Source organism: Chenopodium album, chromosome 5, assembly GCF_948465745.1.
Source record: "Chenopodium album chromosome 5, dcCheAlbu1.1, whole genome shotgun sequence".
Classification (NCBI taxonomy): Eukaryota; Viridiplantae; Streptophyta; class Magnoliopsida; order Caryophyllales; family Amaranthaceae; genus Chenopodium; species Chenopodium album.
In genome coordinates, this window is record NC_137838.1 from 17,856,451 (window position 1) to 17,928,539 (window position 72,089).

The following is a 72,089-nucleotide window of genomic DNA, read 5'->3' on the forward strand; positions in this document are numbered from 1 at the left end:
ATAATAATTGCAAGATCCTAGGCATGATACTAACAAGATTAATAACAAATCTTAGCATGTCACTAAGCAATAAAAGTCAAATCTTTAACCCTAACATGATACTAACAATCATAAATATTAGGAAGAACATAAAAGGCATCGTACTAATCATATTTAATATTAAAATCACCCTAGACATGATACTAGGAATATCATAATAACAATATAAACATGATTTCTACATCATAACATCAATTAAAACCATTAAAGTACTTACTTTGATGCCTCGTACCTCTTTCTAATAACAAAATACACACGTTAGTAACTTCAAGAAAAATAATAATCAAACAATTAAATAAAATAATTGAAAGAGAGATTTGGGACCAAACCCTCAGAAATTAAACCTTTCACGTCTAGGGCGAAGGCAACTTCGAATATGGCTAGGTGTGTCTAGATCTTGTGAATGCGGAATTTTGTATGTAAAAAGCAAGGTTTTGAAAAGAGATAAAGAGAGAGATGGATGGTGAATGATTAAAGAGAATGAGAGAATTAATGATTGCGAATGAAAACTGATTGTAGGTGATTATAATTGAAAACTGGTTGTTGATGAATGAAAACGGAGTTTTTAATACGTTATTTATAGAGAAAATCAGCCAAAAAGATAAAATTAACAAAACAGAGCATTGGCGCACCTAAAACAGAGCTGGCGCCAACGCTAGCTAATTGGCGCCAGGCGCCAACACTAGCGCCAGGCGCCAACACTAGCGCCAGGCGCCAACACTAGCGCCAGGCGCCAACACTAGCGCCAGGCGCCAATGCCAGCGCTAGGCGCCAATGCCTGGCGCCAGGCGCTAGTCCTATTTTTGACGCGTTTTCGAAAATCAGATAAATTTTGCCGTACAGGAGGATAAAATCGTATCTTTTCCTAAAAAATGTTCTTTGATTTTAATTAAAACTCTGAAAAGTCAAGAAAAGTCAATTTATCAATGCTAATTGAATTAGGAATGAAAAGAACCTTCTAGAAGAATCGAGTAGACTAAAACCATTCCTAATTGCATTAGAAATGATAAATCATATTAGGCCCTCCCCTAGATCATTGGGCCGCATATAAGGCTCAAACCGGGCCCAGTTTAGTAAATTAGCCATAACTTCCTCAATATTCATCGGAATTGGGCTTATAATATATCGTCGGAAAGCTCTTGTCAAGCCCCATCCAACTACACTACTATTGGACCCATATCATGGACCAACCAAATTGGATTGGCTGTTTTCTTAAAATAAGTTTTCAAAAACAGAGAGAAGAGAAAAATAATTAAAACTATCCGCTACACTAGACTTTTCACACTTTCGCTTCATTCGATTATGATTCGACGTAAAAGGTACTCATCACTGGGTTTGGTTTTGGGGAGACACAAATGGGTGTCTACAATTAGCATCCCTAACAGTGAGAGAAAATCAATTTGTTTCAGGTAACCTTTTTTATCTGTAAAAAGTATGGTTCTTGTGTCAATTTAATTGGGGGAATTTGTGTGGTAAATTAATTAGGGATTTGAAGGCAATTAAATTGATTAATGTAGGTTACTAGGTTATCTAGTAGTATTTAATTGAGGTTTTTGTAAAATTGTGTGGTTGATTTTGAAATAATTTTGCTGAAATTGTAGTTACAAATTGTAGGGAATGTTAGGGTTGATTGGAACATGTTTTCAGCTTGTGTTGTTTATTTGTTTTTGGAATTATTGTGGCAGAATTGGAGGAGAATAAGGTGATTCTCAGATTTGAAAATTTGAGTGTTGTTGTTGACATTGAATATGAGATTAGTAAAAGTAACTTGCAAGATACAGCAATAGCATTTGAAGGTCAACTTCGTGATATGGATGATACAGTAGAGGGACCAATTGACCTACTGTAATCCATATTCCAGTACATTTATTAAGGTATGTTTAGGACCTTAGAGGATGATGGTGATGTGTTCAAGATGATTAGGAGGTTACCTAATCAGGACACATACAACATACATGTTAGGAGCACAAATGACCCTGGTTTCTTAGCTGACTATATCATTGAGTACAGGATAAAACAAAATGGGACTTGGCTACCCCCTGGTTATCCTCATTTTGGTGGCCAACCACCACAGTGAATAGGCGTGCTTGAGTAAGATGTGTATAATTTGTGGTTTGATGGATGTTGTTGCATAAACTAACATCTTTTATGGTAATTGCAGGTTAGAAGATATCTTGGAATAACTCTTCTCCCACAAATAAGAAGAAATGCAATTGTGGATTGCCTTTTGCAAAGTTAACATCTTGGACTAGGGAGAACCCTGGGTGGAAATTCATGGCTTGCAAATTCTATGACCCTAACACTGAAACTAAGGGGTGCAAGTGTTTTGAATAGGTTAACACTGAAGATGGAACTGATTAGAATGTGATCAATCAACTTTTGCTTGACAATAATTTGATGAAAGCTAAAGTGAACTCTCTGAAAAGGGATGTTGAAGACTTAACTTGGCAAAGAAGGTGTCTGCTGAATGAGGTGGACAGTTTGAAAGTAAAATGCAAGGCTCTTAGTGGGGGTAGGAAGATGATGATCACCAACTCTGCCAATTTGGACAATAAGCTCCTGGTTTATTTTGCTGTTTTGTAATCTGTCCTGTTGGTTCTTCTAGGTTTTGTTGTAATGAATATAATGTAATAAGTGGGAGGGGGTGTTACGTCTTGGATATTGTACTCTTTCTTGATGAATGAAAAAAGTCAACTTGTTGCAACATAATTTGTGTACTGTTTTTGTTGTCTAAAGTTGTGATTGAGTAGGGTGCTTTAAAAAGCTTGAAGTTGAGTGAGTTAAGGAGCACTCTAAAAGCAGCATCAGCAACATATTAAAACTTAACTTAGACAAACACAACAACAACAACAACATGATCAAATTAGGCATAAGAACACAAGCTTACTTAAAAGTGCACTAATTAACTGTTATTGTCAAATTGACATGCATGGGACATCAAAAATATTTGTTCACTTTGACAGCTCAAAATACAAGCAATCTAGATCGAAATATAGGTTCACCAACACTGTTAAGTTGCTCAAAAATATTAACGACCACATCATATGTTCAGTAAGACTAAAATAATTCAGCTAATCCCTAAGTCTAATAGGCTTCAACTTGGATCTTGTTTCTCTGGTAGAGGTAGAAGGCACTGCTGTAGTTGAAGCTTTGGTCTGCTGTTGAGACTGAGTCTGAGTGTTGTGCTGACTTCGACTCTAACTCTGTTGTTGACTCTGACCCTGCAACTGAGTCTGGGTCTGTTGCTGACTGTGTTGCTGTTGACTCTACTGCTGTTGTTCTCTCCTCAGCTCCTCTTGGGGAAACCTCTTATTGGCAATGTTGTAAGGTCCTGCTGTTCCACCCCATACAACACTTTGTAAAACAAAATTAAGACTCAATAGGGTGCTAAGTAATAACACATAAGAAATGACTAAGATCATTTTGCATTTTTACCTTTTTCAATGCCCTTCTTTTTTCTTCCTTTGTTCATTCACCCAGTCTGTGTTCAAAGGTGGCCTTCCACCTTCTTTCTTAGGGGAAGAAACAACTACTAGTGTGACAGATGACTTTTTACAAGTCTTAGCAAAGTGCCCTAATTACTTGCAGTTCTTGCAAGTGCTCCTCCTTTTCACACTCTACTGCTCCTGATTCTGGTTCTGGTTTGGCACTTCTCCCTTCTCTAACTTCTTCTTCTTAGACTTAGGTCTCCCTACTTGTAATTTTATGGTTGGTGGTAGTGGTTTCCTCAGCTTCACTTTGTCCCAGTAGTGTGGACCAGACAGTGCTGCAACTTCATACCTATATGCCAACATGTATGTAGACACAAGGTAGGCACTGTCCACATAGTCTTCAGGGTCTGCCCTTTTGTCCATTATTCATTTGTCCATTATTCATGCATATGCATGTACACAAGGGATACCAGTGAGTTCCCGATGGTAGCAGCTGCATGTATGGTTACTCAGGTCAACTGTTACTAGGTCTAAGTTAAGCTCAACCTCATAACTATCACCCCTAGACAATTGTACAATGTAGTACTTTGCAGCTGATTCAATTCTTTGGAATGTCTTCTTCACATATGGAGTCACCTTTCCTTCCATTCTCTGAAAGCTTTCCCACTTATTAAGATTTCTTTTCATCAAATACCTCCTAAGCCACTCCATCTGAGTCAAGATTGGTTTATCCCTAGCTTCATTAATAACAACAATAAAAGTCTCATAAATGTTGTTGAGAAAAATGTTTGACTTAGGGAAAGAACTGAAAGAATGCCTAGACCAGTGTTTAGGTGGGATATCAACAAGATAATCATAAGCTTCCTCTGACAAGAACTTTATTGACTTCATTGCTACTTCAAAGTCAAACTACATAAGTTTTATTTGACAAACACACAAAAAGAGGCAGATCAGAACAATGACATGCAGAAAACATAAGAGTGGCATATCTTAACAACTTAATATTCCACTTGAAAACATGAAAAAGAACAAAGAAATAGAAAACAAGGGATACTAGTGTTGTTGCCCTTGCTGCTGACCAGAACAACTCCTTGAATGTAGCTCCACTAAATTGCAACTTGAAGTTTGCCCATATATGTCTGACACAATACCTAGTGTCTACATATGGCACAACTTGTTGCAAAGCTTCTAGCAGCCCCTGTTCAGATACCAAACATAGTCAATCAACTAAAGCACAATTTGAAATAAGTTGTTCAAAGTAGATGACACAAGAGTGTAAATGGTTACCTTTTGCCTATCTGACATAAAGGTATACCCCAATCCTGATTGATTTTCATCTTTAAGGGATTTCATGAAACTTTCAAGGAACCAAACCCAAGTCTCTATGCTCTCTATTTCAGCTGTGGCCCATGCAATAGGGTAGATGTTGTTGTTGTCATCCTTACCAACTGCAACTAATATCTGAACAGGGTATGGACCTTTCAGGTGACATCCATCAACCCTTATGAGTGGTCTACAACCTGAAAGAAATCCTTTTGCTGCTGGTGTAAGGCATATGAACATTCTCAAGAATAATGGGGGCTCAAGCCTATCAATTCCATAAACTACAACATTGCATTCAGTGCCTAGGTTGTATTTCATCAAAGCCTTCCCATAGTCCCACACTCTTGCATATTGCTCTGCTGCAGATCCATATACCATAAGCTTAGCCCTTTCTCTTGCCATCCAAGCTTTACTGTATGTAATTTCAATACCAAGATCACCTAAAACCCTCCTTCTAAAGCTTTTTAGTTTCCACCCTGGGTCACTCCTCCAGTCTTCAGTATACTTGTCAGCTAAAAATTCAACTGTGAGGTTTAGGTTGCTTTTGGCCCTTAAAAAGTTGTGCTTCAAATTCAGACCCTTGATCTGCCAAAAATCTTAATTCACAAACCTCCTCGCAACCACCCTAAACTTACATCTCCTCCCCCCAACACAAGTGCACTTAGGAAGCCTACACTTTTTAGAATCTCATTTGCACTGGCACCTTCTTCTACACTACACTGTTAATTTGATGTTGTCATTGTGCAAATACCAGAAATCATACCTATTTTCAATGGCATGAACCCTTATAACTTTCCTGAACACCTTATTGTTGAGGAACTTCTGTCCTTTCACCAACTCAATGGGTTTTTTGAAGTCTGTTGAGACATGAAACCATGGGTAATTGTCTGTCTCGTCATCAGAACCTCTAGGGCTTTACAACTCCTCATAATCAGATGTGAACTCTCTTTGTAGAGTTACTTCCTTGGTCAGCAGCTCACTCTCAAACATACACTGTTGCTCATGTTCACTCTCCTCCTGCACACCCTTTAAACTTGCATTCACTTCATCAAGTATGTTCTTAACATATGTATCAGCATCCTCATATTCCCCCTCCTCTTCCCCTGCTTCCCATTCTATGTCAGTTTTACTGAAGTCAGAACTGGAGGAACCAGATCCAAGTTCTGATTCCAACTCATCCTCAGTCCTTGACTTTTTCTTCCTTTTCCCTTTTGCTTTCCCTTCAACCTAGTACTCCTAGATGTACCTTCCTCTTCACCTTGATTTTTCTTCCCTTTCACACTGTCTGAGAATAGTTTCTTTGTTGTGGTCCTCTTAGTGTGCTCTACAACCCTATCACCCCCTTTTTTGTTGTTTTATGTCTCACCAGTGTCTTTAGTTGGCAAGTGCTGCTTTAACCTAGGGCTTCTTCTCAAATCAGTGGCTTAACACCTTTAACTTGACTGTTTTGGTTGGGCTGAACAGTTATGGATTCAATTCTAGTACAATAAACAACAACAAAGTTATCCTTAGTCTTTGTCTCTAATAAGCCTTTGACATCACCATCATTCAAAATTTTCTTTTTGCCACTTGTCCAACTTTTTCCCTTTATCTTATACCATAAGTTCCACAAGCTTGGCACATGCAAATCAAACTTCAAAAAACCCCAAATGCAAGATTCCCTAAGCAAGTTGACAGACATCTCACTCACTTTGCACTTGTACCTCCAATAATCCCACGCACCCTCATAACCACACAAAGTTCCCCCCTTTATTTTCCTATTCACAAACACACCTCCTAATCTAACCTTAACATCTACAATTTCATCATCATCATCATCAGCAACAATTTGTCCATTTAATAAAGTAATATTCAATCACCAAAACAGCACTAAAGCCTAGAGAATAAACAATTTCCACATAGTAGCATTAAACAAATCAACCAAACGACTATGTCCTACCAGATCCGTAAATAAACAATACAACAAACCAACAATAATTAAAGAATAATTGCCCTCAATTAAACAATTCAATCAACTAAACAAAGAACCCTAATTTTCAATATAATTGCAGTTATACCATCAACAACCAACAACTAGCAAAATTAAACACAAGGAACAAAATTGCTTACCTCTTTCGACCCCATTGCAGTAAACTATTGATTTTTGTCTGACCTAAGCAGCTGGTCCCCAACAAATAGCCCCAAGATGGTGACTTTTCTTCAGTGTAGTACAACCAACTAACCTCGAATAAATGCTTTCCAGAACAATTAGGGTTTTAAAATTAGGAAAATTGGGTAAATAATGTGATGAGGTGTTGAGAATTATGAAGAAAAGGGGAATTTGCAGAGAATTAAAGGAGACAATGAATGAAGAATGGAGTTGGTTGAGAAAATTGAATGAGAAAGAGAAAGAGGTCGAGGAAAAAAAAATGAGGGAAGTAACTACTGTGGGGCCCACGTGACTAAATTCCACCAAAATTTCAAATTGGGTGGTGATCTGAGTATTTAATTAAATTATTGGGTGGTAATTTAAAATTAAAAAATATTCGGGTGGTTAGATAGAAATTAGGTATATTTTTTGGTGGTAATTTAAATTTTTTTCTAATAATAATAATAATAATAATAATAATAATAATAATAATAAAAGAGAAGAGAAGAGAAGAGAAGAGAAGAAGAGGTAGAAAACCAAGGAAGAGAAGAATAAGAGGTAGCGGCAAGGGGGCAACAGTCGTCCGAAATGCAGGTGGTTGTTGGTGGGCGGCGGTGGTGGCTGGCGTCGACGACTGGCCAAAGGAGGTGGCATCTGGCGGTTAAGGTGGTGTTTGGTGGTGGTGGCCATGCAAAATCGTGAGGAAGATGGGAGAATTAGAGAGAATTTAGAGAGTTTTGGTGTGAATAATGTTTAGCTATGATTCAAGGGGTATTTATAGGCTAGCTTATTCAAGAATTATGGTAGGAAAATGTAGGAAGAATTATGTTGAATTGGTTTAAGGAATTACTTGGAGAAGAGAGCTAAAGAATTAAGAAAAGTTTAATATAATGGTGACTAAGGAATAATTAATTTATGGAAAGAATGTTGTCATGAAATATAATATGGCAATTGACTTTGCTTGGAGAATAATCAAGAATGATTTAAGGTAAGGATGTAAGATGATCAAATATTTAGGCGATGGAAAATAAGAATTAAGGAAAATAATAGAATTATGGAAGAAATCTAAGGTGGCCGAAAATTTGAGCTTAGGTAAGTTTAAATTTTCGGACCTATTGTCTAGATATAAGGAAGTTATTTTGCTAGATTTTAAGGATTAAAAATGATTGTGCATATAATATATATTGTATAAAATAATTAGTTAAGAAAATACCAATTATTCACTAAATAAATGAACTAATTAAGAAAATCAGATTTTCCACACTAGGAAAATCCGAAATCCATAGGTAATCAATTAGGAATTTTTGGACTATATATATAATACCTCTGATTTTATTTAGTGGCAACTTTGGAATATTTTATATGTCTTAAATAATACCCCTAAGTCGCAACTAAAAAAAAAAATCGGAGAAGTATATTTATTTCAAATATTATTTTGGCTCCAAAATTCAAATGGTAACACTACAAAAAAAATAAGAATAGACAACACTTAAGATTGCAACACTTACAGAAATGTTACTCTTAATAATCTAATGCAACAATATTTATTTGTTACCTTGAACTAAAGTAACAGAAAAAAAAGTGTTGCTCTAGACTATATAGGCAACAGTCGCTTAAAGTATTACCTTTTTCTTGTCTAATACAACACATATAATAATTGTTGCATGAAAAGATAACAATAACAAAACTATTGTTTGAAAATGTAACAATAATATCTATGTTGCCATCTATGGCTACATTTATATTAAAAAGACAAATATATATATATATATATATATATATATATATATATATATATATATATATATATATATATATATATATATATATATATATATATGGGAAATTCTACATGGTGGCCTCTAGGTTTTTATTTTTCTGCGTGGAAGACACACTTTTTTCCAACTCTCTCAAGTGACACTATGGTTTTGCAAAATTATGTATAGTGTCCTATTTTTTAGTTTATGGCTAACTTTTATAATTAAAATGGTTAACCTTAGGTTTTTTGGTTTAAAAATTAATTAAATTATATTTTAAAATAATAAAATTTAAAAAAGAAGAATTTAAAAAAAAAAAAAAAAAACCCCAAACCCACGACCACCCTCCCACCACCACGTCCACCATCCACAACCCCAACCCCCATACACCACCGGCGCCCAGAATCCCTTTTTACCGCGCCGGCGGCCCCGTCCCCCATCTCCACTGGCGCCCAGACTCCCCCTCCCCCAGCGCGGCGTCCCCTACCCCTCCTTACCCCACGAATCAGACCACCAACCCCTTTCCATCCCCCATGAAAACCCAGAAAAACCATCCCTCCACCCTCGAAACTCCTTCTCCGTCTCAATCCCGGTGCCCTTACCCTTCTTCCTCCCAATTCCGACCCCCCTTACCTTCAACTACTCCGTTTCTTAGGATCTGGGTTGGTGGTGGTTTAGTGGAAACACAAGAGGGGGTTGGGGGTGATTTAGTTGCGACGGAAGGAGGTTGGGGTAGGAACGGCAACTGACGCTGCGCGGCTGATGGTGGCAGTGGGGCGGTGGCTAGGGCTGGTGGTGGGGAGGGTGGTCGTAGGTTGGGGGCTGTGATTTTTTTTATTTTTTAAATTTTTTTTATTTATTTTTTTTGAAGAATTTGTTTTTTTTTTTAAAAAAAAAAAAATAATTGTGGTTAACCAAAAAAATCAAAAGGTTAGCCATAAAACCCAAAAAAAGGCACTATACATAATTTTGCAAAACCATAGTGTCACTTGAGAGAGTTGGAAAAAAGTGCGTCTTCCACGTAGAAAAATAAAAACTTGGAGGCCACCATGTAGAAAAGAGAGTTGGTGGGGACCTCACCTTCTGACTTTGAGGTCACAAGTTCGAGCCCTACCAACTACTAAATGCTTGGGAGTGACAACATTTAGAAACATTTTTTAATTATCTCCTTAGATGGCAACATTTTTCATTTGTTGTCTTTGTAAAAGTGTTGCCTTATGTATCATTTTACCTTGGCTTTCAAAATTGTTGCCTTTGAATAAAAATATGTTGCCTTATGAATAGACAACGGGGGCATAAATTACGTCTCATATGTGTTGCCTTAGCTACAAGGCAACATTTTTTTTATATTAGGCAATGGTTTTGCACTGTTACCTTTGCTTTATTTTGTTGTAGTGTAAAATAAATTACTAAAATACCCTTTTTAGAAAATAATAATTAATTAATTAATTAATTTAAAAATACGTTTTAAAAATACGGGGTATTACACTATGAGTAGTATATTAAACTCTTTTAAAGCAATAATGACTTCATATGAGGTATTACAATATATATAAAACATAACATAGTAATGTTAGGTTTTATTTGATTCCTTTCAATTAGTTTTTATTGATAATCAATTGTTATATATTTTTTATACTAATAACATTTAAAGATACTTATAGTGAAAGTAATGTATCCGCAATCATACATAGTCAATGTGGGAAGATCATTAGTATAATATCAAACATAACCTACGTACATTAGGGATATAACATCAAATTAAACCATAAGAACATTGCATGATGTTGATACTAAAATTGTAACCAAGATTGGGTTTCAAAAAAAAATTGTAACCAAGATTGAACATGCCTTGGAAGACATTTTCTTAGCTTGTAAAACACCACAAAATCAATAAAATTATTACAACAATATTTTACATAAGAGTAACCATAGTTTATGTCTTTTTAGAAATATAATGTTTAGGTTACATTTAAACACATAAAAAAAAACACTCTTCTTTTTCCAAAACATACAATTAATAGTTATTGTATTTTGAGCATAAATTCGAGCCATAGCTTTATTACACATACTATACAAATAATTTTATGGCAATTGACTTTGTTACTAGATACTCTCTTCATTTCACAATAATCGCAATACTTTAATTGGCACACATGTCTATCCTATCTACAATTTACAGTTAGGGGCCGTTTGGTTGGGGGTATTCAGACCCCGATTCCCTTTGTTGTTGTTTGTTAAGCACTTTCTTTCATTCCCTTTACCCCCTTCATTCCCCCAAATCTCTCTAACTCCATTCCTCACCCCCTAGGTATTTCCATTCCATTCCCTACCCACCTTCACACCACCACATCACCACCTTCACACCTACCAACACCACCGGAAACCAGCCCACCTTACCACCGCCGACACTACTCCGACCACCGCCCCCCTCCCCCGACCACCGCTGCCCCTCCCCCGACCCTCGCCGCCCTCCCCTACCCCGCAAAATATCCCACAGCCCCCGCAAAACCCCTCCCTATCCCCGTAAAACCTCCGCCCAACCCTCCCACCACCATCGCCGACCCTTCCCCGAGCCTCGCCGCCTGTCCCCTTCCCCGCAAAAGCATTCCTCCGCCACTTCCTAAACCCCTCGTCGATCTAGGGTTTTTTCGATTAGGGTTTTTTCGGGGCCGTGGAAGGTTTTGCGAGGGGCGGGGATGGCCGGAGAAGGGAGGCGAAGGGTGAGGGAGGTGCGGCGACTGTTTGGTGGTGGTTTGGTGGTGGGAACATTAGAGAATGAATGTTACTGGTGGTTGTGTGGTGGTGGGATAGGTGGGTCTCATTCCCTTTGTTTTTAAAACAAACAACACCCCAAATTTTAGGTATTTTCATTCCATTCCTTCTCTTTCCCTTTGTTCATTCCATTCCAATTATCTTGTGCGAACCAAACGACCCCTTAATATTACCAGTGCCGTCGCGGGCATTTTTATGGCCCGGAGCCAAAACTAAATAGGGCCCCCCTAAGGCCTAAACAACGAAGTCGTATTATATAAAAAATACATCGATGAATTATTTTGTGAATTTTATAATAAAACTTTTACCAAAATTACTTACAAATACATGATAGTCATCTGAGATTGGGTTAACTGGCCCTTTTTGCTCAATTTTTTTTTAAATGCTTTTTACAATTCGACTCATCTTTACTCTTATGCTACATAATGTTTTTTAAAAAAAATTATATACGTTCACCGAAGAATTTTAAGGGACATAGTTATAAACATTGGGAGGTGAGTAAAGGAAAGAAAATAAGGTGAGACTATGAGAGGACTATTTTATTTATTAAAAAAAAAAAAAAATATGTGGGACCCCACTAAGTGGAACCTTAAGCGATCGCTCAATGTGCTCATACTATGAGCTGACACTGAATAAGTGAATATTACTAATAAAAAATAATTTACATGAAAATATATGTTTTTTTTATATGTTGATAAAAATAAAGTCATAATAAGCATATAAATAATGCAAAACTCATATTAAAATGGTACAATTATTACAAAATAGAGGAAATATTGAACTTAGGAAATGGGGGGTTTTCACAAATAAACCATATGACTTGAACATTGATCCTCATAAGAGTCACAACCTTTAATACAAAGCATTATACTCCGTATTCATTATGGCTCAAAAAAGAGAAAAAAGAGTATTAATATTCATTAGGTCCTTTTGATCATTATGATTTAGGCCCACATCGCAATTTCTCAAAAAAATCGATCAACTAAAAGAATGCCTCGATCAAAAGAACAACTTTAGTAGGAGATTAATTTACTAAAATGACTACATGTTTTTTATACCACTTATCACCCTCAAAACGTTTAGACATGATCCATTAAGCAATCAACTATCAACCAATAAACATAAGATTTTTTCCATACTTTATGATCACTCAAACAAATGTTATCCTTTTTCTATTATGAGTTATTTATTTATTACCCTTACTTGGATCTTTCTTTTAAATATATCTTAAGTTAAGCACTTAAGGAGTTACGGGTGATTAAAGAAATAGTTAAAAAGTACTCGGTAGGAATTTAACACTTGATAAAATTACAAGGTCAACTTTTTCAATACTTTAAACATTTAATCATGTAAAGAAACACATATATCATGAAGATAGTGTAGTGCACACAGGTGCATGGTGCACTTGAAAAGAATATTAAGCATATTTTAAAGAATATGGGAAAAAATAAGAACATAATAGTGTTTGAAAAGGAACATGCTACTAGTGTTTGAAAAAAAACATACTTGTTTTGACAAATAAATATGTTTGTGGTTGACAAAAAACATACCTATATATGTTTGATAATATGTTCTTCTATACTTATCTTTAACATATACTACTTCTATAATTGTGCTATTGCTAATTTTTAATAGTGTTTAATAGTATAGTGTACGTAGTATGTTGATTCAATACTTTTATAGTATAATATTATTTAGTGTGTAACATTAAAACATAATCGACTATTTGTCTAGATGGTTAAACGATAATATTTGTTTAAAGAGGTCAAGGGTTCAAACCTTCTCATCCATACAAATTAAATTTATAATCCATACATGGCGCACTAAGAATATTAGATCCTAATGTGACTCTATTATATATATATATATATATATATATATATATATATATATATATATATATATATATATATATATATATATATATATATATATATATATATATATATATATATATATATATATATATATATATATATATATATATATATATATATATATATATATATATATATATATATATATATATATATATATATATATATTAGATTGAAGTTAACCCTAACATTAATAATCATTATTTTGAACTTACATTTTATTGGAAAATTCACTTTCATACTTCCTCTGTTTCTTTTTAATTGCTACACTTTCCTATTTTGAAAATTATTAATTACTTGCCACAATTTTTATTTTTGACATTTCTTAAGGCCTGTTCACATTTACTTAATTTCAGTTCAGTTCAGTTCAGTTCAGCTTCAATCAATTCAGTTCAGTTCAGTTCATTTCAGCTCTTAATTTCTCTCTCTCATAAAATATTCATTTCAGCTCAATTCAGTTCAGTTCAGCTCTAATTAGTTCAGTTCAGCTCCAATCAGTTCAGTTCAGTTCAGTTAAGTTCAGTTCAGTTCAGTTCAGTTAAGTTCAGCTCAGTTTAGTAACGCTTTGTTTGGATAGCAAAGAAGGAAGGAAAAGAAGGGGAGGGAAAATGGAGGAAGGGAAGGGAAAAGAAAGGGAGGGGGAGGTGAGCTCCATTTTCACTCCAAATCTCTCCAATTTTGGAGAGATTATGGTTATTATAGAGAAAGGGAAAATGGATCCCTCCCTCTCCTTCCCCTTCCTTCCCCCAATCTTTTACCCAAACAAGAGATTTTGTCCCCCTCCATTTCTCTTCTCTTCTTTTCCTTCCATTTCTTCCTATCCAAACAAAGTGTAAATGTGAACAAGCCCTTAATCTTTATCTTTCTCCTTCCCACATGGATCTCTCTTGTTTTATTCTCTATCTCTCTCCTTTTCAAAAATTGTCTAGGAGACCGGAAAATAAAAGTGTTGAAACTAAAAAATGGAGGAAGTTTTAGACCTCAAAACTAAGGTTAGATAATTAGCAGAATTAATGTGAACTAAACACATCATTAGTAGCAGGTTTTAAATATTTACTTTGTATTACTTGGTATGTGATAGGGTAATATGGAGTAATTGGTGATTTTACAAGTTGAGTACAGTTGATTATCTTGGTCAGGCTTGCTTGGCTAAATTAAATTAGCCTTTATTTGCTCGCGATGCGTGCGTGAACATCTCTATCAAAATTGATATCAAAAATATAATTTTATTATATTAGGTAATTGTTGTTTTGTAAATGAAAATTTTGATTAATTATGATGGGATTTTATGGATTGATTGGTTTTCAAATGAACTAATTGTGGGTTTGATAAAATTATGAGGATTAATTAAGGATTAAATTAATTGATTGAATCAATTAAAGGCATATTTGATTGATGATTAATGGATGAATGATTAAAAATTTAAATGATTTTTTAGCCTCCTTTAGTATAAGCCAATAGAGGTATTAAAGTTTTTTTTTTTTTTTTTTTTTTTTTTTGGGGGGGGGGACACCATAGCGTCCTCCTTGGCTTATATAATAGAGATAATGATTTTTTTTTTTTCATTCCAATTTTTGGGCTTGGATCGTTTTTGGGCCTTTTTGGCAAGAATTTTAATCGATCACATTAGGTACTAGACGGTATTTATATTTCAACCTTAGATTCTGAAGATCATTCGGTACAGTTAGCCTAAATTGAGCGGATACGAGAAGAATTGTATTATTTTGGGGCTGAAGAACCTTCAAAATAAATTAAGTACATTTTTAGGAATGTCATATTCATTATACTAAACTATGTATAAATTTATTACCATTACCATTATTTTATGCTTATCAAAGTGCGTGTGTGTCGATCATAAGAGCTTTTGATGTATAAATAAATATTGTTTCTTTTAAGTATGCAAGATCATCTTCGGCATAAGCTAAGGAAAGACTATCTATTGCTTTCTCCATGTTATTCAGTTATTTCTTGTTTTATCTTTACCAATTTGGATGTTTAAAGATAGATGGTAAAATCATGCAATTGTATATGACATCAGCTTCATGAGCTACATTGACGCAAATAGTTATATATTGTCTTAATTGGTTTCCTAAGCTTCTACTAGAGATTCGGTAGGCTTTTCTAGTGGCTAGCTGTTTCCTCATTTTACTGGCAAACTAGTACAAGTAAGATGCTGATCCTTAGCATTACATAGGCAACTTCTTCGTTCATTCTTGTACTAATATTCAGACTTATAAACTGGATATATTTTTTTGTTGCATTGTTACAGTATCAGTCAGTCACTCTTATATAAAATACTCTAGTGTTTAAGAGTATGTAGTGACATGATTTCATCACAAGGGTAGTCACGTAATTATGATGAGTTGTGACAATTTTATTTATCTTTAGTGTATTCAGAGTCACAAAAGTTATTGATCTATGTATGTATAATATTTGATTCGTGGTCTTTAATATTGAGTATAATGTACTTTGTTCTTCACAAGACTATTGTTAGCTAAAGGAGAATGCTACTAATCTAATGAGTCGAGTATTTAACCTAATAGGGATAAAGAATTAAAGGGTGATGCTATATTCAGAGAAAATTTAAGACAAAACACACATTGAACAATATTATTATTAATGCTCAGTTATTCTCATTGGTTCTATTCTTTACTGTTATATATCTCTTGTACAATATGAGTAATTATTTAGTGGTTGGATTAACAATTTATTGAATCTTGCTAATGAGTCCCCTGGACGAGTTAGGAACTATCTAAAATATATCCTAAAATGATATAAATTTGGAAATACATATCAAAATCACATGTTGGTCGGTTTAATTAATGTTATTTCAATTTAATAACTCTACTTTTAGTCGCTCATCTTATCTAACGCCTTCGGAGCGCTCGTACGCTTTTGCCTAATTTATTTTCCAAATTATATTTTTACATCCACAACGAGCGCCCCGGGGCGTTAAATGGTATTACGTTAGGAATGCATGACACAATTACACGTCGTTCGGTGTAGTTAATGTTAATTTTACTCTAATATTTCCACTTTCATTCTCTTACCTAACGCCCCGGGGGCGCTCACTGGCTTTTGCCTTTGAAATTAACCTTTTTTTTTTCCATAAGATTGCACAAGTATTAGTTTTTTACTTGGGATCTAAAAAACCACAAGTCACCAGGAATCTAACACCAAAATTTAGAGCAAGTTATATGTAAATTACAAAGCACATATATGTCATTATACCATATGGTAATTATCAGTCCTTAATTAATTGAACAAACCCCTAAATTTCAGTCTTACTTAGTTGAACATGCCCCTATTTCTCCGACAAACTATGTTCTAATTATATACTGAGACAGCTTATTAATCTCTCTACGTGTAATGAAAAGCGCAATCCAATTAATTAACACATTGATGTTAGATCAAATAACACAATTAAGATAACATTATGATGTAAATCAGTAAATAGAATCCATTAATTTTACCCACGTATCACTTGAATTTCCCACTAGATCGCAAAGTATTTTTTTATATGCATGTAATAATTGCCACTCAAATTAATACTCCGTATAAAATTGAATTCAATAAGGGTGTTAAATTTTTATAAGAGTTTCATGGGTTATTATTAGAATAAGAGTTTTTTTATTTTTATTTTATTTTTATTTTTTTATTTTTTATTTTTTATTAGACTAATGTTCAATTCAATAAAGAAAATAATTATTTATTTCTAGATTGTTTAGATCAGATCGATCAGATAGATTGTTTTATTTACTTAAGTTTTTATCTTTAATTCCATGGTTTAAATAATTACAAAAAATTTCATCTTTTAATGATACACATTAATACGAATCTAATAACACCCCCATTTTTTTTTTTGAAGGAAATTATAACAACCCCATTTGATGATGTACTTTATCTAAAAATTTACTAGATTTTTGTACAAATAAGGTCAAATACTCAAATCTAGTCTAATTTGAAAAATTACAACATATAATGAATTTATTTTGGTTTATAGAATTAGTTGAGAATACATACATACATACATACATACATACATACATACATACATATATATATATATATATATATATATATATATATATATAAATATATATATATATATATATATATATATATATATATATATATATATATATATATATATATATATATATATATATATATATATATATATTGTGTGGAATGAACTTATTTTTAATGATTACAACTGATTTTTACTTTATTTCAATAACTATATATCTATATACTAAAAGACAAATCAACAAAAACATGTGTATAAATGTAATTAATGTTTTTTTTCTTCTAAAAACACGTATATATCAATATACTAATGCTAAGAAAAGTAATGATATGGAAAAAATAAACATCACTTACACTAATCTACCGTGTAATAAATTCCTAAATTTTTAACGCTATTTTATAAATCATATATATTTAATGGTTACATGCATATATATAGCATTACCCTTAATTTGTTAAAGTACAATGCAACATTCTTTAATCTATCATGTTTTGTGTTCTTCCCATTTGCTTAAGCCTTGTGTTAATTTAATAGGTACTAATGTTGAATATATTGCATAACTAGGTTAGATTCCGTGCCATACACGGTAATTTTTATTATTTATCATTAATTTAACACTACATATAATTACAAAAATTTATATTTTGCAAAAATTAGATGAAAATTTGGTAATAAAAAAATGAAGAAAACAAAGAAAATTATATCATATTAAAGAAAACAAAGAGAGTATTAAAGTTAAAAAAAAATAAAAAATAAAAACAGAGGGAGTATTACATGCACAACTAATAGAAAATTGGATTACATCACAAAGTTAACAATAGGAAAATATTATTGCATTGAATTAAATTATAAATAAAATATTTTTGTTCAATATATATAAATGGAATATACTTACCAAATAAGAAGGAAAAATATTATTGTTATATAGTAATATGTATTCTCTAAGAAAATTTGGCACAAAAAAAAAAAAAAAATCTTTTGGAGGAAATTTTTTTTAACCAGGAGATGGCACGTATTTTTTTTTTTTTTTGGTTTTGCCTTTAGTGTATATAAATAAAGAGAAATAAATAAATAAATAAATAAATAGATTATAGTGAAAGCAAAAATTGGCAAGTCAAAATCACAATTGAAGTAACACTTGTTTAATCAGCAAAATAATAATGCTAATATTATGTATCTTTCTTTTAACAAGATACTATACTTAAGCTTGCATCATAATTCATAAGTCATAACAAAAGGTAATAATTTTTTCTTAAAAAATTAACTTAACCGAATTTTGTTTTTTACAAAAATATTTTTATGTAAAGTGGAAATTGTATGGAGTATATTATTTAAACTATAATTAAGGAAATTATAACGAGTAAAATATTACATGAAAAAAAAAATTGTATCATTAAAATAAATTAACTTATTTATTGCCTAAAATGTTATAATTATATTTATAGATATCTTTTTTTTTTTTTTTTTAAAAAAAATCTAAGGACACACCAGGAGATGACATGTGTCATTGCTGGTGTGTCTTTTAGTATATAAGGTTATTGATTGATCGATGATTATTGTTGAATGATGTATGGTAATTGTTAGTTATAATGATCATAATGTACAGTTTCTTATAACTATATGACAAAGTATTTTTTAAAAAATTTATTTTGACATATATAGTGTTAAAGAGAGAGAGAGAGAGAGAGAGAGAGTAGTAAACCTAATATTTTACAATATTTTATACATTTAAAGTTGTTAATAGAAATAATATATTTTAATTATTGTATTATAAAAGATGTATCATCAACCCTCAAAACATAAATATATGTATTAAAAATAATGCCATATATATAGAAGAAATTTTTAATAAAAATAATAACCTTGTTTATTTAAAAATAATTTTAATATATACCTAGCAAGCACAAGTGATATTTGTATTATATTTAAATATATATAAAAAGTTTTGTGTAGATAGGTAGAATGAATACGAAGTAAATTTTCTAGACCAAAAATCTCTTATAACTTATAAAAACATGATTACAAAATTAAAATTTAACACTCACTACGTTTATAAAATCTATTTGTCATTGATCATTGAAATTTTGGCTATAAATTTCATTTTGTACTCTAAATATTTCGATGTCATTTTAGGGTTAAATGATTAGTTGATTTAGTCTACTTAACCTAGTATGTGTAGTCAAGTCTGAAGAATTTTAAAAAAAATTCTAAAACTCCAAAGTTGAAGATTTAAGTCAATTTATTTATATTCATCTCAAATCTCAATCAAAGGCTAGGGTGGAGTATCCTTTGTTCATGCGTACTAAATGCCAGAGAGGCCAAGCAACAAGAATATTTCTTTTTCTTGTTTTTTAAATTAGAAAATTCGGCTTGTTTATAGGAATTTATATACAAGTAATTTAACTTAGAGAGATCAAAATTGCATGAAAAGATTTACAAGTATTTGTTATTACTAGTTTACTACATCGATCTCAAAATTTATTCATTCTTTAGACTTTTTGTTACTTTTAATACATTTATTAAAAGGCTATATAGATTATTTGAAATACTATGCATATATTTTCAACATACGAGACCATTAGCCTCTTACGAGTATAATTTTAACAAATTCGGTGATAGAAGGTGGAGCAACTATCTTGGAAAAGGTAGGCAAACAATTTTGTAATCAAAGATAATATTTGGAACATAATGAAAAATTTTATGCCACTTTTTTTTAATTAAATTATAACATACGAAGTAAATCATACAAGTATATATGTAGGGGTACAAAGCTGCAACTCCAGACTTAAATTCATTGTCCAGAAACACATGAGGACTGCAGTAGTGCAATAACAAAGAGGGTATGAAGTATGTGGGGACTATGAAAATTAAATTATGTTGTGCTATCTTTTAAGATAAAATAAAATAAAATAAAATAGAACTAATCAATTAAATAAAAAATAAATTAAGCAAAAATAAATAAAATTTAATGAGGTAAAATAAATGTATCCTATCAATTATGGATGAACAATCTGACATAGCCCACAAGGAGGATTTCATTTCATTCACTCGTTTTGGAAGGGGTAGTGTTGTAGTGGAATGCTACTTTATTCATTTCCACACCCAAAAATTATAATTTGTTGAGTTGCATCACTATATGTAATAAGTTCATTTAGTGAAATCATTACTTCCACTTATAATACTTACATGCTTTAGACTAATAACCTTATGTGATAAACATGCATGTTATGTACAACAAGTATATGTTATCCTTATATAATGGTTGTTTATGTGACCCTAACAATCTAACATGACCCCCTCATTCTTTGGTTGTGGTATCTTTTCTAGTCTCATCTTAAAAATTACTATTATCTTATCTTGATATTTTATTTGTAAATTCGAGTATTTCAATTAAAAGTTATGTTGATTAATTTGAAAGTCAAAAGGACACAGTGTATTAATTTTCTTACTTAAAATTTAGCATTGATCAGTTAGGGCTAGACTTAATAGACCTAGTTTTAAAGATCAACTAGTATTTTAGCCCGTTCGATGCACGGGCTGGTTATTTTTGTTGAAATGTGTTGCATATATATTTGTGTTATATGTGTCGATGTTGTTTTGGATTTTAGTTAGGTATATATATACATAGATATTGCGTGGTATGAAATGACTTATTGATTTAAGTTATATTTTAAGTTTAGGAGATGAAAATTTTATTTTATTGTCTATGTAATTAGTTTAACTTTAGTTTATCATGGTAGAAATGAAACTCTTCATTTTCTTATTACTTAAATTTGCAAGTCTTGGAATGCATAAAGACTTAAAACATTATTTATTTTACTCTATTGAAAGATTAAGGGAGGTGGCATGTGGCATATGAGTGATTGGTGACATGTGGCTTAGTATGAATTTGTGGTTAGAGTTTTTAAATACTACTAGGTATAGATTTATTACAATCCATGCGTTGATCTGAGTTGCCTAATGTTTGACTTGATAATTTCCCCATTACCTAAATTTAGGGTTATAAAACTATGCCTTACACTTGACCAAAGTATGACATAACTTGAGTCATGGTTTGATCAACTCTTTATGGTAGCTTGAGGAAGCAGAGTTGGTTTATGGTTCTTAACTCAAACTAGCCTTCTGGCCCGTGCAATGCACGACTTGTTCATAGAAAATTGCATTGAGAGATGAGTGAGGAAATACCAATAAATAATTATGAGTGTAATATGTAACTGAAAACATAATTAAAGAAATAAAAATTTTGGGACTTTAATTTAAAATGAGACTTAATAGAAAGAAGATGGAGGGACTAAAATCAAAGAGAGAAAATAAAAAGGTTGAATTAAAGAGGGAAGATGAAGATAAAGTGTTTAATGAAAGAGTTAAGAAGAATTGTATAATTAAAAATAAAAAATATAAAACGACATGTGGCACATTGAGTTGAAGAAGATGATAGGGAAGTGTAATAGAATGATGACATATGTCTTTTTGGTTTTCTTTTTTTAAATACTTAGTATTTAAAAAGACAAACCACAATTACCTATATGACATATGTCATCATAATTCACCCTTATGCCACATAACACATCCATTAATAATATATCCTCTTTATACTCCCTTTTAAAGTAAAAGTACTAAAAGATAAAATAAAATGTTATTGAATGCTAAAGTTTTTATACATTCCTAACTTGCAAATTTAAGTAAGAAAATGGAGTGTTTCATTTTCACTAAAAAAAAAAAAGTTAATAATATATCCTCTTTATACTCCCTTTTAAAGTAAAAGTACTAAAAGATAAAATAAAATGTTATTGAATGCTAAAGTTTTTATACATTCCTAACTTGCAAATTTAAGTAAGAAAATGGAGTGTTTCATTTTCACTAAAAAAAAAAAAGTTATACTCCTCTCTATACTCCTTTTAATGTAAAAGTTAAAATAACAAATTATTTAATGTTAAAATTGCCTCAAAAAAAAAATATTATTTAATGTTAAAATCTTTATGTATTCCTAACTTGCAAATTATAAGTAAGAAAATTAAGCAAATTATTACAAAAAATTACCGACACATACAACACAAATAAGCAACACATTTCAAGAAAAATAAAATGAACTACAACCCGTTCGTTGAACGGGCCAAAAGACTAGTTGAGTTGAAGAAGATGATAGGAAAGTGTAATAGAATGATGACATATGGCTTTTTGGTTTTCTTTTTTAAATACTAAGTATAGATGTGATGGTTGATAGATGCAAAAGGAGAATCTGTAAGGGGAAATGCCATAGAGAAAGTAGTGTTAAGGGATATGTTAGATACATTTTATTGTTTTTAAAAGGATGCATATATAAGCAATAATGATTATCTTCAATAAGATGTTAAAGAAAATTTAGATTAATGATCCGATCTAAAAATAAGTGCTGATACGGTAAAGTAGAAAAAATTATCGATATAAAAAGGTTAGACAAATGGCTAAAACTCACATTAAGGCACATGTACTAATGATTTTTCATGCAGTTATGTTTGATAAATTAAATAGTTTGAACGGTTATTTCTTAAAGTCTAAATAGTACTGTATAGCTACCCTTTTTCTTTATTCCTGTTTCCGTTTCAAAACTTTAATTCGTTTGTCGTTTCTTAATGAATATTCTCCATCTTAAACTACTTTGATCCGTTAGTGTTATATTACATAATTCCTAATATTTTTGAACCCTAACATATATATTATTGATTCTGTTCATTATAGTAACTTTGTTGATCGCAACAGTAGTGCAAAATTTTCAGTTAATCATTTATTTAAATATAGAATGCAAAATTTTCACTTAATCATTTAATAAAGTATAGAATATTATGGTTGAGGAGATTAACAAACACAAAATTAATGGAACAATTTGAATGACCTAAACAAAAGTTGTGCATTTATTTTTTGAAAGCGATCTCTACTCCCATAAAAGGTATATAATAGACTACCTAACTCTTTCTTTGATCACTTCATTCTTTGAGTTTCTACAATTAATTAAATGAAATTTTCACATAATAAAACTTGTTAAATGTAATCTTATCTAACTTTCTACATCAAATTAAAGAGCTGTTTATTGTATTGATAGCTTGCCAAAGTAGTAGTTCATCCCTAATAGAGATGAAAATTGAAAAGAAAAAGAAAAATAAACATTAAAAGATACCAAATCATGGAGCAGATTTAAGTATTTAAATTCTACATCAGAGAAGATCTTCAACAGTCAACACTACTCAACACTTAAAGAGTCAAGTACTCAAGTGTGACATAATGTTAAAAAAAAAAAAAGGACAACAAGCCAGCCAACTCAGTGTTTTTAGTTCTCACTCAACTTTAATCTCTTTACCTTATGACTTATGAAGCAAGCCAAATTGAGAACACTTTCACATGCTTCAACTCAATAACTCTCATACACTACTCATTTTTCTCCAAAAATTACATAAAAAATAGAAAGAATTATTGTAAACAAAAACAATAACTATAATCTCCTCTGCTTTATATATACTACCTCCGTTAATTTTTATTTGCAACTTTGGACTATTATTTGTGAGACATAAAATATTTCAAAATTACAAATAAAAGTTAACGGAGGTAGTATATATATATATATATATATATATATATATATATATATATATATATATATATATATATATATATATATATATATATATTGGTAACTTGGCCCTCTTCACTTCATCTTTAAAAGTAAAAATAATTTCAGTTCAATAATGTTTTATGTGAAATATGACTCTAATAAAAGGACGGAGAGAGTAACTCTAATGCTTAACGTTTTATAACTAAAGATATTTATTATGGAATAAGATTATAGTTGTATTTTGGGAACTATAAACATTTCTCATGTTGCAACAATTAAAAAAGGGATATATTAATACTTCCTCCGTTTTTCTTTTATTGCACCATAAGAACTTTTACACTATTCACTTAATCTTCTTTGACCATCTTTTGTGATTTATCTATTAGGAAAAATATAGTCATGTGGGATCTAGTTACATTCATCTCGAAATCTACTTTTTAAATATCATTTTTTTTTTATAATTTTTACAAAAATATAATTAAAAATATTAATAGCCAAAATAATGCATTGACAAGCGTAAAACTCCTAATGATGCAATAAAAAAAGAACGGAGGAAGTATTATTTTTAATTAATTTATAAATACAAAAAAGGGGAAAAAAAGTCTTCTAAGAGAAGAGGGGAAGCTCTTCTTTGGACCAGTCCCTGTGCTTCTGCTTCACCTCCCATTGTGTGTGTTACGTTTTCTCTCTCAAAAATACTCTCTCTCAAAAATACTCTCTCTCTAACTCTGAAATAGAGGAAGCAGTGATTTTTATCAGAAACAAGTTTAATGTCCACCCACCCTCTTCAAAACTAACCTTCTCTTTCTTTCTTTCATTCTCTCTCTTCAAAAAAATACAGCCATTTGTTTCCTCTCATTTTAGGTGTGAACAGTAGAACACATTTTCCAATTTCATTTCACTCCTTTTTTTTCACTATTTTTTTTTTCTTTCTCAATTTCTGTTATTTCTCTTACTTGCAGTAGATCTATTACCAAATTTGAGAAGCCAAAATGAGCAAAGAAGAGTTCTTAAAAATTCAGGTAAAAAAAAAACATTTGTTTGATTTTCTGATTGTAGCAATCAGTTTTATTTACCCTTTTTGATTAATTTTAATGGGTTTTTGTTAATTTGCAGACTTGTGTTCTTAAAGTGAATATACATTGTGATGGTTGTAAACAGAAAGTCAAAAAAATCCTGCAGAAAATTGAAGGTAAATCTTCTTTCTATCTTTCTTCTGTAATTCTGTTTTTTATTTTTACTTTATGCGTTTCTTGTTTCTCAGTTCACTGACCAGAACTCTTTCAGTCCACTGTCTCGTCCGGATTTAGTTGTGACATTACTAGTTTAAATTTTCACTATTAACATGATTATTAATTCCGAATAGACGGACCGACAGTGTTGTTATTAATTTTAGCTGTGCTGAAATACAAGTAATTGATTTGGAATTGGAATTGAAATTGAAACAGGGGTTTACAAGTTAAGTATAGATGCAGAGCAAGGCAAAGTAACGGTTTCAGGAAATGTAGACCCAACAACACTCATTAAGAAGCTCAATAAGTCTGGTAAACATGCAGAGCTTTGGGGCGCTCCGAAACCGAACAATAATAACAACCAAAATCAAATGAAAAACGTTGAAAATGGTGGTAAAGGCGGAGGCGGCCAAAATCCAAATCAAATTCAAAATAAAAATCAAAATCAGCCGCAAAAGGGTGGTGGTGGAGGTGGTGGAGTTCCTCAAAATCAGCCGAAAGGTGGTGGTGGTGGTGGACCGCAGCAGCCGAACGCGCAACAGTTGCAGCAAATGCAGCAACAGCAGCTGCAGCAATTGCAGCAACAGATGAAGGGGCTTGGAATGGGTGGAGGAGATCTGAAAATGCCGCCACAATTTCAAGGAATGAAGATGCCATCGAAGGATAATCAGCCGCAGTTGCCGCAGCCGGGTGGGAAAGGAGTGAAGTTTAATTTGCCGGAGGATGATTTGGATGATGATGATGATTATGACGACGATGATTATGATGATGATGATTTTACGGATGATGATGAGTTTGATGATGAGTTTGAGGATGTCGGTAAGATGAAACCGATGGGGTTAGGTGGTGGTGGACCGCCGCCGAATATGATGATGAATGGTGGTGGTGGTGGTGGTCCGGGTGGTGGGATGATGAATCCGCAGTTGATGAATGCTATTGCTCAGGCGAAGGCGAATGCTGCGGCCGGGGGTAATGGTGGTGGGATGATGAATCCTCAATTGATGAATGCTATTGCTCAAGCGAAGGCTAATAATGGTGGTGGTGGTGGTGGTGTGGGTGGTGGTGGTGGAGGTGGTGGTGGTGGTAATAATGGTAAAAAAGGCGGTGGAGGTGGAGGCGGAGGTGGAGGAGGTAATATTCCGATTCAGATGAATGGGGGTAAAAAGGGGGGAGGAAATGGAGGAGGAAATAATAATCAAAATCAAGGGGGTGGAAAACAAGGTGGTGGTGGGGGTGGTAAACAAGGTGGTGGGCCAATGCCGGTTGATCCTAAAAATGGTGGTAAAAATGGGAATGGGCAACCTCATGGTGGGGGTGGAGGCGGTGGCGGTGGAGGGAACATGATGATGATGATGAATGGTGGTGGTGGGGGGAAGAAAGGTGGTGGTGGTGGTGGGATGAATGATGGAGGATTACCACCTAATCATCATGGCATGGGAGGAAATGGAATGAATAACAATCCAAATGGAGGAGGGTTCAATCATGGCATGGGGGGCATGCCTGCTCATCATGGGGGTGGTGCCCCCAATATGGGCCAAATGCCACCAGTAGCCCAAATGGCTAACATGCAAATGGGCCCTATGGGCTCGATCCCGGCCGTTCAAGGGTTGCCAGCTGGCACCACAGCAACCGCTGGACCCGCGTACTACCATGGGGGCCCACCGCCGGAAATGATGGGCCCCAACCCCGGGAACCCGTACCACCAACAAATGTTAGCTCAAATGATGATGAACCAACAACGAGCCAATGGGAATGAGCGGTTTCAGCCCATGATGTACGCCCGGCCACCACCCGCTATGCATTATATGCCCCCTTACCCACCACCGGCCGACCCCTATACTCACTATTTCAGTGATGAAAACACCTCATCAAGTTGCAATGTAATGTGATAAAAAAATTTGCCAAAAGAACATGAGAGGGTGGTGTTTGTTCCTTGTTTGGTCATGAATCTCGGTGAACAAGGGTAGTTCTTTGCTCAAAGGGCATGCGGAATCTTGATAGTTTGATATAAAAAAAAACTTACCATAAATGATGCAAGAAAAAAGACCTTTATTTTAGCTTAAATTTTCATAATTTCACCTTGTTAATTTTACTCCTTATTTTTAGTCCTAAGTTTTTTATATTTTCAGGATTTCAATTATCATAGAGGAAGGGTCCGTTATATATTATATAGATAATTTATATAAAAGAAAACAAGTTTGTAGTGGAAGATGATAATGTAAACTTTTAGGAGAGAATGAGAAGGGGACATTGTCCTCGTTCAGTGAGATGTTTATATGTGTTTATAAATGTTTTTTTTACTCTTAAAAAAAATCCCATAATAATAAAAAAATAATTTTAATAAAAATAGAAAGGGGTATTAAAAAATTCCCCTTTTTTTCTCTCCTAATTCTTTGTTATAATATATTATTATTTGCATAATTGTAAATGCTTATCTTCTTCACCAATACACTGTGTTTTGTAGTTAGCTTTAACTAGTTTTGGATGGTCCATGTGAGATATCACTATCTACGTAGTTTCCATTCATAATTATTGACCATTATTATTATTGTTATTATTAAGGCTAATTTCTAAAAGAAAATGAAATTTTTTTGTAGGGTCACAATCCATAAGTTGCGCTAAAGTGGATTAATGGCCCCATGTCCCACTAGCTTCTTTTAGCTAAAGTGTTTTAGGTAAATCAAACCCAATCTATTCAAAAGTTGAAGCTTAGCAAGATACTATTTCATACATGCATTTTTTAAACTTAGGTACGTCCCACGGGCCACAAGAAGATCGTTTATTTATTATTATGTTGTTTTTGGAATCTATGTTGATGTGTAGATGGGAGCACATAATTTACAGAGAGTAAAAGTGTGCCACTATGCACACCCCTTTTGGTTTGTACGATTGTCTATATCAAATTTGTGAGGGTAAGAAAATGGCTAAAGATGACATTGGGCCGGCCTAGCTTGTTCTATGAAGTGGCCCAATATGAAAAAACTATTATAAGAACGGTACCGACACATTATGTTATTGTGTGAGTTGTGTCTGATCACAGTTTTTGAAAAAAAAAACACAATAAAGCATAGCACGACATAACATGATAAATAATGCTACAATAAATAAAATTTACCTTAGACATGTAAAATAACACATGGTCTAGTGTTGTATCTAAGCCACCATTTTGAAAATTTTTATGTGGTGTGTAAAGAGATGATGGAGTTAGTTGCAATTAGAGCCTATTCAAGCTCATGACACACGGGCCCTGCACAACCTATGTCCATCTTCGATGCAAGTATGCAACATAAATTCTATATCATGACAAACAAGTATTCTTTTAGCTTCAAATCTAGTAATGAGAAACCTTGCTCTTAATTGCAACATTTTCTCACCTTGCCTTGTTCTTATATATGATAACATGCTCATCTTATTTATTTGCTTCTGTTACGATATATGATATATGTTGAAGATTTGATTTAGATACTCTTAGTTGGCAGGATAGTTTTATGTTAAGTAGATAATTCTATCAATATTCTTGCCAAATTTATCTTGTACATCATATTATATAATTCGGCCTAGAGCCATGAATACAGTCAAGCATATTGTTTCTAATCAATATTTCACATGGTATCCGAGCCTTGATTTTTTTCAGTAAATTATAACCATGGTTGGTAATACACCACCACCACCTCCACCACCGTCCAAAATCGAACCGAATTCTCCGTTTTACCTAGGATCGCAAGATCGACCAGGTGATTTTATAACCCCAACTCGTCTTAAGGGCGATAACTATGATGATTGGGCCGCCGATATACGTATGGCGTTAGAGGCGCAGCTCAAGTTCGAATTTTTAGATGGCACTATCATTGGTCCGACCCCTCCCACTCAGTCGGACTGGAATACCATTAATGCAATGTTAGTGTCTTGGATAACTAACACAATTGATCCGGAGGTCAAGTCTACCTTGACGAAATATCGCGAAGCAAAGAAGCTATGGGATCATCTACAGCAGCGATTTGCTCTGGTTAATGGTCCGAGAATTTATCAATTGAATTCCTCAATTGCGAGATGTGAACAGACGAAATCCATGTCTGTCTCGACTTATTATGGGCAATTAAATGCCTTGTGGGAGGAGCTCTATCGTCATGAACCTCCGATTGTTTGTTCTTGCTGTTCACATTGCAATGCTGGGGAATTGCACGCTCGGAGACGGGAAACGGCTAGACTTCATGAGTTCCTTATGGGGCTTTACTCCGAGTATTATGCTCAGTTACGGGCAAACATTCTTACACAAGATCCTCTGCCATCGATTGATAGAGCATACCAATTGGCCGTCCAAGATGAACGGGTTCGACTCGCCAAAGCTGTCCCTGAAGATAAGCCATCGGAGGCAGTTGGTTTTGCCCTCAACGCAAATAACGGTGCTGGCCGTGGGCGCGGCAAGGGGAATGACAGACAAGTATGCTCCAAGTGTCAGCGTTCAGGCCATGATGCTTCAAGTTGTTGGGGTTTGCCGGTGTGTACGCATTGTAAAAAACGCGGACATGATCGATGTGAATGGTTGCTACGAAATTCATGGCTACCCTGAAGGATGGTTTGATAGGCCAAAGTCTGATGGGGCTGGGCGTAGCAGAGGCAGCACACAAGGCAGGGGGCGTGGTTCTGTACGAGCTAATGCAACATCCAGTAGTAATGTTGGAGGATCGACCACTGGCAGCAACACCTCGGAGTCGAGTTCATCCAATCAGATTTTTACCCCTGACCAATGGAAGGCAATTGCGGGATTTTTTGGTAACACAAAAGTTCCTGACACCGTTTGAATGGTAAGTTTAATTCCACAAGGTGGATCATTGACACCGGCGCGGCCCATCATGTCACCGGAGATGAGACTTGGTTATTTGATGTCACTGATATTATTCATTGTCCCGTTGGTCTTCCCAATGGAGGAACTGTGCTTGCAAAGAAGGAAGGGTCGATTCGATTGTCGGCCTCAATTACTCTTAATCATGTTTTATATGTGCCGCAATTAAGTTGCAATTTGCTCTCGATTTCACAATTAATTGAAGATTTGAATTGTATTGTAAAATTTAATTCTTCTTTGTGTGCTATACAGGACCAAACGGGGATGCTGATTGGAACGGGAATTAGGCAAGATGGACTTTACTACTTCGGAGAAGCTGACTCGGTGCAACATGTTACGGCAAATGGAGCAAATTCTTCTATGGAGTTATGGCATAAACGGATGGGGCACCATTCAGAGAATGTAGTAAAGTTACTTCCTCCTGTAGTTGATTTTAAGGGTAATTTGAATAAAAATTGTGAAGTTTGTTTCCGTGCTAAACACCCTAGGGACAAATTTCCGTCTAGTGACAATAGAGCTAGTCGTATTTTTGAAAAAGTTCATTATGATTTGTGGGGTGCCTATAGGCATCCTTCGTCTTGTGGGGCTAGATATTTCTTGACTATTGTTGATGATTTTTCTCGTGCTGTGTGGGTGTATTTATTGGATGATAAAACGGAAGTTTTTCGTATTTTTATGAATTTCATTTCTATGGTTGATCGTCAATTTTCTCAAACGATAAAAGTTGTTCAGAGTGATAATGGTACGGAATTTAATTGCTTGTGTGATTATTTTTCTGCTACTGGCATTTTGTTTTTTACATCATGTGTTGGGAGACCACAACAAAATGGTAGGGTTGAGCGAAAACATAAACACATTTTAAATGTAGCCCGTGCTTTACGGTTTCAGGCTCACTTACCGATTTATTTTTGGGGTGAGTGCGTTTTGGCAGCGGCTCATCTTATTAACCGAACACCATCCCCTTTGATACACAATAAAACTCCTTTTAAAATTTTATTTGGCTTTCCCCCCTCTTACAATGTCATCAAAACCTTTGGTTGCTTATGTTTTGCCCACAATCAAAACACGAAGGGTGATAAGTTTGAGAGTCGTAGTAGGAAATGTATTTTTTTGGGGTATCCTTTTGGCAAAAAAGGGTGGAATTTGTATGATCTTGACGAGCGAAATTTTTTTGTGTCACAGGATGTAAAGTTCTTTGAAAATGTCTTTCCATTTTTGGATTCAACTATGGTGAATATTGAGCCAGAGAGTGTGGTCCCAATGTATGATGATGTAGTGGCCGATGATGATTTTTATGATCAAGGTAGTCAGGAGGTTACTGTCGAAGACATAGCGCTGCAAGTAGAACCCTCGGGCGATAGTGCCCTGGCCGACCAGCAAGGCTACGCTTCTGATCAGCCCGCTGGCCGACCAGCGCCTGCTGGAATAGACCAGCCCCTGCACCAGCAGCAGGGCCAGTTACAGCCTCATGAGCGACGACAGCAACACAGCACTGCAACCCGTCCCAATCAGCAGCAACAGGTCACAGAGCCGAGCACTGCTACTCCTACCAGCCACCAGACCGCAACTCCCTCTGAGTCTTCTGGTTTGTCTGGGCAGCAGGAATTGGGTAGGGGTTTGAGAGTGAAAACTCCTTCGGTTCTCTATTATGTAACTTATACAGTAATTGCAAAAAGTCCATCTTCGCCTACACCGCTTCCACAGCACAAGTCAGCAATTATTTCGGGTCATGATCCGAGGTCATTCAAGGATGCAATGAGGCATGAAGGTTGGAGAAAATCAATGCAAGAAGAAATCCAAGCTTTAGAAAATAATGGAACTTGGACCTTGGAAGAGTTACCTCCCGGGAAACGTGCTCTTGGTAGTCAATGGGTCTATAAGACCAAGTATTTGTCCAATGGCAAAGTGGAGAGATTGAAGTCGCGTTTGGTGGTCTTTGGCAATCATCAAAAGGCGGGTATTGACTACAATGAGACTTTTGCTCCAGTAGCAAAGATGACAACTGTACGAGCATTTTTGGCAATAGCAGCTTCGAAGAATTGGGAAATACATCAAATGGATGTGCATAATGCCTTTTTACATGGAGATTTGGATGAGGAGGTTTACATGAAATTGCCCCCGGGATTTGAACACTCGAATCCAAAATTGGTGTGCAAACTACGTAAGTCATTATATGGTTTGAAGCAAGCTCCACGTTGCTGGTATGCAAAGCTTACTGCAGCTCTAAAAGGGTACGTGTTTCTCCAATCCTACTCTGATTATTCCTTGTTTACATTCACTAGGGGGCAAGTTCAGATTAATGTGTTAGTCTATGTTGATGATTTGATTATTTCTGGCAATGATTCCGCTGCGTTATTGACTTTCAAAGCATATTTGGGAGATTGTTTTAAAATGAAAGATCTAGGGCCCTTGAAATATTTTCTTGGCATTGAGGTTGCTAGGAGTGCGAAAGGTTTATTTCTGTGTCAGCGTAAATATACGCTAGACATTATTTCTGAAGTTGGCTTGACAGGTGCTAAGCCTAGTGCCTTTCCAATGGAACAACATCACAGATTGGGTCATGCGAAGGGAGAGTTGCTTATAGATCCGGAGGCTTATCGTAGACTTGTTGGTCGGTTGGTTTATCTTGCTGTGACAAGACCGGATCTAGCTTATTCTGTGCATATTTTAGCTCAATTTATGCAGTGTCCCCGAGTAGAGCATTGGGATGCAGCTTTGCGTGTGGTTAGATACTTGAAGGGTACTCCCGGGCAAGGCATTTTGCTTCGGGCAGACAACGATTTGACTCTTCAAGGATGGTGTGACTCGGATTGGGCTGCTTGTCCAATCACTCGTCGATCCATAACAGGTTGGTTAGTGTTTTTAGGCCAATCTCCGATCTCATGGAAGACAAAGAAACAACCTACAGTGGCAACATCGTCATCAGATGCAGAGTATCGTGCTATGTCAGCCGCGACTTGTGAACTGAAATGGTTAAAAGGTTTATTATTGAGCTTGGGAGTGCATCATCCCAAGGCAATTCCTTTGTTTTGTGATAGTCATTCAGCTCTACACATTGCTAAAAATCCGGTCTTTCATGAAAGAACCAAACACATTGAGGTTGACTGTCACTTTGTTCGAGATGCCATTATAGATGGTACTATTGCTCCCTCATATGTTCCTACAGATTCGCAGTTGGCGGACATCTTTACAAAGGCCCTTGGCAAACGACAGTTTGATTTCTTATTGTCCAAGTTGGGCATTATGGATCCCCACCATCCTCCAACTTGAGGGGGGGTGTTACGATATATGATATATGTTGAAGATTTGATTTAGATACTCTTAGTTGGCAGGATAGTTTTATGTTAAGTAGATAATTCTATCAATATTCTTGCCAAATTTATCTTGTACATCATATTATATAATTCGGCTTATATAATTCGGCCTAGAGCCATGAATACAGTCAAGCATATTGTTTCTAATCAATATTTCACAGCTTCTAACACCCATTATATTTGTTACGAGAAAGAATTTGAAAGATTAACGAAGATGAACACTCAAGATTTGCTTGCCATCCCAACTTTATCTGAAGAGTCTCTAAGCTCAAGTACTAAGAACTAATACCTTCATTAGACAAAGAAGTTCTTTGAATTATTACAAGAGAGAGAAAAGTAAGATGAAATGAAATCTAACTAAGAAAGATTATTAAGTTCAGTAGCTTTATATGCTCTGACTTCCTACACTAAATGCTCTGTCAGCAATAATTGCTCTAACAAACGTATTACTCCCTCCGTGTTTTTTTAAGTGTTACAGTTTAAACGATACATAGTTTTAGGCAATTTAATTGACTTAAATAAAATAAGAGGTAAGTGGGGTAATTGGAGTATTAAAAAATTGTAAAAGATAGATAGTGGGGTTCATAGTTTATTAAAAAATAACGAATGTGAGAGGAAAAATATAATAAAAAAGTAGTAGTGGGTTTAGGTGGGGACCATGAGAGGAGAGAGATATAATTTTTTAATGTAACTTTTTGCCAAAAAAGGAAGTGTAACACTTAAAAAACACACGGCCAGAAATGGGAAGTGTAACACTTAAAAAAACACGGAGGCAGTACAACAACTTGTGCTTACATGGAACAAGTTGTTAGAGATAAGCTAAAATACGGTCCCTGAACTATGGCATTAGTTGCACATTTGGTCCCTCATTCTTTTAAATGAGGCAAATTGGTCCATCTACCACCCTTGCCTCACCATTTCTGGTGGAGGAACTTATGAGTCAGCAAAATTTGGGAATGTGTGCTGCCAACTAAGCAAAAGTTAAGGAACTTATCCTAGTTAGCATTTGTTTAGGGATTATAAATCATTTTTTTTTTGTCAGCTACTAATATTTATTATTTATTATGTATAAACTTTTATTAAAGTGAAAGAAAACATACCCAAATTTTTTGTTTTTTAAAGAACTAGGGTGGCCAACACGTGCGATGCGCGCGACATGGCTAGCCAATGCGGAGAAGATATCAATAGCTTGTACATAGTTATGATTAGTAAGCATTTTGCACGTAAAATGTCTTATGCAATCTTTAAATACCTTGAAACTGGTAAGATTTAATACAATGAACCTTTAGAAAGAGTAATAATCGACTATTAAGTTCAAAATCATATATCCTTAACCTTTTCTTATGTATTTTAAAGAGTAAATAATAGCATTTACATGCTTTTGTTAAAGAGTCTAGATGATTCTCTAGAATAAAATTTTGATACATATTACAAGCTGAAAAACAAAGAGAAACAAATAGATGAATAATGAAATTTTGCATCAATTTGTTCTTGGGTACCCTATGAGTAGCTAGGACTCTTAGGTGTTAAATTTTAGTTTTGAGTTTGGATTTTGCTCAAATCCAATGCAACGTACATTTATACTTAGTATTGCTGTTAAGTCTATTATGATCATCTAATATAAAGTTTGGTAGCTTGAACCGAATGTAAAAATCCAAAATAATAAAATGCCGAATAACTTTTTTTTTTTCCTTATTCTCTTTGTATATTGGGCCAGAGGCTTTATTTTTTATTTTTTAATACTCTATAATTAAACCCAATGTAAGAAGAGCTGATTTATCCAATGCAGGCAAGCTTGAGCTCAGCTTAATTCAACTCAACAATACAAAGAAATACAGTAAATCATTAAGCTGATACTCATTAGATGTAGAGCATATAACATTATTAGGATGCATCATATCAAAATCTCACCAGAAAAGTGGTATCTTCTCTTCTAACAAGTAACAATAAACCTTTAAGGTAGATTAGGATTGATAAGACAACTACTCACACCTCCTTTCCTTCAAATACAACATATACATCCAGAGCCTAAGCACAAAGGCATTCTACTCCCTTTAAAAACATGTACCTTGAAAAATTGCATCTTTTAAAGTTGTGGACTCTCATTTTACGCTCTTAATCCCAAAATTATAATCGAAATTTAGATGTCCTTTGCATATCATAACAACGAATCTAATAACAATGTTCAAAGCCACCTTTGTAAAATTCTACAATCCCCAAAATCAAAACCAAAGTACAATCTAAATATCATAAATAAAAATCCTAAGAAATCGTATAAGGAAAAAATTAAAGTAGCTTTTGATCGGATTTGTGGTAGCGCTTAACTGGACAAACCACAAAGTCACTGACAAATATTCATGAAATAATCAAATTGAAAGAATAAAAAGAGACATGAGGGGCTTCCATGAGGTAGTGCTCGGAAGTTGGTATATTTAATTTCCCTCGCTTATAGTGTTTCTGGTTCTCCATTCACTTTAATTATCTACTATTTTTATTCTTTCAAAAGCCAATCAAATTTAAGGAAAATAGGTAAATACCCAGACCCTAAAATTAAAAAAGGATAATACCTTAAAATCTAAAATCAATCAAAACCTTATAAAACAGTTGAAATTAAAATTGAAAAATACCTTTGAAGATTGTCAGTGACTTTGTGGTTGAAACTTGAAACTAATAATTCAACCGATTGAATGGGAAGATGAAAAGTACGTAATAACAGAGAGAAAATATACAGTATTAAAAAAAGTATTGTAATATTAAATGGGGGCAAATGCGTAAAGACACATTTTTGGGGTTATAATTGTCACAACACTATTCATAAGAGCAAGATTCTACTTTTTATAAAGTAGGGATTAAAGAAGAAAATGAAATATGACTTAAAAAATTAAATACTTCGACTTTCTTTCAAAAAAAAAAAAAAAAAAATTAAAAACTTCGAATTAAAGAAATAGGAAAAGGAAAAATAAAGAAAGAAGGGAATTGGAAAAGAAAAAAATAAAGAAAATTTAAATTTTAAAAAAATGGTCAGCCCTCTCTTCTTCACTTTCGGTTTGGCAGCTCTAATGGGGGAAACAATTCCCTACTTTTCACATCATTAAAGATCATCAACATTCACCATCTTTTAATTCCAGCCTTCGCCTCCCGATTTTATTAATTATATAGAAGCTCATGCACAATATAGTTCGGCCAAACCGGAGGTTTGGGTTGTGTGGTTGATTAATGACGGTGGTGAGGCTACAGATTGGTGGAGATGGGGTTGTGTGTTTGTAGCAGGTTGTTGGTGATGTAGGGTGAGTAAAGGTGGAAAATCCTATAGTTTAATTTTATTATTTTTTTTTCCCGGAAATTCTATAGTTTTAATAATACAAATCATAACCAAAATATTAATGTTGATGAAAAAAAAATTAATATCAGTTAAAAGATTTCTTTTTAAATAAAAACTGACAAAAAAAATAAAAAAAATTAATGATTCATGGTCCTTAAACTTTTGCTAACTAGGATAGGTCCCTAAACTTTTTTAAAAATATTATTTTATTTTTGCCACATAGGACTTTTGTCCTTAAACTTTGGCGACTAATCTTTTTTCCACCGAAAAAGTAAATTATGGGTGGTTGAGGGACCAATTTGCTTCGTTTGAAAGATGAGGGACCAAAATGCTATAAATACTAAAGTTGAGGGACCGTATTTTAGCTTAACTCCAAGTTGTTATTATAAATCTTACACTAGTAGAATAAACGTAATGGCAAGCGGTTCAAACCCCCTAATGGCAAGCGGTTTTGAACCGCATTGGCTTAGGGGGCTTGCCATTAGCCATTTAAATGGCAAGCGGTTTAGAACCGCTTGCCATTACTAAAGAAAGGGCAGCGGTTTTGGCGCCAAACCGCTGCCCATTATGGGTATACAAAATAAAAAAAAAAATTATTATTTTTTGGTTTTTTTCACATAAATTGATACACAAACCAAACATATGTAAAAACATTAATATTTTTATTAATTATTTGTTGTAATATTACATTTACATCAAAAAAAAAAATTTAATACAACAATAAAATTAATGCAACTAATAAAATCAGCTCTATATAAAAATAATAATAAAAAAGTACATTAAAAAAAAAAAAAAACACCAGCCACGACCACCAACACCACCGGCCCACCACGACCCACACCATGACCCCCACAAATATCAGCACCACCACCCACCACGACCCTCACTAACACCAAAAGCCCTAACCCTGACCCACCCCGTACCCAGCCACCACCCCACATCTCCACCCTCCGTAACCCACAACCCACCCAAACAAAACCCACATCTCCACCCAAACCGTAACCCACCCACCACCCCACACCTCCACCCTTCGCAACCCACCAAAAAAAAAACCCACATCTCCAGCCAGCTCGTAACCCACCCACCACCCCACACCTCCACCCTCCCTAACCCGCAACCCACCCAAGCAAAACACCAATTTTGACTTGAAAATTTGGTTTTAAAGGACAAATTCGACCATGAAAACACTAGATCTAGAGTTTTCATGGTCGAATTTGACCTAAAAAACTTGAAAACCCACACGATTTGCACGAATTTGCTCAAAAATTGCTCGAAATTTTGCTCCAAAGCTGCTCGGAATTTTAGTCGAAATTATATGGTTTTTGGTCGAATTTGTTCGAAATTTATGCGGGTTTTGGTCGAGGAGAATGAGAAATGGAGATTGAGAGAGGATAGTGAAATGAAGGGAGTGAGAAATGCAGGGAGGAGTGAGAACGAAAGAGATTGAGAGAGGAGAGTGAGAACTGAGAAAGAGAGGAGGAGAGAGAACGGCTGGAGTGATGAGAGTGGAAAAAAGGGGCGTGAGATTGATATTTAAAATGGGTAGGGTTTTTTTTTAAAGGCAAGCGGTTCACGGTACGAACCGCTTGCCATTTGGGCTTTTGCAAGCGGTTCAGCCCAAACCGCTTGCCATTTACAATTATGCAAGCGGTTCAGCACAAACCGCTTGCCATTTATAATTTTGGAAGCGGAATTGTATAACCGCTTGCCATTTGGGGCTTCCCATTAACTATTTCTACTAGTGTTAACATAAATAGTAATGGTAGAAAAGTAGTTCTAATTAATCACTATCTTTCACAACCCTCCCTCAACCTCCGTGTGCTAGAATCATGCCAAGCTGTGTAAGGGAGTTGAATAAGTCATTCAAGCATGCACGTTGTCTCAGATGAAGTGACAAGGAATGTCAATGTGCTTCGTTCTTTCATGGAACACTGGATTTTTAGCAATGTGCAAAGAAGAATGATTATCATTATGTAACTTAACTGGCTGCAACTCTGGAATACCAAGTTCACCAAGGGATTTTTACTAGCTTAGTGACTTCAGAAGCTGCAGCAGCCATGACTTAATATTCAGCCTCTGATGATGACTTTGAAAGAGTTGGTTATTTATTTGACTTCAAACTGATGGGAGAATTACCAAGCATCATTATGTATCTTGTTATAGACCTTCTGGTATCAGCAGAAGCAGCGTAGTCATAGCCAGAAAAATGCTAGATTCTTCAGAGTAAGACCACCTTTGAACAAAATACCCTGTCCAATAGCAGAAGAAATATAGTGATGAACATGATGTAAAGCTGCAAGGTGAGTAGACCTTGGATGTTGCATGAACTGGCTAAAGAAGTAAACTGTAAAAGCTAGATATGGTATTGTACGTATGTGTCCAAAAATCCAACTTCCCAACCATACTTCTGTAACAGGAGGGATCATCAAGTAATTTACCATCATCAGCTTGCAACTTTAATGTGAGAGGCAAAGGGGTAGCAATTATCTTGAATTTAACAAACCCACTATCATATAAGAGTTCTTTAGTGAATTTAGCCTGAGACATAGTAATACCTAGAGAAACATAGCCAATTTCCATACCAAAAAATAACTCAAGGATCCCAAGTCTTTGATGCTAAAGGTAGTGCGCAAGTGTTGCTTCAAACTCACAATATGCACCAAGTTTATTCCCTATGATAATAATTAATCTACATACACAGCTGCAATTGTTGTGTGTGTAGAAGAATGTCTTATGAACAAGGAATAGTCTTATGAACAAGGAATAGTCATTTTTGGATCCAAAGACTTTAACTTAGATACCAAATTTTCAAATTATTGTCTGTTAGCTTGTTTCGAGCCATACAATTAATGATTTTAATTTGTCAACTTGTAGACTTTATTACAAAGAATATGACCACCTTCAAGCATCTTCATGTAGATTCCCATGAAGGAAGACATTATTGAATCAAGTTGAAAAACAGACCAACCTATATGAACTACAAGTGCAATAATGCTTCTAACAGTTGCCATCTTAATAACAAGTGAAAGAGTCTCCTCATAATATATGCCAAGCCTCTAATCGTACTTTTTTGCAACCAATCTAGCCTTGAATATATCAATAGCGTCATCTTTCCTCAATTTTATCCTAAAAACCCATTTGCATCCTATTGGCTTCTTATAAAGTGGTAAATTAACCAATATCCAAGTGTTGTTTACTACTAAAGCTTGTAATTCCTTCTACATAACTGTCTCCTAGTTAGGATCACCTGCTTCTTCCTAGTTAGGTTTATGCAATCTGCAATAAAAAGCTTTATGATCTTTGGTAAAAGAATGGAAAGATATAAAGTTGCACCAATGATCTAAAGCTGGTTCAGAGGAAGCAGAACCAACTTGATAAATGTCAAGGTGTTTAGTTGGCTTTTGGATTCTCATGATTTGTCTTGACTGAGAAAGTATAGAAGAGAGATCAACAACATTATTATGAGATTGAGTTCAAGACTAAGATACATTATTGAAAGATGTATTATTAGTTGGTAACTGAAGAAAATCTGGTGTGTCAAAATCAAAGACCAAAAAAAATGGTGTATAAGCAGGTAGAAAAATGGCGTAGGGGTGGCTAAAGGAGCTTGAGAAAGATGGTAAGGAAACTGTCTTTTATGAAAGACACCATCTCTTGAAATGAATCTTCTATTGGTTAAAAGATTTAAAACCTTTTAACCTTTTTGAGAAGAAGAATATCCTATAAAAACACATTCGTCTGCTTTGGGATCCGACTTTGTCCTTAAGTAATTCAAAGTTGAAACATAGCAAAGACAACCAAAGGCCCTCAAGTGATCCAAATTTGGCTTATGTCCATGTAATCTCTCATAAAGTGTAGCATTCCCCAAGGCTTGAGATGGTGTGTGTAGTGAATATTTCAAGCATTACCCCAAACTTGAACCCCACTGTGATTAGGGGTGAAAGTTCGGTTTTCGGTTTGGTTTTTTGCCCAAACCGAAACCGAATCACCATAATTCGGTTTCTTGATTTTGCAAACCACACCGCACCACTTTAGCTTTGAAACCGAACCAAACCAAACCACCTAAATTTCGGTTTTCTTAAAAAAAACCGAACCGCACCGAATTTTCATATCAAACATCATAAACATCAAATTTTGCAAAAAAATCCAAACCAAAACACACCAATTAAAACCGAACCCAACAAAACCAAACCAAACCCATTTATACAAACATAATTAAACAAGTTTTAACCCAGATCCGCAAACATTCCTAGATATAATTAAACCTTTAATTTAGTTGATGGTGTTTGTTAATGGTGAAGCGAATTCGAATTTTATTAATCAAAACCTCGATGTTTTCATTAATGGTGGCAAGAGAGACAAGAAAAACGAAAAGAAAAGAGGAGAATGAGACAATGAAAGCGAAGAAGAGGAGAGAGAATGGGCAATTGGGCGGAATCCGGGAAAGAGGAGAAGAGGAAAGGAGAGAGAAATGGTGGAAAGATAGAGAGGGAGGCTGAGAGTGATTAGGGTTTCTTTTTTAGCTTTATATACCTAGGGTACTTTAGTTTTGGGCCAGGGGTTATGTACGGTTGGGCCTCTAATTCGGTTTGGTTCGGTTTTGTTCGGTTTTTCATTTTCCCGAACCGAAAACCGAATTTCTCTTTTTTTACACCGAAACCGAACCACCCTCCCAAAAAACCGAACCACATTCCTTATTCGGTTTGGTTTTTTGGTTGGGTTTGGTTTTACACCGAATTTCTTTTACCCCTAACTGTGATCATACCCTAAAGTACGGTGGCGTCTAAAGGGAAAGAAGATAGAGCAAAAGAGTCGCCAACAAGTTTTAGGAACTTGTAAACCGTTCACAGGGTGAAGGTTACACCCCTTAACGATCTAGGAGATCGTCAACTCCAATAGGTCTGGAACCATGACTGGTAGTTCGGGGATGAAGGTACAAATCCAACCTAAAAGAGATTGAACCTGCCTTAATAATAGGCCTCTACTTTATTCTGATCGTATTCATGTTCGCTTTCTGATTAACATGCAATCAATAAGTTAACCCTAAACCTGTTTTTCTATGTTGGTTGAATATTAATGCACAAATAAAACTATTATTGGAGATTACTTGAATTATAACCATATTAACCCTAAACAAGATTATTAATTATCTTATTAAGCATGATTACAAGTACAAATTTCCCTTTAAACATGCGTAAAAGGTGTGATCAAGCAATAAAAAAATATCAAGCAACATAATAATCATCAAAATAATTATAATAATAATCATATTCATAATTATCATAATCATGTTAAAGCATAACATTAATAGCAAGATCCTACGCATGATACTAACAAGATTAATAACAAACCCTAGCATGTCACTAAGCAATAAAAATCAAAGCTTTAACCCTAACATGATGCTAACAATCATAAATATTAGGAAAGAATTTAAAAGGCATCATACTTTTAATCATACTTGATATAAGGATTTTTTAGTTGTTACCCTAAACATGATACTAGGAAGATCAAAATACCCTAACATGACATTAGGAATCATAATATATAACAACCTAAGCATGATTTCTACATCATAATAACAATAAAAACCATTAAAGCACTTACTTGGATGCCTCGTATCTCTTTCTATTAACAAAATACACGCGTTAGTAACTTCAAGGAAAATAATAAACAAACAATTAAATTAAATAATTGAAAGAGAGATTTGGGACCAAACCCTCAGAAATTAAAACCTTTCACGTCTAGGGAGAAGGCAACTTCGAACGTGGCTAGGTGTTTCTTGATCTTGTGAATGCGGAATTGTGTATAAAAAGGTTGGTTTAGAAAAGAGAGAAAGAGAAAACAAGCTTTAGCTTAGAGAGAGAAGAGAATTAGAGAATATAAGAATTGATGAGAATTGGTGATTGTTGATGATGAAAAACGGAGATTTTAGGAGGCTATTTATAGAGAAAATCAGCCAAAAAGATAGAATAACCAATCAGAGTTTCGACGAGGAAAAAATAAGTTAGCGCCAGGCGCTGAACATTAGCACCAGGCGCTAACGCTAGCGCCAGGCGCTAATGTCTAGCGTTAGGTGCTAATTAATTCTTTCACGCGTTTTCTAAATTCAGATAAAATTTAACCGTACAGAAGGACAAAATTGTATTTTCCTTAAAACACTCGCTCTTTTATTCTGACTAAAACTCCAAAAAGTCAACAAAAGTCAATTTATCAATGCTAATTGAATTAGGAATGAAAAGAACCTTCTAGAAGAATCTAGAAGACTAAAACCAATCCTAATTGCATTAGGAATGATAAATCCATATTAGGCCCTCCTCTAGATCATTGGGTCGCATATAAGGCTCAAACCGGGCCCAGTTTAGTAATTTGGCCACAACTTTCTCATTATTCATCGGAATTGGGCTTATAATGTATCGTTGGAAAGCTCTTTTGAAGCCCCATCCAACTACACCATTATTGGACCTATATCATGGACCAACCAAATTGGATTGGCTATTTTCTTAAAATAGATTTTCAAAAATAGAGAGAAAAGAAAAGAAATTAAAACTATCCGCAACACTAGACTTTCCACACTTCCACTTCATTCGATTATGATTCGACGTAAAAGGTACTCATCACCGGGTTTGGTTTTGGGGAGACACAAATGGGTGTCTACAGTGTGCTTCTGATCAAGTAAGTAGCACATAATTTCCCTATAACTAACAAGAAGCTCTTATTGTAAAAGTAGAGCTCTTCCAACCTTAAGAAGATGTTTGTGTTTTCTCTTAACAATTCCATTTTGTTGAGGAGTGCTAATACAATTGGTTTGATGTTGAATACCCTTTGAATTGAACAAGTCTAATATCCTCCCTTTACACAATTAATTTGCATTGTCTGATTTAATAACCTTGACATAAACACATATTGTTTCTCAACTAAAGCAACAAAATTATGCAAAATTTCCACAGTACACTACTACAAAAAGGCCTTAGAGAACTGTTATAATAGGCTTTAATTGTAGGCGTCGTTCGAAGTGCACCTACGTAAAAGCATGTGGTGAATATGCTTGGCACTCATAGGAAGTGGGAATTGACATACGATTAGGGACAAGGAAAGTAGGGAGCCGCCAACAAGTTTTGAAGGAACTTGTAAACCGTTCACGGATCATTTAAGGCAACCACGAATAAGGGACAACGATAGGCAACAACGATTGACTCGTGAAGGTTACACCTCATTCATAATCCATGAGATTACTAACTCCATATGGTTCGGAACCACGAAAGGAGGATCGTGGATGATGGTACGAAGTGAGTCATGGAGTCACATTCGTCCGTATTGGCCTCTACTCGATTCTTATAGTGAAAAATGATTCCTGCGATCTCAAAGGCATACAAACAAAATATTCAATTCGCTCCAAACTATTATTAAGCTAAATTGGTTGAATATTAATGCAACATATAATTCTAAAATATTTGTGATCACTTGATTAAATAACAAGATTTAAAAAGGAACCTAAACCGGTTGTCCAAATTATCTTATTAGGCATGATTTTCAATTACATATTCCCTTTAAACATGCAATATAGTGATCAATAAAAATAATAATAGAACAAACATTAATATTAAAACCAATTTAATCACAATTCCAACAACATAAAATCGTTAGAAAAATAATAGAAATAAAAGGAGCATGACTCTTACTTTGATTCTGTTTGTTTGCAACTACAAAATAATAAACGAGTTAGTAACTTCAAGAAAATAATAAAGCGATGATTATATTAAATTAAATAAAGTAAAGTTGATTTTGGGGCCAAACCCTCAAACAATTCTACCTTTCATGCCTTGGCTTAAGGATAGAACCACGAGTAAAGTATGGACTTCTTTGAGTACTTGAAGAAGGAATTTTGAAGTAGAAAAGGGTAGGCTAGTGTTTAGGCTAAAGCATAGAAGAGAAAAAATAAAATAAAAAAATACTCGGTCCCCGTACATCAGAAATGAGGGGGTATTTATAGGGAAAATGTGCCGAGGGAGCACACGGAACCCTAAAATGATAAAAACCCTAAAAAAGTATCCCGTGACATGGAAAACTGTACCGTGACACGGCAAGCTCCACCGTCAGACGGCGCACTTTCTCGTGACATGGTACACTTTTGGTGTGACGCGGGAAATTTTCAGAAAACGGGATAGAAAACACGTTAAGGGTTTACGCGGAAAAGACACGGAATGTCCCGTGTCACGGCAGACTTCCCGTGTCACGGGAAATCCCACCGTCAGACGGGAAGGTTTCCCGTGACACGGTAGGTACCTGCCGTGGCGCGGGAAATTCCAGCCCGTTTTTCTGTCTAAATACATTTTTAACCCTAATTTCCTTTGGCATTTTAAGTGCCGATTAATAATTTCGGGCCTTTTCTGACTTATTATTATTTGGGCTAAAATAAGAAAATAATTAAATAAAAATAAATAAAAGGTTTGGGTCAAAAATAAATAATAACACAATAAAATAAAAAAGGTTTGGGCTAAAATTAATTAATAAGTTTGGGCTGAAATTAAAACTATGCTTTTACCAAACATCAAGACTAATCCATGGACTGTTCAAAAATATGAATTTAATAAAATACGATTTTTTAAGCACTCTCGGGATTAAATACTGAACCCGACCAGTAGTGGCGGTGAAAGGTTGTTCATCATCGGGTTTGGTTTTGGGGAGACATTTTTAGGTGTCTACAGCTTTATAGATCGCCTTAGATCCTTAGGGGAGTTCTTCTGCTAAGCGAACTATAAAGTATAGAGAACGGGTCGTTTAGGCGTTTTATATATTGGCAAATAGAGAACGGTTGTGAGTCACAACCGTTCTCTTTTACCTTCTTAATTTCGTACACTAAGGAAGGAAAAAAGAACGGTTTAGGCCACTTAACCGTTCTATATTGCATTAAATAAAGAACGGTTAAGTTAGATAACAGTTCTTTAATGTTTTTTTTTTTAAAAAAAATCCGACCATATGTATTTGATAATTCGAATTACCCCTGTACGTATTTTATGTTGCATTGTTCCTGTATTTTTATAATCTATAATATTTTTATATTTCATTTTAGACATGTATTTCTTGTATTCTTGTATTTTATATTGTACATTTATCTTGTAAGAAAAATTCCACATTTCCTATGTAAAATAAATTTATGATCCTGTGTACGTGTAATATAAATTTATGTATAATAAAATTAACAAAAACATTTCCAGGTACAACGAAAGCCATCAAAATATACTTCATACATATAATTTTTCCAACCACAATTAAATTGAATCATTCATACAAAGTTTGTTCAATACAAACAAATACATGAGTTAAATATAAAAACACCTTTCTAATTAATGTTGATTTTAAAAAAATTATGCTTAGATATACCAATACCATATTGATTTACAATTCACATAAATCATCGTTGTCTTCATTTGGTTGATGTTATCCGGCAACATATGAAATCCACCTTTCCCTAAGCTCGCTGATCATTTGTTGAGAATATGTAGGAGGAACTTGCTTAAAATACTACAAAACAACGTAAAATACATATAAATTAGTTAATAATATACAATAATTCATCTAATTAAATAGGAAAATTTGTCAGAAATTAAAAAACCATTTATAACAACTTTTTTGTTCAGAAAAACCTTATAAAAATTATTTGGCCAAGTAAAACCTGATTAAAAAATTATTTTGTTCAAGACGACCTAAGGTCACTTTCCGGCGTTGACTGAACTTTCCCGACATTGACCTCCCATGTGCAGGTCACGTGACCTTAATTTTTACTATTCCCACCCATTTCTTCTAATCTCACCCCCTAATCTACCTCCACGTTTCCCTTTATTTTTTTTAATTTTCCCTCATTTTCTCTCTCTTCTCTTCACAAAGGAGGTCATTAATCTTCTTCAACTAACACTCTGCCATGGCGTCACTTTTGGTCTGCATGCTTAATCAATGAAGATGCTAATTGAATTAAATTGACACCCACCTTTAACAGTAAGTTTCTTAATTTGTTTCTTTTTTTAAGTTTGTTTCTTTCCTTTTTTGGGTTTTTTTTGCTGAACAAAACTCAATTCTCTCTGCCATGGCGAAGAAGAACGCGAGGAAGGAGGCGAAGAAGGTAGTAGCTTGTTGTTCGAAGAAAGTAAGGGGGACCAATTACAGAGTCATATAAACCCAAGTATGTTTTTTTCTCAAATTTTTTTTTTGGAATTGCGCAAAATTGATTTAAAAATTGTTTATGTTAGGGTTTGTTGATGAATTAATTGGAGTAAAAAATTGTCGTTTTGGGAAACATAAAGTCAGAGAATTTGTGTGTTGTGTTTGGTGTGTTAACTATATAATAATTCCTTTTCTGCATGTGTTGTTGTTGAATCTGAATTTGGTATTGGTATGCTGTTAATTGAATCAGGTTTAACGGTAGAGATAACGTGTTTAATCCTTGGTATAAATTAATGGAGGCCATTGATATTAGGCTGTACTATGGTGGGGATTTTGTAACAAAGAACAAACAAACATCATATGAAAAGGGGGAATCTGATTATTATGGGGTTTCACTTCATCCAAATGTAGGTGAAGTGTGCTATATTATGTTTGTCTACTGGATAAAAAATGAGTTAGGATATGCTGATGTGGGAGTAATATGGTTTAGGAAGCATGGGTTTAGTTTGTTCAATGGGAGGAAGCAAATAAAGAGTGATGTGGAGATTGCTGAATTTCTGCAGTCACTAGAAAAGGATGGGTGGTACCATCTTTACTTGGTCCAAAAAGAAAAAAAAGACTTATAACACATTGGCTTATGGACTAGGGGTGGGGGTGTATACAGATTTTGAGACTGATGTTAGGGAATCTAGTGACTTGGCTGAGAGTGGGGTCAAGGGTGGTGAGTCAGCAAGCACTTCTAATATGGCCCACAAAAACCCTAGATATGAAGAAAACACGCTTATAATTGTCTCAAGTGATCCATCAAACATAGCCTCCCTCACCAACTTCCCACCTAACTTTCAAAGTATTCAACCCTCAAACACAAATTCACTCTCAAAACAGACCTCTTTCATAAGCATCAACAACTCTGCTATAGGGGATGAAAGGCAGAAGCTGCCAGTAGTTCCTACCCAGAAAAAAACTTTACAGCAAAAAGAGTTTGAGGAAGTAGAAAATAGGAATGCAGCTGGTGTAGTGGAACCTTTAGATGATAATCATCAAGTGCTTGAAATTGCTGATCATTTTGAGAAACCAGTACATGAAGATGAGTTAGTGGATGGAGAGGACAAATCTGGCAGTGAGGATGTTTCTTATTTAACTGATGAGGATTATGATGATAAAGATGATGATGATTTGTTCTAGAAGTATGTGGACCTTGACATAACAGAGAGAGTGACTAGGAGCTTAGGTGCTGTTACAGTACATTATGATGATAGGCAGATGATGAGGATGGTAATGCAAATGGTATAGAGTTGGAAGATGATGTGGTGCTTGATGATAGTGATGATGAGGTAGTCAGATTGATAGGATTAGATGATAAGGGTCCTGACTATCCAGTGTTCAATCTAGTTACCGATTTTAGGGGAAACATTGATCTGAGTAAAGGGTTGAAGTTCCCCTCCAATTCAATATTTAGGAAAGCTCTTAGACACCATGCAATTGAAAATGGATATGACTACTATTATTTGCACAATAATAGGAGTAGGGTCACTGTTTTTTGTGGAAAAGGGCTAGGATTTTAGAGTGCAAGTGTAAATATAGGAGAAAGTGCAGATTTAAGGTTTACTGTTGTAAGTTGAAAGATGAGGATACCTGACAGATCAAGATTCTAAGATTGAGGCACATATGCAGCCATCAAAATCATAATACCAAGTTGTCCTCACAGTATCTGGCTAAAAGATATGTTGAGGATTGGAGAGATGATCCTTCCATGAAACTTCAAGCTTTTATCAAGAGAGCAAGGAGAGAGCTTAGACTTGAAATAGGGTACTATATGGCATACTATGTTAGAGCTAAGGCATTTAAGATGATATTTGGAGATGCAAACTTAGAATATAGCGGAGTATGGGATTATGCAGCCACAATCATAAAGTATAACCCAGGATCTACAGCAAAGGTGAAGGTGACAGGGATTGAGAATCCACCACCTCTTTTTCAGAGGCTGTACATTTTCTTACAGGCATGCAAAGAGGGTTTCATGGCAGGGTGCAGACCTATCCTTGGTGTAGATGGTGCACACTTAAGAGGACCCTATCCAGGTATCTTACTCACAGCAGTAGGAAAAGATGGAAACTAAAACATCTTTCCTGTTGCCTGGGCAGTAGTTGAGACTGAAAACTCAGAGACTTGGAATTGGTTCTTGGGCTTGTTGAAAGATGATCTAGGTTCATTTGCAGATTCAATAACATGGGTGCATGAGAAAGAGGATCTAACTTACATGTCAGATAGACAAAAGGTAGTTTCTACTCAGTTGTTGTTGAGAATATGTGTATTTCCTTGCTTGTAAATTCCGGTTCTGTATTCTAACTTGAAATCAAATTCAGGGTTTGATTGATGCATTTAAGACAACTATTCCCAATGCAGGCACAAGATACTGTTGCAGACACATTTGGACCAACTTTAAGGGCAAATTTCCAGGTGTGGTATACAGAGAACATTTCTGGAAGGCTGCAAGGTCATCAACTGTGGCATGCAATTGCAATTTGCCATGATTTAGAACTTAAATATGTTCTGTTTTTGGTATTTTTAGTGCTTTAGTGCCTATATAACCAAGTATGATTACTTGAATGCAGCATCATTTTAACATACATATGGCAGCAATCAAGGAATTGATTGAATGAGGATGCCTTCAAGTACTTATCTGAAATCCCAGCACAACACTGGTCGAGACATGCTTTTACCTCGGCTAGTAAATCTGGTATGCTCCTTAATAATTGTTGTGAGAGTTTTAACAATGTATTAAGAGAGGCTAGATCAAAACCTATTCTACAATTAATGGAATGGATTAGGAGGTACGTTATTCAAAGGTGTTGTGCAAAAAGGGAGGGCTTAAAAAATTTTGAGAGTGTCATAATGCCTAGTTTAGTGAAAATGGTGCATAGGGGTCTAAAAGAAGCAAGTGCAATGAGAATAAATCAAGCTGACCTAAATGAATTTGAGGTTGATCATGAAGATGACATTTATGTGGTGAATTTAGAGAATAGAACATGTGGTTGTTACAGGTGGACTCTTATGGGTATACCTTGTTGGAATGCATTAGCATGCATCCAATTGAGAAGGTTAAACTATGAAGACTTCATACACCCTGCATATCATATCCAAACATATGCCAAAACCTATGCCCCATCCTTTAGAGCCATGCCTGGACAGACCCAATGGGAATTGACCCCATACCCAAAACCATTGCCCCCTCCACATAGAGTTATGCCTGGTAGGCCTAGCAAGAAAAAGAGAGTGAAGGAACCAGGTGAAGATCAAGAAAAACAAAATGTGAAAAGGGCAAAGAAGCAAAACAGGTGTGGAAAATGTGGTGGTCTTGGTCATTACAAGACTAAATGCACCAATCCAACTATGCAAAAAGTTCCTAAGGGAAGAGGTAGGAATGCTGATGCATTTCCTAAAGACACGGGTTCTCAGGCTACAACAACCATTACTCTAACTGCCACTGTTCCTGTCACAACTCCTCAACTGAAAGCTCATACTGTTGCTTCTGATGGAACACAAAGAAAGGGGAAGGGTGTGGGAACAGCTGCTGCATCAAAGAAGGGGAAGGGTGCTGCTAGTGCTACAGCTACAAAAAAGGGGAAAGGTGATGCTTCTGATGGTGCTGCAAAACATAAAAAGTCAGCTGTAAAACAGCTTGGATGCAAGAAGAAGAAAGGTGGAACTCAATCTCAGCATGATGGTGCATCACAGACTTCAGCACTGCAACTGGATATCCACCCCTAAAACAGTCTCAGGAACTACCTACACAAAGCAACAATCCATGATTTGAAGGCCACTTACTCTGTATTTTGTAAGATACAATTATTTCAGTTTGTTTTTATGTTGAACTAAGTACTTATGTGAACCAAGTCCTTGTTTTTAAGGCAATGCTTATATTTAGCACTTATAATGTACTGCTTATTTTGAACAGATATGAAGCTGTGTTAGTTTTGCTTATAATTGACTACCATTATACTAATTTGCAAACACAATTTAAGGAAATCAGATGCAAATTTCATTTCATATACTCATAATTCAAACTATATTCAAAAGTACAAATATTTAGCACAACTAACTACCTAACCAACTTACTGCAGAACCTCACTAATTCTACCCAAAGAGTTTCACAAATATGAAACTTACAACAACAGATACAATAACACAAACGCAAATTATAGACCCATACTTAACCCCATCTCCCTTTTCCATCCCAACTGTATTGTTCCTTCTCCAAAGTTTGTTGTTCAGCTTTTCCACTTCTTTGGCTAATCTTTCCTTCTCATGCTCTACACATGACAGCCTTGCTCTCATAATGTTAAGATCAGTACAAAGTCTTTGCTTCTCTACTACTAGGACATTTGTTACATCTTTCTGCCAATCAATTACACCTTCATCAACCCACTCAAATTTATCACGGCCCCTCTGACCAGTTTCATGGTTGTAAAACTTGCACGCAATGAACTTCCTGCCAAGATTGTCGTGGGTCCGAGATGTCCTCTTTGCAACAGGAAACCCACATTCATATCTCATATCCTTCAATAGAGCCATGGTTGCTGCATAATTCATGGTGTTAGTGCATAATGAAACTCCAATTAAAAAGGGGCAAAAAAACCCTAACTTTTCATTACCTACGATTTTGATGAACAGGGCGAAACTAAATGGCCGAAATCAATTGCGACTCGCAAATACTGCAAAGAATTGTCAGTTCGAAGCTCGTAAATGATCTCCAATTGATGAGAGAAATTCAAAGAGAGGAAAAAAGGGGAATTAAGAACAGAGATGGGGGGGGGTTTAAAGGGAAGCGTGTTAAGAGGTAGATTAGGGGGGTGAGATTAGAAGAAATAGGTGGGAATAGTAAAAATTAAGGTCACGTGACCTGCACATGGGTGGTCAACGTCGGGAAAGTTCAGTCAACGCCGGAAAGTGACCTCAGGTCGTCTTGAACTAAATAATTTTTTAATCAGGTTTTACTTGGCCAAAAAATTTTTATAAGGTTTTTCTGAACAAAAAATTTGTTATAAATGGTTTTTTTCTGACAAATTTTCCAATTAAATATATATAAGTATATCTTTTTTTATCTAAGTTCATAAGAACAGTTGATACCAAAAAGGCTTCTCATAATACACATAACAGCCATGTGCATAATTGCTTATGTTAGTGCCACATTTAGTACATATTTGATCTAAGTTCATACCCATGCTCACAAGGCTGGGACGGGTCTACAACAGAAGTTTCTAGCCCAAAACAAGAACCCAGAATTAGTGAAAGAATATAATACATCCTACAAACCGCCTAAACAAATACTTGAGGGAAATCATGACGATCCTAAGAAAGAAGCAGTTACTGACAGAAGTTATAAACCTGTAAGCACAAACTATAGAACATCCACTTGCATATCAAGACGAGTAGGGACTGCATTCAGAGAAAGAAGTTTTTGACATAAAGGAGGTATTCAAAAATACTGTAAACAGAGCTTATGATACTGAAAATGAAACCCGATTTGATGAAAGAGTAGCAAGGTATCCTCATAAGCATGCAAATGCAGAAGGACATAAGCCTCCTTTTCAAAAAGAGATAAAGGAGAACTTGCTAAAGTTAGTGCGCAAATAAAAGAGTGAGCAAGAAAAACTCTTGCATCAGAAGCCATTAAGCATTATCATTCTAGTAGGGGAAAACATTTAAGCTTGATACACACAAGGCTGAATTCAAAACCCAGAAGTGTAAAAGTTCATACCCCTGCTCACAAGGTTGGTTTGCATACAACATATAAAATTTGCAAGATGCATGTGTGCATCAGCTACTCAAAATACATTCAAACTAAATGTCATACCTTGTCGGGATGATCATTTGCCTAGATTCAATTGTCTCAATCATATAGCGACAAACGTAATATCCACTATCAATAGAGCCTTTAGCTTGACGAGGACACTAATAAAAACCAAAAGAGGGGGGGGGGGTTAAATTAAACACCTAGTTATATAATGTATTATTAACATATAGTATGCACTAAGCATTGCAAAATTAAATTTAAGATAAAATACCTCTATGCTTATTCATTTAATGTAAGGTTTCTTCTTTATTTTTATGATATCCTTTTGATGTTTTGCGCTAAAATTGATCATTGCCCTAAGTAATTATCAAAATATTAGAGTAATAGTATTAAAATGCTTTGATAAAAAGAAGTTAACATGTAAAAAAGTAAGTAATCTAGCAAATACTTGTTGATTATTCTTTGAGCAAATTTAATTGGGAGGTTCATCTTTTACTCCCGCGGGATCTAGCCAATGCACCAAACCAACCCATGGACAAATAACAACCAACATCCAATGTCCAATACATTGATTAAAACAATAGAATTCAAATACAATAATGAATGTTTAAAAGGAATTAGAAATAAAACTAATATAAAATAAAAATGTGTAAATGACTCATGCACTTACTCCTCATAATACGGGGCAAAGAAGAGCTGATTTTTTTGCATCATTACACAAAAAAGAGCCTAGCTAAATAGTCACATCGATCATCGTCTTTTTCCACAGTTGGAGTATAAGGGCATAGATAGTTGCAATTACAAAATCCATACAACCCTGAGATACCTTATGTATGAACAATCTCACTCATATGCCTTGCATATCAAATATTTATTAAAAATTATTAGCTCATTAATAAAAAAAATTGTTATAAATTTTTACTAAAAATGGCGAAGGATACAACACTTACATCATTAAAATTGACACGTGTGACTATTTGATCTCTCTTTGGAAGCACCAGTCAAGCATTTCTTCATAGTCAAGGGTAACACATTGCTCATTTTGAAACACTCTAGCCGAAACTGTAAAAGATTTGGTTTTACCGCTCGTTTTTATTGCAATAGCCACATCCTAAAATACTCAAACCAAATTAGAGGTCAATTTCAACTTATCAGCATGAGTTATTGTGTACTTTCGAGTGCATGGTGATTGTGATGATGACGAGTGTGGAGATGGTGCAGCGATTTCCTTAGTGACTTTCTTATCAACCTTGTCATGTCATATAATCGCAAGAAAAAAAATCAGCAAAAAAAAAAAAAAGAATGATCGTATTATATATTGTGACAGATAATTATAATTTAAAACTGAACTTTACCTTCTTTATAGGAAAAAAACAAGTGAGAAGGCCATATTAAATAATAATTCTTTGTTTGAAAAATAAATTTTTATCTCCCCTTCAGGACATGACAGAGGTGCATTTGGGTTGATTTCTTCTTTAACACAAACTCGATAATGACCACTTGGGACGGGCTTGAAATGATGCTTGAAAACTTCTTCTTCCATCTCAACATACACTTCTCCAATAGCAACTGTATTGACCCCTTTGTCACTCTTAATTGCCAAGGAACAAAGACTATCAACTCCCTGATTATGGATTATGGTATTAATAAACCTTTTGTGGATTGATAAGATGTAGTAGTCTATAATTTAACACCATCAGAAGAATCTAGGTATATGTACTTACATCAAACATACTTCCTCTGTTACACATTATGTGCAACAAAGAGGTGTACACATTTCCCATGAAAAAAAATAAAAAAGCCTAATTAACAAAGTAGGGGCAGGTGATTAGGGTAAAGTGGATGATTAATTAATTCAACCCACACCACCATCCACCAGGCCACTTGCCCGCCACACCACCACCCACCAGGCCACTAACCCGCCACAACACCACCCACCAGGCCACTAGATCGCCCACAACACCACCGCCAGATCGTCGTATCGAGCCACCCACGCACCCCCAACGCACCAGGCTGCTTAGAGCCCACCCCATCGAAGAAAACAACCTTAGCCACAGACCCACCACACCACCACCAAGATCTCGACTTCCGCCCCACCTCGTAAACCACCAAGGATCCACCCATAACCAAATAAACCCTTCCATAAAACCTCACCCACCATATCGAAATTGTCGTACCCACCTCGAAATACCCACCTTACCCTCCCTAAATAGTCGTACCCACCCCCAAAACCACCACCTCCAACCGGAAAAATCGAACACCATGAATCCCGACCCTACAAAAAACCCAACCCTAATAATACAAATGAAAAACCATTACCTTCACATCATCAATTGAACACCATGAAACTCGACTCTATCATCAGTTAAAGCTTTATTTGGTCAAATTTAACCACTAAAATTCTAGATCTAGAATTTTTATGGTTAAATTTGACCATAAAACCTTCACATTTGAGTTTTAGTGACAAGAATGAAACAAAAGGAGAAAGAAGAGAGAGAAAGCGGAGATGGCGACAAGCATGACAACGGTAGCGACTTCCGACCAAGGTGGTTGTTGAATTTGAGGGCCCGAGGGGAGATGAACAAAGAGAGGGGGAATTTATGGGTACATGAAGATAGAGTGGATCGGAGATCGGTACGCTGGTAATGGTGGTGGTGGTTTGGTTGTGGTATGGTGTTTTCCATGGTGATAGTGGAATGAAGAAGATGGTTGAAGGAGATGGTGAGAAATGAAGTACAGGGGTTGATTGGGGTTGGAAGAATGAATCTGATTAGTTTGGAGTTGCATTAGGTGTAAATTATTAAACTAATTAGAGTTATCAATAACTTAATAATATATGTTTTAATGTGTTATTTGAATTTTAGTAAAGTTATGTTGGTAATTTTATTCAAATTTTTTACTAAAACAGGAAAGTTTTAATTTGTTGCACATAATGTGTAACTTCCGTTTTTGGGAAATGTTGCACATAATGTGTAATGAAGTATAAGTATTAGGAAATAATGTTACCTTTGGAAATGGTTGGCCAATAATGTCTTGTTCATTATTAAGTACATGCGTTGCCAAATTCTCATTTTCTAGCACATATTCCTCCTCAGGCCACACAACATGGTATGGCTCAGGTTGAACCTCAAACACTTGAAAATTATGTTCTTGGAAGTTGAAACCTCGAACCCTTTGGTCACCTCCAAAGCCAAAGCAATCTAAATGATCATCTAACTCTTCACCACCAAACCACCCTTTTGGATACTTTCTAATTGGTTGGGTAACTTTGTTTTGCTCTGAGGCAAGTTGAAAGCAAAGGCCTTGAAGCCATTGGTCATGACCCAAGCTAAGGCCACCTAAACCTTGACCACCAGATCCACCAACTTGGATACCCGCTAACTGATGGCCAACTTGGTTGCCATTTGAATCATCAAATTCTTTCAATTGCTCTGCGTTAACCTGGCCACTTGACATTAAGTAAGACAATAACAAATTTTGAGTGTTAACCACATTTTCTAATTTTGATTTGAGACACTTAAGATCTGATTGGAATTGACTTTGTTGTGTTGGTTTGTTGTAACCAAAGTACAACTTATTTGTAACACTCAATCCAACGCCTTTAACACAACCATCATGTTCAAGATTCTTTAATGCTCTCGCTAAGATATCATTTCGGCCAGTGGTCTCAATTTCTTCTTGGATTTGTTGAGCCTCCAATGCTTTCTGACATCAATAATAATAAGCAACCAAATTAAGGCAATGTAATCTATTATAGCCAAATAATTTATTTGATTCAAAAGTAGAAACAAACTCACAATTGTTTGAGCTATTTCAAAATCAGCAGGATTGTCAAAGGTTATAACACCATCTTTTTGTCTGGAATGAGCTCTTATCCAAACCAAATGTCGAGGCTCGTCTCTAACTTGCACTCCTTGTTTCTGAAATTTAGCAGCCTGACAATATAGATAACAAAATGCCATTTAACAACTAAAAGTCATCCGTTAATTATATATTTACTGTTATTCTTTAAACAAAATCAACAAGAATAAAAATAATCATTGCTAAACTTACAATCTCTTGTTCATAATACAAGTACCCTTTTCGACCTCCTCGATATATTGAAGTATTCATTTTTGCCTTCTCTCAATTCTTGTCACTTAGTTCCTTTCAATATAATAATGTAAAAACAAATTATTACTCAATTTTCAAAGGTTTTTGCATAAATATGATTAGTTATTGGCATAATTCAAATATTACCTTAAACACATCTTCAGTATAAGTTTCAATGAATTTGGTTCAATCAGCTTGTGTTATAAATGGATATATTGAAGGTGGCTTCTTTATAATCACATTTAGATTTACTCCCTTGGTGTCGTACATCCAATCCTTTCTTAATCTGGCCTTAAAAGCTCTCCACTGGATTGAAGCTCTCCCTCATACATAATTTCTAGGTTCTTCCGACACTATAAATCCTCTCCGCACAATTCAAATAAAAGATATCAGATTTAACAATACCTAAATTCGTATATCAAAACAATACCTAAATTAGAATAAATAAGCTTTAATGAGACTTGATCATTCTCTGGAAGCTAGACTGTAGTCCTAATTTTTTTTTTGAGGAACCCTATCAAGGGATAAATTATATATATAAATAAGAAGGAGCTACATCAATATTATCATCAATGATTAAACGAAACAAACTAGAATATCATCCATGATTAAATGGAACGAACTCCTTCTTTCTGAGACTCCTTTCAAGGTGAATCACTCTCTATGAATATTTTCATCAGCCCAGCCTCTCTAGCAAGCTGTAAACGCCACCAGATAGCTTTGGCTTCAGCAACCTTCACTTCCCACTTATCACAGCACTGGACAACAGAGCAACCTCTGACCATACCCTCCTCAGATAACAACCTCGAAGCTACAACCCAGTTCCCCTAGCACTCCAGCATCCACATTAATTTTTTCATAACCCCTGGCAGGTGGAGTCCAAACAACAGCAGACGCAACAGTAGAAACTGTAGCATGCTGCTTGTTCCCAGCATGCCTATGCACAATAGCCTCCTGTACTTCCTTACATATAAGCATACAAGTTTAGGTAAAATATAATTAGCAAAGTGGCAGGATTATCTGCCAGAAAATCAACAAGCTTGTATGTTTTGTAAGCCCATCGATTGTGACTTGCTTTTGTCTAAATTAATTGTGACTTGTGAAATTTTGGTTTGCTAATGTATTTTTGCCTAATTAAATGCTGCTCTCATTCCAATAGATCTTCTGATTGATAAAATTAAAAAGTTCATGGGAAATACAGAAGCTGATACAGATATAACAATATTGAAAAATGAACAAGACAAGTAGGCATCATTACTTTAGAAGCTTTAGAGAGTATTGTTTAAAAATAACTTGGTACATTTCAAGATGTAAACTACCTGCAATGGACTAGGCTAACCCACCCACAACACCACTAATTTGGGTCTACACAAGGAGGCACAAAAATGTAGGACAAGCACACCAAGCAATATTGGACAGCAACAAGTAAAAACAGCAAGTGAATACAAAATTAATTAATGACGCCACTCAGAATTGTTTTCCAACTATTGTAGCCACTGTACGACACCTTCAATTCTCACACTCAACAAATTCTTCAGCCTCGCCAGTTTCAGAGGCCTCATTAGCACTTGCTTGCTTTCTCTTTTTCGACATCAACCTACAAACATACAAATATATTAGAAATCATCGCTATGAAGTGTTATTAAAATCAAATAAAATAAAGAATTTGTTGCAAAAATCTATATCAAGAACAAATTATAAATTTCAATACAAGAACCACAAGAACCAAATTTTGTAGTGGCATAATAACCTGTACGACGCCGGTTATTAGAATTACTATTTTCATTGTCATGCCAAATCCCTTCTTCATGATCACTACGTATATATGTTGTTGTATCATCAAGACTAGCTATCATCCACATTTTGTACCTCACTAGGGGTAGACCTCTCCTCATAAGAAATATTTCCATCATTGTCATCAACATATTGAGATTTTAATGTGACAACAACTGATTATCACATGGGTCAGTCATATAAATTTAACACTTATTTATTAGCTTGACTAGCCAAAATGTATGGATCTTCTGTATGACCTATCTTGTTGAGATTCATAGTAGTATTCCCTAAACCATTGCATACAACATTGTTATTATTGTTAGCCCATTTGCAACCAAAAATAGGTATAAAAAAACCCATATAATGCAGCTCACATATCTCTTCAATTACCCCATAGTATTGCAGTTTTCTATATATAGGTCAATTATCTTTAGCAGTAGACAAATGCATTGCTTCAGCTTCAACACATACCCCACTGTTTTGCATAGTTCTTTTATCATCTTGGTCCCTAGTATAAAAAGTGTATTTATTAATGGCATTACCAGAGAAAAATGAGGCAGAGAAATCAGGACCATAGCTAAACTCCTAAGTCGATCAGAAATAGTTTGTGAGGAATTTTTGATCTCTTTCATTACTTCATCCTTGATCTAAAGATGAAATGTTTTACTTTTTTCAGTAGCTAAAGCTTTGGAGCTAGCCTTTCAATTATGCATCTTCAAAAAATTCACATGTATATTAATATACGGTGCAACTTCATCTTCATTGAAAGGAATATATGTGTGGACCATGTACCACTTTTTAGGAGACATGTCAAGTTCTCTACGACCTATGGTTCCCTTACCCTCAAGTGTGTCATTGTATTTGAGAAGTAGAAATCCGTACTGTCCTCATATCTCCTAAACTTTCAAGGCAATATTCCATAGCTAACTCATAAAGCATTTCTCAGCTATACAACCCTCAGGTCGATAAGCATTCTAAATATATCCCTAATAAGTTTTCATTTACCTTTCAAAGGCCCATTGAGCTCTATTGTGCACGGGACCACAAAATATAATCTCCTTACCAAATGAACTGGAAAATGTATCATTATATAAAAAAAAGCCTGGGGAAAGTACATCTCCAATTGGCACAAAATAACAGCAATTTCAGTCTCCAAGGAATCCAAATCTTTTGGATTGATGACTTTACTATAAATTACCTTAAAGAAAAGACATAACCTAATAATGACATATCATACATTTTTTGGCAAAATTAAACGAATAGCAATAGGTAAGAGATCTTGCATAAAAACATGGCAGTCGTGAGACTTTAAACCCACGAGTTTCAAATTCTCCATTGAAACAAGAGAAGAAATGTTTGAAGAATAACCCTCTAGCACTTTAGCTCCGTCTAAGGATGCACAAAGCTCAACTTTCTCCTTCTTAGACAATGTATAAGCAGCAGGTGGCAAATAGTCCCGTTTTCCAGTCTCAACGGCATGGAGATCATTTCTGATATTCATTTCCGATATTCATTTCCATCAAGTGAAGTCGATCGTTAACACCATCTTTTGTCTTCCCCAAGATATTTAATAGTGTGCCAATCAAACTATAAAACACATTCTTTTCGATATGCATAATATCTACAGAATGTCGGACAAAGATAAATCTCCAATAAGGAAGACGCCATAAACCACAACACTTCTTTTACCCTTTCTTAGGAATGACATCTTTATTTTTCTTTAACTTGCCAAAAGTAAGTTGAATGTCTTTCACCTTTTCAAATACTTCTTGGCTAGTAAAGACTTTTGGGCGACTTTACAAATTTTATTCCCCATTAAAAGCTTTCTTCATTCTACGATACTTATGATCCAAAGGAATAAATGGACGATGATCATAGTAGACCGTCTTCCTAGATGCCGATAACCATTTCCCTTTCCAACCATCTTAACATATAGGACAACCACCTTCCCCTTTTACAGAATAGTCAGAAAGATTACCATATGCTGGATAATCTTGGTGCAAAATAACATTGCTCTTAAAATGAACATTTCATTCCGATTAGCATCAAAACTTCTACACCTTCTACCCATAACAACTATAATTCGTCAATGAAAGGTGCCAAATATACATCAATGTCATTTCCTGGTTGTTTAGGTTCAGATATAAGCTTTGACAACATAGTGTACTTTCTTTTCATGCATAAGGAAGGAGGTCAGTTATAAGCCACTAGCATGACCGGCCATGTATTATGGATGCTACTAAGGGAACTATATGGATTCATATCATGAATTACAACCCAAGGCGTAGGTTTCGTTCTTCACTACCAAAATCATGGAATTCTTCATCAATAAATCTCCATTGTGGCGTGTTAGCCGGGTGTCTAAGTAACCCATCCTTTTTTCTGACCAAATTTATGTCATGTCAACTTCTCTGCATCTACTGGGTATGAATACATCCGTTAAAACCTAAGAATAATTGGAATACCAAAAAACCTTAGCTGTCACTCCTTCCTTTTTCTTGTACCTTGAGAGATTACACTCTGGAAAACTCTTTGCTAACTCTTTGCTTATTTATTTTCATTTCGATAAAGTATGCAATCGATAGTGCATAATGTGTTTTTTTTTGCCTTATATATATTCTTTGGCAAAACATTATCAGATGGAAGCACATCTATCAAGAACTCAAGTAATGATGTAAAACTCTTATTTGTCTAATTATGACCCACCTTCAAATTGGATAGCTTAAGTGAAGCGATAGCTTTGTGTACTTACACCCTTCATATAAAGGCTTCTTCCGTTGCATTGGGATAATCTTCTACTCTGTGTACGAATTGACTCGTCATGTCTTCTAATTCATTACCCTCCTCGATATTATGGCATTGAGCATCCTTGCTTGCAATTTCTTCACTTTTTTCACCATGATGATGCCAGCAAGTATATGTTCTATCAAATTGCGTTTTACTCAAATGATTAAGTATCACATCAGCTTTGTGATACATAAGATGACAAGGACATGGCAATTTATCACCCCCTTCAATATTATTTTAATTTCCAAAGAAAATTTAATAAATTCCATAACTCCAGCTTCATATTCTGGATCCCCTAATTTTTTTGTGGTTATCCAAGTTCGGTCCATATCTAAAAACTAAGAAGTTAAAAATAAAAATAAACACACACAAGTCACAAACATAGCTGCACTTACTATATACTTATGGATATAATTTTAACATACACTACTATAGTTAATAACTGCAAAAATGTAAATAAAAACAAGCTAATAAACTCACTTTTACATGTAAATAACAATTTATTTAAGCTCTGTAATTACTGAAGTATAAGAATCTCTTTTATTGGTGTAGATGAATGAAACAATAATATAATGTGTTTTAATATAATTTAATTATTGGACCACCTCATAACCTACTTGTTCATTAGTTTTCTTTAATCAGAAATAAGCTTTGTTATGCGAACTTATCAAGTCAATTATGCTCAACATTGTTCAATAGTGAAAGAACTCCCCACCTTTACCATTATTTAATATACATGCAACATCCCCATTAAAAGCCACAAATTTGATATATTATTATTATTATACAAGAGTATGGCTTCTGAGATCATTGAAATTGACCCAGATTCAAATAAGGCTATTCAAACAGAAATTCTGCAGCCATTAGACATTGACATAGAGGTAAGTGTAGAAAAGCTTGAGGTTCTAATCAAAATAAAATTCCCATGGAGGAATGCTTATTGATTCATATTATGGAAGTACTAAACAATCTTAACTTGGAGACTAACTCAGTTCAATCATCAACTCTTAATGGTATTCTCTCCGTGTTCCTTAAATCTAACGTTTGATGGATATCTTTTCATGTATAAGGATCACTCTAGACATATCTTGAAATGAGGTCGGTAATTTAACGAATACTGTTTTTTTTTTATTTTTTAATTTTTTTTTTAAAATTTCAGTTTTAGAAGGCAGCATTTGCATCAGAAGGGGTGATCAAAGAAGCTCTTAGTAGAAATATTGGAATGTGTTGAGATGTAAAATGATTCTATCAGTGTAATGCTACTCAGTCTTTAAACTCCAATTCACACCAAATTACTTGTTCCAACCCTTAGATACTTGCCTACTACACAATCCTTGAACACTTAAAATTGAGTAAATAATTAAAAAGGACATCTAGAGTCCGGACTGTTTCTGATGCTGGTCTAAGATGTATATATTGTAATTTTTTATTTTGAACACTAAACAATTTTTTTTATTTTTTTATGAACTATTTGCTGAATCATTAGAGAGATTTTAATTTTTACAATTAAAAAAAAATTTTTTTTTGGTGTATATATTGTAATAAGACAATGTTCATTAGAAAAATATTGCACTTCTAATTAGGGCCAATTTTTAGGGTTAGAACAGGGCCTCTAAAATTTTTAAGATAGCTCTGCCTAGTTCCTATACCTAATACAATCCTAGGTAAATTAGTAAATTAATGGACATAAAAAAGATACAAAAACACAATGAAAAAAATGCTATAATACTTGAAGCTTTTTAAAACCCTAAATATCTTAATTTCTCTCGCTTCCGTACCTAATTAATCATATTCAAAGTCGTTGGAAGAGGAGCCCGTAGAAGCTAGGTGAATCAAAGGTCTAACTAACAAAACGAAAATTGATATGTTTCTTGATCACTTACACCAAAACTTTTTCATCTAGATAATTATATAAAAAAATGGTGTTGTTTTACCTCTTTAAATGGATTAATTAATTTATTTTTACTTAGATTCTTGCATTTATAAGACTAGAATTGGAGCAATTTAATTGTTTTATCACTTAAAAGGGCAAGCGATAATTTTATTTTATTTTTTGTTCTTTCACGAATTAATTAATAAGATTAACGATATTCGTTACAATGTAGATATTTTTGGCTTTTTGTATGTATATGTATACAATCAACTAATTAGTAATTAGGTTCATATTTTCCTAGTAATGAAACTTTAATGAGAAGATCTGGTAGAGGCCGCTTTAAGGCTAAATTGCCCACTTATTATGAGTAATTTTTTAATATCCTCACTCCCCTAACTCATCTTGATCTAGTTATAACAGACCTTTGGTGGTCAATATTTCATAAGAACTAGAAGGTAACTCAAAGCATCGCATTAAACCATACCACATACTATTTAAGGGAGGTACGAATGAGGTTTATGGTTTTTCGAAAACTCATTGGCAACACTTTACATACATAATCCTATAAATATATAAAGAAAAATTAACTTTAGCTTGTTTTCTCTTTAATTATTTGGTCTCCCGAACAGTAAAAAAATTTAATACTTCTAACATAATAGCCCCGAGCTTTATTGGATTTGTGATAAGTCTGCTTGGTAAATAAAATAAATATTGAAAATAATAAAAGATATATAGATTTTAGGAAAAGATTTTCTACAAAGATTATTTTCTTTAAAATCGGTTTGTTAAAAAGATAAGTCTTCTTAATAAATATCTTTTTTATCTTATTTTCGGAAAAGATTTCATCTCACTGGATTTACATAAAGCCGTGTTTAAAGATAAGTTAAGTTAACTTATTTATCTTTTAGGAAACCTACTTTCTATACGAGTGTTACTTGTATAAATAGTAGAGAGCAAAATGAGTTTAGGTTTTTGTGAGTTTATGCGTGGAGAAATCACAGTGCTATAATTGAGTAAGTTTACCAAGCTTCTAACTTGTCATATTAGTTTCGGATTTCGTGCATTACTTACCTATCATACTAGGTGTCATATATTTGTATTGGTTGGGTTATTTGGGTGAATCTATAGTTTGTTTTATATACAGTTTTGTGTTGGCTTCTAGGTGAAGTTGTGAGTTTTTGTACTTAGGTGGTACGAGTAGTAGTACTTTGGCAGTACGTGTAGTACTTTGGTGGTATGAGTGAATTTAAGTGTGGTGCTTAGATTGGGTAGGATAGGGTCCTATCAAGTAGCAAGTTCAGTGAGGAATTTGTGAAATAAAGGTCCGTGTCTAATAGGTTGTAACTTGGTGTTTGCCCTATTATAGTGTAGTGATTTGTGTTTGAAATCCCTAAGGTAGGGTCGAGGTTTTACTTCCAGTTGGGCCCTGGAGGGTTTCCTCGTAAAATCTGTGTGTTTTAGCAAGTTCCTACATACATTGTTTATTTATCCGCAAAAAGTAGTCATTAGGAACTCCATACAATTCACCCCCTTCTTGTATTAATCGTCTCAACTAACAATTGGTATCAGAGCAAGGTACTCTCGTGTAAGCGAATAACTTTGCTGAGTAAGTTCCTGGAGAGATGAATTACAAGGAGAAACTTGAAGAAGGGTACTCTACCCAATGTCCACCCATGTTCAATGGTAAGTTTTACACCTACTGGAAGAACATGATGGAGATCTTTATTAAGGCAAAAAATCACCAGGTTTGGCGTGTTATTGAAACCGGTGATTTTGAAATAACCGTAACCAATGAAAAGAAAGACGTAGTTCCTAAACCTATTTCTGATTATGATAAAGAAGATTATTTGAAACTTGAACTGAATGCTTTAGCTTTAAAGTATTTGCACTGTGGACTTGGACCTCATGAACATAATCGTATCATGGGATGCAAGTTTGCTAAACAGATTTGGGATCTACTAGAAGTAACTCATGAAGGTACAAATGAGGTAAAACGTTCTAAGATAGATTTGTTGATGTCTAGATATGAAAGGTTTGAAATGCAATCAAAGGAAACCATAGAGGAAATGTTTACTAGGTTCAATGATATTATTAATGAACTAAATTCCCTTGGCAGACACATTCCTATTGATGAACAGGCTAGGAAGATCTTGAGGAGTCTACCACAAGATGAACGATGGAGATCAAAGGTTATTGCCATGCAGGAAGCCAAGGACTTCACAAAGTTCAACATGGAACAACTAGCTGGATCATTGATGACTCATGAACTACATATGAGTTCCAATTATGAAAGTTCCAAGAACAAGAGTCTTGCTCTTAAGGCCCAAGACTCAGAGGAATCAGAAGCCGATGAGGAAGAAATGGCAATGCTATTTAGAAAGTTCAAAAGGATGATGAACTACAAGAAGTTTGATAGGAACAAGAAATATGCAAGTTCCAGAAACACAACTTGATTCAAGTGTGGCTCAAAAGATCACTTCATTAAAGATTGTCCATTACCAGATGGTGAGAAAGGAAAGACAAAGGGCAAGGAGCAATCCAAAGAGTCAAGAGTCTATAAACCTTACTTCACCAAGGACAACGTGAAGAAAGCCATGCTGGCTGCTTGGGGAGATTCAGATTCAGAGGAAGAGGAAGAACAACCACCAGAGGAAACTGCCCATCTATGTTTGATGGCTAAATTTGATGAAAAAGCAAAGCTGAAAGAGCTAGAATCTGAGGTATGGTTTTCTCAAAAAGAACTTAGACATTTCTCTAAAGAAAACTTAATATTAGTTGTTTTAGAAATTCAAGAAGAACTGAAAGAGTTGCATAAAGCTAAACAGAAAAGTGATGAAGCTTTGGTTACTTTTAAAGAAAACAGCGAGTGGGTTGATAATTTGAAATTCGATATCCAATATAGATTCTTTAGTCTGTTTGATGATAATAATTATTTAAAAGAAACTATAGATAGGTTGAAACATGATAACATAATGTTAAATGTGGAACTATCCTTGATGTAACTCTGTCTTAATGCTCGTGATTTTGAAGTTCCTCCACTTGCTCAATATCCAAATTTTGAAAAACTAAAATCTGATTTGGAAGATATAAAAGCGGATAAGGCAAGACTTGAGGGGGAACTTGAGAAAGCTAGGAGAGGCAAACAACCTATAGATTACAGAGTTCCATATTGGATCACCAAAGCTCAAACCAAAAGAACAGAAGGTTTGGGTTTCAAAAAGAAGTTCCAAAAAGAAAAGAAATATGTTAACCTGCCTAGTAGTATAGTTTGTTATTTCTGTGGCAATACTGGACACAAACAAGTTAAGTGTCCTAACAAGAACTAAGTTCCCTAACAGGAAGGTTCCCTAACAGGAACTTGAAGATAAGCAGTTTAAGTTCTTTGGTGGAACTTAATATGCTTGGAGCCCAAGTAATCTACCTGATCAAAGTGCGGCGCATCAATAATATTTAGTTAAGGTTTTTATCTTATAAATTATTGTTAATATGTTAAGTAGGTTAGTGCACGAAATTTATTAGAAACGTGATAAGTTTGCTTGGTAAATAAAATAAATATGGAAAATAATAAAAGATAGATTTTAGGAAAAGATTTTCTAAAAAGATTATTTTCTTTAAAATCGGTTTGTTAAAAAGATAAGTCTTCTTAATAAATATCTTTTTAATCTTATTTTCGGAAAAGATTTCATCTCACTGGATTTACATAAAGCCGTGTTTAAAGATAAGTTAAGTTAAATTATTTATCTTTTAGAAAACCTACTTTTTATACGAGTGTTACTTGTATAAATAGTAGAGAGCAAAATGAGTTTAGGTTTTTGTGAGTTTATGCGTGGAGAAATCACAGTGCTATAATTGAGTAAATTTACCAAGCTTCTAACTTGTCATATTAGTTTTGGATTTCGTGCATTGCTTACCTATCATACTAGGTGTCATATATTTGTATTGGTTGGGTTATTTGGGTGAATCTATAGTTTGTTTTATATACAGTTTTGTATTGGCTTCGAGGTGAAGCTGTGAGTTTTTTTACTTAGGTGGTACGAGTAGTAGTACTTTGGCAGTACGTGTAGTACTTTGGTGGTATGAGTGAATTTAAGTGTGTTGCTTAGATTAGGTAGGATAGGGTCCTATCAAGTAGCAAGTTCAGTGAGGAACTTGTGAAATAAAGGTCCGTGTCTAATAGGTTGTAACTTGGTGTTTGCCCTATTATAGTGAAGTAATTTGTGTTTGAAATCCCTAAGGTAGGGTCGAGGTTTTACTTCCAGTTGGGTTCGTGAAGGTTTCCTCGTAAAATCTGTGTGTTTTAGCAAGTTCCTATATGCATTGTTTATTTATCCGCAAAAAGTAGTCATTAGGAACTCTATACAATTCACCCCCCCTCTTGTATTAATCGTCTCAACTAACAAATACAACCAAAGAAATAAAACTTAATTCTACGAACCTTAATTCACCTTGGGTTAAAAGTTATGCAAATTTACTCTAAATCCTATTAATCCAACCCGCATATTTGTTTTGTATTGAATTATTTTTGGGAAATTTTGTAAATAGCCACCACACTATTTAGAACTAATCGCCTTTTTTTAAATATCGCCCCTTAAAAAAAGTTAGATACCACCATCCATTGCTTGAGTTAAGCTACTTAACTGACCTGGGGGTCCAAATAATAGTTAGTTTCTTTGTTTTATAAACCCTTTGCCTCAATTTTTTTCTCTATATCTCTCCTCATCACATGCATTTATATCGTTCACTTTACCTACATTCAGCAGTCACAAATAAATTTTACTTGAGAGTCCATATACCTTTCAAATCGCAAATAATAAGATACAAAGGTAGTAAATAATAAGGTCCTCATCATAAGGTGAACTAAACATAGCTTGAGACAGTTTCATAATTATCACGGAAGACCAGGTTTATGTAGAACCGTCAAAAGCTGACCCGACCTGGAATACAGACCCGAACTCGATTATTAACCGACCCGTATGAATTCGAAAAAATGGTGACCGGAACCTGATCTGAACCGACCTAAACCAACCCTAAACGACCCAAGTTAACCCGAGTATTTGAGACCTGAACCTGAACAACAACCGACTTGGAGATTACCCGACTCGAATATAACCCGCAAATTATTGACCTGAACCAAACCCGATATGAACCGAAATTGACCTAAACTCGTTTTAACCCGCTAAATTCCAAATTTAACCCGACCTAAATTCAAACCGACTTGTTCCTAACCCGACCTGTTACTGACCCGACTCGAAATTGATCAACCCGATCTATTATAAACCTGACCCGAAATCAACACGACTTGTTATTAACCCGACCCAAAATCAACTCGACTTATTATTTTATGCTTCTTTATTATTGTAGATATTGACTAAATAAATAAAGATGTATGCTATTTATATTGTAATCTACTTGTAAAGTCATACCTTGGTAAGGCTAAAACTAATATATGTTAATATTGAAAGTATTTTGTCTTTACTTGAACCGAACCGGCAAATTATTGAGTCTAACCGAACCTGACATGAACCAAAGAATGTCCTGACTTGGAAATGACCCGACCTAAATATAACCCGCAAATTATTGACTTGAATTGAAATCGACTTTAACCCGAGAATGACCCGACCTGATTATAACTCGCAAATTATTGACTTGAACCTGTAGACACATGTGTCTCCCCAAAACCAAACCCAGTGATGAATAAATTTCACGTCATTTGATTATCGAAAGAGGTGAAAGTGTGAAAAGTCTAGTGATGTGGTTGTTTTTATTAAAATATCTTTTTTTTTTTGTTTTTGAAAATATTCCTTTACGTACCCTATTTATGAAAATGTCCAATCCAGTTTAGGTTTGTCCGTGATAAGGGTCCAATAATGGTGTAGTTGGATGGGGCTTGATAAGACCTTTCCAACGATATATTATAAACCCAATTCCGATGAATAATAAGGAAGTTATGGCCAAAATACTAAACTGGGCCCAAATCGGATTTTACCTACGACCCAATGATCATGTGGAGGGTCCAAAGGTTTAATCCTATTCTTAAAATAATTAGGATTTATTAGAACCTTTTATAAGTTTCTAAAAGATCTTAATTATATATTTTTGAAAAGATTAGATCAATGAATTTGAAATTGAATAAAACTTCTCTTTTTTAAGAGTCCTTGTTCTATGTGAAATGGAATATGATCAGATATTATCTTCGTGCCTCATAATATTTATCCAAATATTATATGGTTGGATAGATCTTGAAATGATATTTCCAATGATATATTATAATATTAATTCCGAGCTATAACGAAAAAGATATTAAAGGAATACGAAACATTATCCAAAACTGACACCCTTCCACTATTTCGGCCATATCTTTTTATCTAGAATTTTTTTTAATCTTATTCTAATTGGGATGGAAATAAGACTTTAAGAGATTTCCAACGACATATTATATGACTTATTTGGACTTCTGGATTAAAAGATACGATAAAAAGAAAATCCGCAAAAAACTGTCCCAGCGCCAAACGACAGAGCCTGTCGCCTGGCGCTGGTCCTGTCGTTTGGCGCTAACTTCTGTCGTTTGCGACAAGATTTTTTTTATTTCGAATGGGACTCGATTTCTTTCTGATTGGTTTCCGGACTATTTTTCTATAAAAAGGGTCTTAGACCCCCGTTTTTATTCATCAACAACCATCTAATTCTATTCTTTCTCACTCTAAAAAGCTAGAAGCTTTCTATCTCTCTATTCTTTTTCTAAACCTTCCCTTTCACAAAATTTCTCATACATTAGTTCTAGACACACCTAGCCAAGTTCGAAGTTTCCTTCGCCCTAGACGTGAAAGGTTGATAATTTCTGAGGGCTTGGTCCCAAATCCCTATTTCAATTATTTAAATTAATTGTTTGATTTATTATTTTCCTTGAAGTTACTAACGCGTGTAATTTGATATTAGAAAGATATACGAGGCATCCAAGTAAGTGATTTAATTACTTTAATTATTGATCTTTTGATATAGAAATGATGCTTAGATTATTTTGTTGATTCCTAATACCATGGTAGGATGTTTTTATTGCTTCCTAGTATCATGTATAGGGTTAACTAATATTTCTGATATTATGTATGTTTATGATGCTTCCTATTTCTTTTCTTATATCATGTTAGTATCATGTTATTAGGGCTAAATATTTGATCTTTATTGTTTAGTGACACGCTAGGACGGATTTGTTATTAATCTTGTTAGTATCATGCCTAGGATCTTGCTGATATTATTATGCTTTATTGAGATTATTATGATGATGATTGTTATGATTATGTTGCTTGATATTATATTATTATTGTTATTTATTGATCACACCTTTTATGCATAAAGGGAATTAGTACTTGCAATCACGCTTAATAAGATAATTAATAATCTTGTTTAGGCTAATATGATTATAATTCAAGTGATCTCCAATAATAGATTTGTTTATGCATCAATATTCAACCAACATAGATAAACAGGTTTAAGGTTAATCTATTGATTGCATGTTACTCCGAAAGCGCACATGAATACGAGTAGAATAAAGTAGAGGGCTATTTTTAGGGCAAGTTCAATCTCTTTTAGGTTGGATTTGTACCTTCATTCTCGAACATCCAGTCATGGTTCCAGACCTATTGGAATTAATGATCTCATGGATCATTAAGGCGTGTAACCCTCACCCTGTGAACGGTTTACAAATTCCTAAAACTCGTTTTAATCTAACTTCCTTCCCTTTGGACGCCACCATGCTTAAGTGTATGATCACAGCGTGGCTCAAGTGTGGGATGCTTGAAATATTCCCTACAGAACTGAACTCGACTCAAACCCGAGAATAACCCTAACCCTTTTTAACCTGACCTATTATTCACCCGACCCGAATGTAACCCGACCTGTTTTAAACCCGACCTTAACCCGATAAGATGTATGACCTTACGTGACCCGACTCAAGCATGACCTAACCCGAACCCGACCCGCATAGGTTATGACCTTAAGCCAAATTAATTCGACTGAAGTTGATCTGACCCACACTTACTCGACCCAAACCTGACCCGTTTACTCGAATTAATAACTCTAGGTTTATCACCTTAATGTTTATCAAGGTTTATAATGGTCATTTCCACAATAAAGTGAACGATAAATTTGTAATTGGAAGTGAATAGTATATTAAGCTTCTTCTTAACGATGTTTGGTGTCTAAAGATCTTTCATCTTCCTTGTTCTACATCATGATATTCAAAGTATATACTCCCACTTTCACCTTCATCCTCACCCACTTTCACGTTCTTCTTTCTCCTCTTACACACACCCACATTCATCATCATGAGCACCACCATATCCATATCTTACCATCCTATTCGAAACTGACACCGACAACATTATCAACAACACCAATTTCATTGATCGAATTAAACGAAAACCCTAAGAGAAAAAACAAAATAAAGGGTATTGTTAACCCTAAATAGTAGGTGTTAAGGAATATTTCAAACATCAACTTTGAGCCCCAATATGATCATGCTTTTAGACATGGTGGCATCCAAAGGAAAAGAATCTAGAGATAAAAGAGTCGTCAACAAGTTTGGGAACTTATAAATTGTTCATGGGTGTGAAAGTTACTCCCCGTTCATGATCACATAAATTGCTAACTCCATAGTGGTCCGCAACCATGACTGGGTAATCGGTAATGATGGTGCGAATCTAACCTAAAAGAGATTGAACTCACCCTAAATTTCCCTCTACTTAATTCTTATGACATTCATGTGCGCTTTCCAATCGACATACATACAATAAATTAATCCTAAGCATATTTAATTTACGTTGGTTGATTATTAATGCACAAATAAATCTATTATTGGTGATCACTTCACTTAAAAAACATTTTTAGGCATAAAATCAATTATTTATCTTATTAGACATGATTTTAAGTACAAATTCCCTTTAAACCTACAAT

The 72,089-nt window shown here is 34.6% G+C and overlaps 4 protein-coding genes across 5 annotated transcripts; 2 read left to right on the forward strand and 2 right to left on the reverse strand.

Annotated features, from left to right (window-relative positions):
* Positions 1-3,911: 3,911 nt before the first annotated feature.
* On the reverse strand, positions 3,912-6,917 carry LOC145632687 (uncharacterized). Its single transcript, XM_081685034.1, has 6 exons — positions 6,903-6,917; positions 5,786-6,020; positions 5,557-5,650; positions 4,758-5,343; positions 4,525-4,668; positions 3,912-4,379 (listed from the first exon to the last, which is right to left on the reverse strand). The coding sequence occupies exons 1-6, from the start codon at positions 6,915-6,917 to the stop codon at positions 3,912-3,914; spliced, it is 1,542 nt and encodes a 513-aa protein (XP_081541160.1).
* A 17,638-nt stretch (positions 6,918-24,555) lies between these two features.
* LOC145631998 (uncharacterized) lies at positions 24,556-27,531 on the forward strand. Of its 2 annotated transcripts, none has more exons than XM_081684243.1 (4): positions 24,556-24,810; positions 24,909-24,968; positions 25,063-25,138; positions 25,395-27,531. In XM_081684243.1, the coding sequence occupies exons 2-4, from the start codon at positions 24,939-24,941 to the stop codon at positions 27,065-27,067; spliced, it is 1,779 nt and encodes a 592-aa protein (XP_081540369.1). In that variant the 5' UTR covers positions 24,556-24,810; positions 24,909-24,938; the 3' UTR covers positions 27,068-27,531. The 2 variants fall into 2 exon arrangements, with proteins under 2 accessions (XP_081540369.1, XP_081540370.1); XM_081684244.1 differs by having other exon boundaries at positions 24,912-24,968.
* A 1,293-nt stretch (positions 27,532-28,824) lies between these two features.
* Positions 28,825-33,291, forward strand: LOC145632688 (uncharacterized). Its single transcript, XM_081685035.1, has 4 exons — positions 28,825-29,668; positions 29,751-29,932; positions 30,274-30,648; positions 31,204-33,291. Exons 1-4 carry the CDS (start codon positions 28,825-28,827, stop codon positions 33,289-33,291), a joined length of 3,489 nt encoding a protein of 1,162 aa, XP_081541161.1.
* Positions 33,292-53,585: 20,294 nt separating this feature from the next.
* On the reverse strand, positions 53,586-56,212 carry LOC145632689 (uncharacterized). Its single transcript, XM_081685036.1, has 2 exons — positions 55,619-56,212; positions 53,586-53,723 (listed from the first exon to the last, which is right to left on the reverse strand). The coding sequence occupies exons 1-2, from the start codon at positions 56,066-56,068 to the stop codon at positions 53,586-53,588; spliced, it is 588 nt and encodes a 195-aa protein (XP_081541162.1). The 5' UTR covers positions 56,069-56,212.
* Positions 56,213-72,089: the final 15,877 nt, after the last annotated feature.

Bases quoted from the DNA above. Each gene is read 5' to 3' on its own strand.
- LOC145631998 (XM_081684243.1), top strand. From the start codon at position 24,939: ATGAGCAAAGAAGAGTTCTTAAAAATTCAG. The intron at 24,969-25,062 runs GTAAAAAAAAAA...GTTAATTTGCAG, and splicing joins AAGAGTTCTTAAAAATTCAG to ACTTGTGTTCTTAAAGTGAA. The intron at 25,139-25,394 runs GTAAATCTTCTT...AAATTGAAACAG, and splicing joins AATCCTGCAGAAAATTGAAG to GGGTTTACAAGTTAAGTATA.
- LOC145632687 (XM_081685034.1), bottom strand. The intron at 4,669-4,757 runs GTAACCATTTAC...GTATCTGAACAG, and splicing joins TTATGTCAGATAGGCAAAAG to GGGCTGCTAGAAGCTTTGCA. The intron at 4,380-4,524 runs GTATCCCTTGTT...AAACTTATGTAG, and splicing joins CAGCAAGGGCAACAACACTA to TTTGACTTTGAAGTAGCAAT.
- LOC145632689 (XM_081685036.1), bottom strand. From the start codon at position 56,068: ATGTCAAGTGGCCAGGTTAACGCAGAGCAATTGAAAGAATTTGATGAT. The intron at 53,724-55,618 runs GTAACATTATTT...TGAGTATTTTAG, and splicing joins TTGGCCAACCATTTCCAAAG to GATGTGGCTATTGCAATAAA.
- LOC145632688 (XM_081685035.1), top strand. From the start codon at position 28,825: ATGGTTGGTAATACACCACCACCACCTCCACCACCGTCCAAAATCGAA. The intron at 29,669-29,750 runs GTTTGCCGGTGT...GCTACCCTGAAG, and splicing joins TGATGCTTCAAGTTGTTGGG to GATGGTTTGATAGGCCAAAG. The intron at 29,933-30,273 runs GCAATTGCGGGA...TGTGCTATACAG, and splicing joins TTACCCCTGACCAATGGAAG to GACCAAACGGGGATGCTGAT.